We start from the raw sequence: 63,508 nt of genomic DNA, 5'->3' as shown, positions 1-63,508 counted from the left end.
GCTTTAAACTGTTGTCATTGTAGTGCGTATTTAATGTGGCGCTGCACTCTGATGTTGTAGGAAAAAACATTTATTAAAAAGTCTATTTAATTAAGTAGAACGTGTTGTCTATATTTATTTAAAGTTGCGCATTTTGATGTGACGTCACATTTCTCAACCCCCCCCCCCCTCGTCACACATCGTCACAAATGTCTGACCCCCCCCCCGAGGTGCGTGACGTCATTTATGGACATGCTCTGATAATTAATATTTGCATCGTCTTTGAAACTGATTGGTCCACACCAGAGACAGCTTTCTTTTGAGCCTCGTCTCAAAACGGTGCATTCTGACCACAAGTTTTGCAGACACGATTCCTTGTAAAAGGTTTCAGTTTGGTGTTTTAACATCTTAACACCTGTTTCGTTGCCAGAAAAAAGGGGAAAAAACCTATTCTGACTCACTGAATATTTGAACTTTAAAAAATGTAAAAAAAAAAATCACTCCCGGCGACGATTCGGACAATGGCCCTCTTCCATCGCAGCCGGACGAGATGGCCCATTTTGTTCGTAAGGCCCCAACATTTTTATCGAGGAACGCATCGAGTGAATTTATTGTTTGAAGCCGAGGATCAATAATAGCGGAATACAGCCACAGCAGAATCAGTGCCGGATCCATTATCCAGCAGCAAAAGTCGCTACAAATGTAGCTACGGGCCCCGCACGTTCAAGGGCCCCGCGCTAAATGCTTTCAAGCTATCGATTCCGGTCCCGTGATTCTGCACTTGCTCTAGTACTACAGTACTATATCGCCTTCGACTTTTATGAATGGCCGGGCGTTTAAGGTTAGCGGATTTGTCGTATTATCTGGCTGTATGGAAAATGAAAAAATACAATTACTTTACTTTGCAAATTTATTTAGGGCCCCTTTATACCATCATGCTACAGGCCCCGCACTAGCTTCATCCGGCACTGAGTGGAATACAGCAACAAGCAGAAAATATATCCATGTTTACTACACACCGCACCAAGTACTCTTTTGAGGCCGAGTCGACCTAGGGGAGGCACAGTACCGTTTCAGATGGCGGTTGTTTTGTGGGTGGTGTTGGCCATGAGCGGGAATCCAACTCGGGTCGCCTGGTTCGTCGCGCTCACCCACTTAAGCCATCACCACCCACAAAACAACCGCCATTCGCCACTAAGTGGCGGTGACGTCGCCACGGCGCTGGTGCCAGGCTACGTGCACTTTAAGGCCGCGTGAAGTGTCGAACGCCCGCTGGCAGGAGGGTCACGGGACAAGACCCAGGTGCCATGGGTTGACCGATTGAGATGACTGGCAGATGAACCAGCTGTGACCCCTGCTGTGCCAACTTGCACACACACACACACCCTCGCACACTCCCGTGTCTACTAGATCATCACCGGCAGAGCGCTGAAACGTCAAATTTTCGCCGGTGTTGCAGCCACCTTCCCAGACGCCATCAATGTGGACCACAGAGGAGAAGTCGCGCGAGAAAGTCTACGATTTGCCGCTTTATACAATCCAGGTCAAAATTAGGGTGGGGGGATGATGACAACTTTAGCCCCAGTAATTTGAATCATTCGGAAAAATTGACTCGCGATCACCGTTTCAAAAGCGTACAACGGACCGACCCGCTTGCCCGAAACAGCGGCGACCGCGTACGGTACAAGAACAGCCCGGCGCTCTGCCGACCCGTTCCACCATCGAACGGAATGCACAGTACGCGAGCGGAACACACGGTACGCGAACGCCGAGAGCTCGCGACGAACACCGCGACAAAAACACACAGCGGAAGGTTTGTCGTTTACGATCTGCACCCCAAGCAAGATGCACCGAGGAGGAACGGAATATTCGCCAGTACCCGGGACAAACGGAACAAGTGCCAGTGACGGACAGGAACGGAACAACAGTCAGTGCCGGGGAGAAATGGAACAAGCGCCAGTGTCTGGGAAGAAGGAAACAAGTGCTAGTGATGTGCAAGAACGGAACAACAGTCAGTGCCGGCGAGAACTGGAACAAGCGAAAGTGTCTGGGAAAAAGGGAACAAGTGCTAGTGACGGGCAGGAACAGAACAACAGTCAGTTCCGGGGAGAAATGGAACAAGCGCCAGTGGTGGGGAGGAACAGAACAAGTGTTAATGTCTGGGAAGAAGGGAACAAGTGCTAGTGACATGCAGGAACGGAAGAACAGGCAGTGCCGGGGAGGAACGGAACAAGCGCCAGTGTCTGCTAAGAAGGGAACAAGCGCTCGGGCAGCAGGCCCACGTGGGGTGAGACGAGACACAGGACATCTACAAGTTGACAATGACATTTCTAAAGAAACATTTTACCTTTTTACTCAACATTGCCCCCCTCCCTTTCCACCTCCCCCACCAACTGCGAAAAATTATCAGGACCCCTCCTGAAAACAAAAGTCTCGAGACTCGGCGAGGCTCGGCGATTAAACGAACGGTACGAGCGAAGCGGTAACAGACGCGCGCCAGTCGACCCTTACACCGCAGTCGTTTGAAAACAACGCGTTCTGCTCGTAGTTAATTGGCGGTCAATCCCTGGCTTGGAGTAGAAGTGGATATCACAGATCTACCTCTGAGATCAACTTTCTTATTCTTCTTCAATTGATACTCGACACACAAGAGGGAAGAACGTTCCCGCGCTGCCATACGAGAGTAACGAGAGGAACGCGCGTCGCGTTACAACAACTCGCTGTTCTCCCCCAGAGAGACCCGCTTTAAAATCCCGAAACCCACGAGCTTCTAAACAACGAACTGGAATCTTCGGTCGACGTTCTTGATCCTTGGCTTCGTAGTCACCAGACCCCCACCACCCCCGCCCACCCGCCACCCCCAGCCCACCCACCACCCCCCGCTCTCCTCTCTCCTCGCTCGTTCCTTCCTCCATTCGTTTTCAGTTATTTACATCCTGTTGAGAAACGGACCAACGGAGCGAAGGTTTTCACGCGGCGGCTTTTTTGGCTCGCCGTCGAACGGCAACGGCGGCGATTTCAGGCGTGCTTGCGCGGCCGTCTGGAACGCTCTTCCTTCCGACATTAGGAAGCCACTGGGAGCTACGACACTTTTAAATCGAGATTGAAAAGTAATTTCTTTAGAACTGTCTTTCTGACAGACCTGTTCTTCATCTGAGGACGGCTGCTTGCGTTGTGGCCGAAACGTCGTGAGAATTATTTTATTATGTTAAATTTTTATTATTTTATTATTTCCATTCTACGTGACTTTATCGAAAGAACCAAGAAGATTCTTTAGAACTGCTTTAGGTATTCCCACCCCGGCCGCACCTCCGATTAGCACGGTGGGCTACGTACGGTGGTGCGAAATTCGGGAACATTCGGAGATGCGAGGTACGGATCCTGCTGCAACACTCGGGGGAGCGGTGAGTCCTTGCCCGTGGCATTTGTGAAGCTAGGGATGTTTGTGACGCTAGGGGTGGATGTGGCGCTAGGAGTGGATGTGACGCTAGGAGTGGATGCGACGCTAGGGGTGTTTGTGACGCTAGGAGTATTTGTGATGCTAGGAGTGGATGTGACGCTAGGGGTGTTTGTGACGCTAGGGGTGTTTGTGATGCTAGGGGTGTTTGTGACGCTAGGGGTGGATGTGACGCTAGGAGTGTTTGTGACGCTAGGAGTATTTGTGACGCTAGGGGTGTTTGTGATGCTAGGGGTGGATGTGACGCTAGGGGTGGATGTGGCGCTAGGAGTATTTGTGACGCTAGGGGTGTTTGTGACGCTAGGGGTGGATGTGACGCTAGGGGTGGATGTGACGCTAGGAGTATTTGTGACGCTAGGGGTGTTTGTGACGCTAGGGGTGGATGTGACGCTAGGGGTGGATGTGACGCTAGGAGTATTTGTGACGCTAGGGGTGTTTGTGATGTTAGGGGTGGATGTGACGCTAGGGGCGTTTGTGACGCTAGGGGTGGATGCGACACTAAGGGTGGATGTGGCACTAGGAGTGTTTGTGACGCTAGGGGTGTTTGTGACGCTAGGGTGTGCCCACCTCGCGTGTTGTTTAACCTTCGTCGTGGTAATCGTCTCGGTCGTCTCAGCCCAGCCGTTGTTACTCCACCGGCCCTGAAAGCAGAACATCATCATCGTCGCCATCATCATCATCATCGTCGTCGCCATCATCCTCATCATCGTCGTCTTCATCATCGTCTTCATCATTGTCGCCATGATCATTGCCATCATCATCATTTTCGTCGTCATCACTGTCATTATCGTGATCATCATCGTTATCGTCATCGTCGTCTTCATCATCGAGGTCGGGTGGGGGAGGGGGTGGGGGAGCGGGGCGGGGGGGTGGTGGTGGGGTGCAGTGCGGCGACCTCACCGAGTTGGTGTGACCGCTGTCCCCGTTGACCGAGCCGTCGTCCATTAACTCTAGGCGGCCCTTGTGGACCCCGGGAGTCGTCGCCTCCACGTCGGCCTCCGTGAACATCGGCACCACCTGCAGGAGACGGACGGACGGCCGAAGCGAGGGAGGGAGGGGAGGAGGAGAGGGAGGAGGGGGGAGGAGGAGAGGGAGGAGGGGGAAGGAGGGAGGGGAGGGTGGGTAGGGAGGGAGGGAGGGAGGGGAGGGAGGGGACGATGGTAAACCGTCTGTCCGAGTTCCTGCGCTGTTCTCCATCTGCTCTGTTAGGCGGTGAACCTGGGGATCGCCCCGGGAATGACCCGGGGCCTTGACGCAACGCGGCAACGTTGACCCTTCTCACAGAAAGCCGCTGCTGCCTATCGGGTCAAGGGTTGTTCCCCAGAGGCCCCCCGTGACCTCAGAGACTCGACTCCAACGCTCCACAGGCTGTCGTACACCAAACGACAGCGCGCGTGCTCGCCGCACGGCAGAAAATCATCGCCCCCCCCCCGCCCGGAGGCTCCAAACCGACACGCCCGCTCGCAGGTCGGCTGCGACCGAGGCTACCTCGAGATGCACAGGGACAGCTGCCACCGGGGGGCACCCCGATCAAACGCGCTGAGAACGCGACGCGACCTTAACCCCTTTTTCCCCGGTCCGACGACATTATCACGTTGATTTAAATTCTTGGTACCGAGGCTGCCACAAAGCCATGCGCGTGGGAGGGCGGCTTTAATCGGACACAACTCATGGTCGTCAACATCATCGTCGTCATCGTCGTCATCATCATCATCGTCATCATTTTCGTCTCCGTCGTCCTCGTCAACATCATCATCGTCGTCATCATCGTCGCCACCGTCGTCATCGCCATCTCCGTCGTCAACGTCATCATCATCAACGTCATCATCATCATCGTCGTCATCGTCGTAGTGACCTTGTCGTGCTCCTTGCCGCCCTCCTCGTTGTATTTGACCAGGGAGCTGAGGCCGGCGTTCATGCCGCCGAAGTCATCCAGGTGTAGCAGCCGGGGCTTCTGGGAGCGGCAGAAGAGGCAGCACAGCAGCCCTAGTGGAAGGCGTGGGAGTGGGGGGGGGGGGGCGGAGATGGAGGAAGAGCGTGAATGATTTAGCGCGGTAATAATAATACTGTAATTTTATATGGCGTCATTCACGCTCATAGGATCCCACAACGCTGTAACGTTAAATCATATATCAGAGGGCCAAATCCCATACACAGCCACTGCCAAGCATGTGAAAACCACCACGACAATTAAGCAAAATCTAAAATGAATAAAGAAAATGGCACGAGGCAGTTTAGCGATTCGTAATCGTCGTCGTCATCAGCCATCGTCAATCCACTGCTGGATGAAGGCCTGCTCCCCCCCCCCCCCCCCGCAAGCTATCACCGCCTGCCACGGTTCAGTGAAGCAACGGTCCCACCCAGCAACCGCACGCGAGCTGGGTTCATCGATCCATCTCCGCCGGCGGACGTTCCCTTCGGACACATGCCAAACGTTCCAGCATTGTTCCAGCGTTCCCGCTTTCCTTGGCTGCCAAAAGCGTGTCCTTCCCGCCGCCCGTGCCACGGCGCAGCGTGCCGCCCAATCCCACGCGGCTCTCACGCCGCGCAGGCTCCACTTCGACGCGGCTCGACTATTGCGACTCCCTACTACATCACTCTACGGGACGTCTGACAAATAAAATAAAAACCATTAGCAAACTGTGGCGCGTGTCGCACAACCACGGCGGCAGGTCGTCGCGACGGGGTTACCGCAAGATGCGACCGCGTCCGTCCGGTGCTGGCCGAGCTGCATTTTGCTTCCGGTTGCCGAAACGAAGGCGTCGCTGTAGAGGTCGCGCCCATTACACACGGCACACAAAGCAGGGGTGGTGATAGGGGTTGGGGTAGTGATGTGATAGGGTGGTGATAGTGAGAGGGGCGAGTGATAGTGATATGGATAATGGGGTATAGAGAGTGATAGGGGTAGTGATAGTGATAAGGGTAGTGATATTGATAGGGGTAGTGATAGGTGATAGTGATAAGGGTAGTGATAGTGATAGGGGTAGTGATAGGTGATAGTGATAAGGGTAGTGATATTGATAGGGGTAGTGATAGTGATTGGGGTGGTGATAGTGATAAGGGTAGTGATATTGATAGGGGTAGTGATAGTGATAGGGGTAGTGATATTGATAGGGGTAGTGATAGGTGATAGTGATAGGGTTTGGCCTGGTCGTAGCCGAGGCAGGGAGTAGCAGCAGTAGCAGGATGATGATGCAGGGCTAGGAGCGGTGATGGCGGGCGGGGGGGGGGGGGTTTAAAAGTCGGGAGGAGGGGAAGCTGCAGGTCGTCATCGTTGTGACGACGACCGCTCTCCGTGCGCCGCAGCGGGAGTCGGCTTCCGGCGAGCGGGAGGGGAGAAGCGAGAGGGAGAAGTGTCCGTCTCACCGAACAGCAGCATCGCGAACACGGAGAAGAGGATGGCGGCGAGGGCATCCCAGCCCAGGCCGATGCCGCCGACCGAGTCGCCGGAGCAAGCCGAGCCCTGCAGGAGGCCCCCGCAGCGGCACACGCGGATCGGCACGCGCCGCGGCTCGCCCAGGCCTTGCTGGTCGCGCACCAGCACCGACAAGTTGTAGTAGCCAGGCGACAGCATGGCCGTCTTGAGGGCGAGCACCGCTGAGTCGGTTCCTGTCAGTGCCGCGGGGTGGGGGCGGTCACGGTGAGGGGTCACGGTGGGGGTCATGGTGGTGACGATCGTTCGCCCGCCCCGGTGTGTCACGTCGCTTGCCGTTCGAGCCGCGTCCGGGAAGCGCGAAGGTCGACTCGGGCCTACGGTGCGGCCTAGCGGCTTGCCGCGTGGCCCCGGGGCGTTGAGTCGGTGAAGCTGTCTGCGTGTTGTGTGTGCACGTGTTGTGTGTGCACGTGTTGTGTGTGCATGTACACGTGTTGTGTGTGTGCGCAGTACACGTGTTGTGTGTGCGTGTACACGTGTTGTGTGTACACGTGTTGTGTGTGTGTACACGTGTTGTGTGTACACGTGTTGTGTGTACACGTGTTGTGTGTACACGTGTTGTGTGTTTGTACACGTGTTCAGTGTGTGTGCGTGTATACGTGTTGTGTGCGTGCGCAGTACATGTGTTGTGTGCATGTACGCGTGTGTGCGTGTACACGTGTTGTGTGTACACGTGTTGTGTGTGTGTACACGTGTTGTGTGTACAGGTGTTGTGTGTACACGTGTTGTGTGTGCTTGTACACGTTTTCAGTGTGTGTGATTGTACACGTGTTGTGTGCGTGTACACGTGTTCTGCATGTGTACACGTGTTGTGTGTGTGCGTGTACGTGTGTTCTGCATGTGTATACGTATTGTATGTGTGTATGTACGCGTGTTCTGCATGTGTACACGTGTTGTGTGTGTGCGAATTCACGTGTTCCACGTAACGCAGACAAATGACGATTCCCGTCAGTCTATCACTAACAATTTGTATTTGACCAGGTAAGGCCCACCGAGCTACGTAACAGTTTTTCAGAAACGACCTGCCCACAAATGATAGCTCAACGAAGTGGCTCATCATCATCATCAGCACGGGGAAGTGTAAAGCAGCCAAATACTCAAAACGCATGAGGACGTCGATTCTAAATATGGTGGGGGAAACCGGAGGGACCCGGAGAAAAATCCACGCGACCACGTGGAGAGAGACAGAGAGACAGAGACACGTGCACACTCCACTCACAGAACAAGGGCCCTCAGTTGGGAACCGAACTCAGGTACCTTGTTGCTACGAGGAGGCACAGGTGTCGTCACTGTGTCGTCACCGTGCCGTCACTCTGCCGCCCATGCCATGCAAGACGCTCCCATCACCGCGCCATGCCGTGCGGTGCTGCTCGATGCTGTGCTGTCAATTGCTGTTGCTGTTCCGTGTGGGTGCTGTGCATTGCTGTGTGGTGCTGTGCGTTGCTGTGCGTTGCTTCGCACTACTGCACAATGCATTGCTGTGCTGTGCAGTGCGTTGCTTTCCTTTGCTGCTTCGTGCTGCGCATGTCAGTACTGGACTTTGCTGCCCCGTGCCGTGCATTGCGTCGCTTCGTGGTGCTGTGCAATGCAGGAAGGTGCTATGCGTTGCTGTCCAAGTGCTGCTAGGTGCAGTGCATTGCTGTGCGGTGCTGTAGACTGCTGCAGGGCGTTGTGCCGTGCGGTGCCGCGGGGGGGGGGGGGGGTGAGGGCGCCTTGCCGTTCTTCCGCAGGTCCCAGCGGTCCACGGTGCCCGCGGGGTCGTTGAGCAGCTCGAAGGTGAAGGGAGCGCCGTTGGGGACGGCGTCGGCGTCGGTGGCCCTGAGCACCACCGGCGCGGTGGGCGAGGACGCGTCCTCGGGGAGGCACGCATGGGCGCTGCCCGGCACCGACACCACCGGCGCGTTGTCGTTCAGGTCCTTCAGGTAGATGTTCACGGTGGACGTGCCCGTACTGGGCGGGCTGCCTGTGGTGCGCACGGGGAAGGCGGTGGGGGTGGCGGCGGTCGCGGCGTTAGCGCGGCTAACGGCTAACACCGGTGGACGGTTATCTGCACCGGTCCCTGGGTCTCGTCCGAGGTCGACCCACAACCTCGCGATTGCAAGTGCGGCGAGCTATCCATTACATCCCTTTGGCACGACATGTGTGCACATGTTGAGATCCGGATGTGTGTGCGCGTGCGTGCGAGGAATACAGCGGGTAGCGGTGACAAAGTGGTGAGTGCCCTGCACGACACAGCGAGTTGACAGAGTGAGACACACGGTGAGAGACAGAGACACACAGTGAGAGACAGAGACACACGGCGAGAGACAGAGACACACAGCGAGAGACAAAGACAACGCCGGGCTCCGCACCGTCCTGGATGGCGAGCACGGTCACGGTGTAGGTGCCGTTCTTGACGAAGGGCGACTCGCGGTCCATGCTCGCCGTGGCGGTGAGGACGCCCGTCGCTGGCTCCACGCTCACCCAGTGCGCCGGGTCGCTCGCGATCTGGTACCTGCGCGCGGCGATGGCACCTCCGATCAGCGCGGTCGGCTACGTACGGCGCGAAAGAGAGATCTACGCCCGTCCATAGCGGGAGACGCTTGAATACCGCACGGCTTACCGCTCGCGGTTTTGACCTATCGCGGGGCAACCTCCTTGTGTACCGACTTAGCTCGGGCCGGCGAGCAGCGCATGGCGGGGTGGGTGGGTGGCCAGCACCACGCCCGGCCGCCTTTGTCTCCCCCTCGTGTGCTGTGCCGGCCTTCATAGCAGCTGCTGCTTGCTAGCAGCACTTGCTGCAAGAGTCACGTGTGTGCGTGTTTACGTAGCTGTTTAGTTACCTGAGGGGCAGCCCCTGCTGGGCCAAGTCCGGGTCGCGCGCCACAAGCTTGTCCAGCTGCTTTCCCGGCGGGTTCTGCTCCTCGATGTAGATTTCCTGAAAGGCCCGAGGTCATGGTTTGGGTTTCAGATGTTGGGGCACCACAGATGGCGATGTGTCAACTTCCTCGCCTGGTATGCAGGAGGTCGTGGGTTCGATCCCGACCCTGATACCCGCTGTATATTTAGAGTTTGCGTGTCTCTCTCTCATCATCATCAAGGTGGCTAGGAGATGTTAACTACCTGGCCTGGTATGCAGGAGGTCGTGGGTTCGATCCCGACCCTGATGCCTGCTGTGTATTTAGAGTTTGCGTGTCTTTCTCCCCGTGATCATGCGGATTGTTCTCCGGATCCTCCCGTTTTTTTTTCCCCTCCACGTTTAGAACCAATATGGCGCGTTTGTTTGGCTGCCGTACATTTCCACAAGATCACAAGCCACTTCGTTGATCTATCAGTTGTGGTGGCCAGTGTGGCGTCTGAAAAAAAGCTATTCGGCTCAGTTGGGGCCTTACCTGGTAAGATTAAAAATAAATAATTTATAGTTCGCCATGAGAAACGGCTATACCTAATAAATGAACTTGAAATAAATGAACTTGAACCTTGGGGTTGGGGGTGAAGGCCGGAGGCTCGTCCTCGTTGGTCACGCTGATCTCCACGGTGGCCGTGCGCTCCGTCTCCGAGGAGGGCCCCACGAACGGCACCTCGTTGGCCACGGCGATGACCAGCGTGTAGCGTTCCTTTATCTCGAAGTCCAGCGGCTGTGGGGAGGAGGGGGCAGCACGAGTTTAATTCGTTCCGATTTCCCTCATCGTCACTCCCACTTCCTGTATCGTCACTCCCACTTCCTGTATCGTCATCCCCACTTCCTGCATCGTCATCCCCACTTCCTGCAACGTCATTCCCACTTCCTGCAACGTCTATCCCACTTCCTGCAACGTCATTCCCACTTCCTGCATCGTCATCCCCACTTCCTGCAACGTCATCCTCACTTCCTACATCGTCATCCCCACTTCCTGCAACGTCATCCTCACTTCCTGCATAGTGATTGCCACTTCCTGCAACGTCATTCCCACTTCCTGTCACTGTCACTTCCACCGGATGCTGTCCGGAAGATGCTTCGCGTAGTCTCAAACCTGAACTGCCGCCACGCATCTAATCACTGCTCGACGTGGATGCGAGGACAGCTGTGAGTGGCCGGTGCGGTCGTGTGTGAACATCGGCACTGGGGAGACAAAGGCGGCCAGGCATGGGTGCCGACCGCCCACCCACTCGTCGGTTGCGCCGTATGAACCTTCAAAGGTGCTACCAGCTAGCAGCCCCCTGCCCCACAGGTCTGGATGCGTTGGGGATCTTTGTCTTTGAGGAGCTAGGTGGGTGAGTGAGTGCATTATTGAGTGGGTGAATGAGTGGATGAGTGAGATGGAGGGTGAGTGGGCAAATGATTGGGTGAAACGGTGAGTGAGTATAAGACTCAAGTTTATTTTGTTCAACAAAGTGAGAACTTAAGAGACCAGGACAGAGTCCCGTTTGCGAGAGTGAGTGCATGAGCGGGTGAGCAGGTGAGCGGGGGAGTGAATGAGTGCGTGGGCGAGTGACATGGTGAGTGAGATGGTGGGTTCGTGTGTAAACAGTGGAGTGAGCGAGTTTATGTTTCAAGTTGATTTTGTTCAACCTCACAAGAAACTCAAGAGACGCGGCGGTGGCTAGGAGATGTTAACCATCTCGCCTAGTATACAGGATGCTGTGGGTTCAATCCTGACCCTGACACCTGCTGCTGTATATTTGGAGTTTGCGGTGTCTCTCTCATCATCATCATCACGGTGGCTAGGAGATGTTAACTATCTCACCTATTATACAGGATGTCGTGGGTTCAATCCCGACCTTGACGCTTGCTTGTATATTTGTGAGTTTGCGTCTCATGTATTTTTCTCTAGATCCTCCGGCGGTGCTTTATTCCCCTCCACAATTAAGAATCAACGTCATCTGGCGTTCAAGAGTATTTCTCTGCTGCTATACATTCCCACTTCTTTGAGCACCCCATCAGGATTTGAGATCAGAGGCGGAGGAAATCAGTAATCGGCCACTTAGCATGTGACTCACCTGTAAGGAATTGCAATACGTGTCGTGTGTTACTTAATAGACTCAGCGCAGCCTGGAAGCGTATTATTAAGTAATCATCGTCGCTGGGGGGGGGCTACGCACCTTGACCACCGTGACGGCTCCGCCGTTGGTTTCCGGCACAGAGCGCACGGTGAACTGGGCCTGCTCGTCGCCGGCCACGATGCGGTAGACGGCGCGCCAGTTGGGCGAACCCGACTGGTCCCGGTCCTTCACGGAGAGCCCGGCCACCGTCACGTCTCGCTTGTTCTCCATCACCTTCCCTACAACCTGGTGATGGCCAACGGGGGGGAGGGGGGGCGGTTAGAGGTTTGCAGGAAGTGGGGAAGACGATGCGGGAAAGGCAATGCGGGAAATCTCAATGACGATGCGGGAAGTGGGAATAACGTCTCAAGAAGTCGAGAACTAATTAAACTCGTGCGGCCCCCCCCCCCCCGCCAACCGCTGGACTTCGAGATGAAGGAACGCTACACGCTGCTCGTCGCCGTGGCCAACGAAGGTGCCGTTCGTCGTTCGTGGGGCCCTCCTCGGAGACGGAGCGCACGGCTACCGTGGAGATCAGCGTCACCAACGAGGACGAGCCTCCGGCCTTCACGCCCAACCCCAAGGTGGCGGACGAGCGTTGGCAGCCGCGACGCCGTTTCTCACGGCACGATGCCTAAAAACTATCAAGTGTTTATTTTGTCTTCTTGGTTCTTTCGGTAAAGTCACGTAGAAGGGAAATAATAAAATAATAAAAATACAAAATTATAAAATACAATTCTCACGATGTTTCAGCCACAACGCAAGCAGCCGTCCTCAGGTGAAGAACATGTATGTCGGAAAGACAGCGTCTGAATGAACACCACCAAGTTTGGCAGCGTACATTTAAGCTGGGTTAGAGGAGGAAGGGTGCCTTGACAAAGGAATTAGCATATCAACAGAGGAATTTAGCATATTTATGGGAAATGCAGATATGGGATTAGTCACTACTTGTGAAATGCGTAGGAGGTGGGCGGGGTCTCAAAGTCATATTATGCCCGTGCATTATGTAGGATTAGCAGCAACAAAGGGAGGAAGTGGGGTTAGCAGTAATAAAGGGAAGGAATTTTAATATTAAGGAGATGCAGCAGCCAAAGTAAGGCCCCAAATGAGCTATGCAGCTTTTATGTTAAAATAATTAACATAGTGCCTTATCCCACCCCACCCCAGTCCTCCCACCCACCCCACCCCCCCCCACACCCACTCACCATGGTGGCATCGAAGACGGGCCAGTTGTCGTTGATGTCGTTGAGGCGGACGGTGGCCGTGGCCGTGGCGGAGAGGCAAAGCGGCGCTCCCTGCAAGTCCCTGGCCTTCACCACGAAGGTCATCGTTCTCTTGCAGCTGCGGGCGGCAAGTCGCACCACAGCATGGGCCGTCAAACCATGCGGTGTTTGTCTAGGGCAATCGATGGCGGGGCGGGTGGTGGTGGTGGTGGTGTGGGTCTACTCCAGGGGTGGGGAAGCTTTTTTTTTCTGCCAAGGGCCATTTGGATATTTACAACATCATTTGCGGGCCATACAAAATTATCAACTTAAAAATTTGCCTGTTAACTTTGGTCAAACATTTAATTAACTCAACCCCTAATGCGATGGCTGGAACTGCTTCTCTTTGGCGAGGCGTGTGATGATGTTAGCTGGTATTGATGATGTTGCTGCTACTCGCAACTGCTTTTCCAGGTTTGCTCCTAGATTTATTGAATTTCGAGTCCCGCCTGCGGTTGCCTTGGCAGGGCCACACTAAATGATTTTGCGGGCCTTATACAGCCCGCGGACCGGACGTTCCCCACCCCTGGTCTACTCGCTCGGCCTGCACGCATGTGAACGATTCCCAATCAAGAGTTTGTGTTCGTACAGGAGGAATCCGATGAGCGATAAAGCGTTGATAGTTGTGATGACTTCATAGCCGACCGTATTGGTCACCCGTGCCCCTTAAAAATCTCAACGTTCAGCCTACAAAGTCCCCTCACAAGGGAGAAACACAAACAGGCGTTATTTATTTTTGTGCCCGTATTGAAACGGCTGTACGCCGTAGGGACCTGAAAAACTCAATTTCCCTGTACAAGAGTACGGGGTGAAGCGTCTGGGTTGACAGGCGTGATATCTTCACGCGTCTTCCAGAAAGGCAACCTTTCTCTCCTAGCTCATGACGATGGCGACGATGATGATGACGATGGTGGTGATGATGATGACTATGATGATGACGATGACCATGAGATAATGATGATGACCATGACGACGATGATGACGATTGTGAAGATGATCATGACGATGAAGACGACTACGACAACGACGACGACGACGGCGGCAGCGGAGCCTCTCACCTCTCGGTCCAGGTTGGCCAACTGAGTAGTGACCACCCCCGTTTGGGCGTTCACGAGGAATGGGTTTCCCGGCGGTTGGGACTCGATGGAGTACACAACCATCGCGTTCAGCGTGTTGGGGTCGTCCGCGTCCGTCGCGTTCAGACGCATCACGAATGTGCCTGCACCGCCGCCGCCGTCGTCACCATCATCAACGAGAATATAATCATTAGACATCGGCATCGCCATCATCAGCACGCGCCTCCGATTAGCACGGTTGGCTACGTGCGGCGCGAAAGACGTTCAACATCCATAAATCATCATGCATGTCTCATCGTGAAGAGCAACATTGCCACCATCAGCATCGCGATCGTCATGAATATCATCATCATGTCACCATCATCATATCATCGTCACCATCACCATCATGTATATGACAATGACCCCCGAACGAGTCACGTGACCTACGATCCCTACACGTGGATCCCGAACCAGTCACGTGACCTACGATCTCTACACGTGACCCCTGAACCCGTCACGTGACCTACAAAACATCCACGTGATTGCCGAACCAGTTACATAATCACGTAATCCCCCCCCCCCCCCGACATCTGCCCGTGACCCCCCCAAGCCCCCCGCCCCCCCCCCCCCCCGCGTCCGAGGCCTCACCCGCGGGGCTCATTTCGTCGACGGTGCCACTCAGGGACGACAGGACGAAGATAGGGGGGCAGTCGTTCTCGTCCTCAACGTCCACCACCAGGTTAGCCGGTTCCTCCACATCGGTCATGGAGCGATCCATCGCGTGCACCGTCATCTGCGGAGGAAGGGGGGGGGGGTCCCGGAGGGTCGCCGGGATGGACGATGGGAAGGGGGCAGGCGGGGGGGGGTTGGGGATGATAGGGGGTGAGGGGGGGGGTAGCGGTGTTTAATGTCTCCGCTTAGCACGGTCGGCTACGCACGCTGCAAAATAAATTCAACTTACATCTCGCTACAGTGGCGAGATGTTAACTACCTCGCCTGGTATACAGCAGGTCTTGGGTTCGTGTGTTCCATCCCGACCCTGACGCCTGCTGTATATTTGGAGCTCTCTCCCTGTGTTGATCGCGTGGATTTTTCTCCGGGTCCTCCGGTTTTTACTTCCACATTTAGAATCAACGTCGCGCGTTTAGAGTGTTTAGCTGCTGTACATTTCCACGTGATAAGCCACTTCGTCGAGTTATCATTTGTGGCCAGGTCGCTTCTGAAAAAGAGACGTGTCGCACAGTGGGCCTTTCCTCGTAAAATGAAAAAGAGTTTAGAGTTTATTATTACTGCTACTGCTACAGTATTATTCTAGTGATTTTACTCGTTTAGCCAGGAAAGCCTCCCCGAATCTCAAGACTCGTTTACAGGAGGGTCCTGTCCCGTTTTCACAGTAGAGGGGGGCGATGCTGCTGCTGCTGCTGTGGGTGAGATGCCAATCGAATAACTGGCAGCTGTAAATTTCTACACGACGAGCCAATTCGTTAAAACTATTAAACTAAAACTTTGTATTTTCCGAGGCAAAGCCCACTGAGCTATATGGCCTTTTCTTTTTAAATCCTTTATATTAAGTTCACTTGCTTGCTTGCGCGCTTACGACCGTGCAAATCTTTCGGTCGTTTTTTAACCCACTTCCCGTGATCCAATCGAGCTGACATTTTGCACACATACTCGTTGTGCGTGACAATTGCTTTTCCTAAATTTTACACTTTTTAGGAAAAAATAAATTATATTTAATTACCAATTGCTTAATGGTGGCAGGCAATCATCTGACCAATAGGTGGCAGCCATCTCAAGCCAGAGGACGAGAGGACTCTAGCCGCCACGCATATAAAGGATTTATAGTGAAAAACTTAGTTATTACGGGTTAATTTTTCAGAAGCGAACTCGCCACAAATTAAAAGCTCAAGTGACTTATCACGTGGAAATGTACAACAGCCACAAACTCTCAAAGCACACTTCTAAATGGGGAGGGAAAAACAGCAGGACGCGGAAAAAAATCCACGCGACCACGGGGAGAGAGACACGCAAACTCCGAATAGCTTGCAGCTCTTCCCCCAGCACGTCCGATTCGCATGGTTGGCTACGTACGGTGCGAAAGAAGTTCAACATGCAGTACATGCGTACAGGCGTCAGGGACGGGATCGAACCCATGAACCTCCTGCATACCAGGCGAGGGAGTTAACATCTCCTAGCCATCGCGGCGCCCAACACGACGGAGCTGTGGCGGTAATCTGCCCCAGTGGTGACCTCCGTGAGTGGCGCAAAACACACACGGAGCACGCGTGTTGGGGTGGCAGAGGTGTGGGTTGATGATGAATGGGCGGTGGCTCTCCGTAAACGGTTGGAAACCGTGGATTTAATCAGTTGCAGCCTTCACTCAAAGAGGGTGGGAGGCAGTGTCACACCCCACACATATCCACACCCACCCACACATATCCACACCCACCCACATCCACCCACCCCCCCCACACACACACACACCCACCCACCCACACACACCCCCCCCCCACACACACACACCCCACCCACGCCCCCACTCCCCCACCCACACACACACACTCACCCACTCACCCACACCCACCAACCCACCCACAACCCACCCACCACCCACACACACTCACCAACCCACCCACACCCACCCACACACTCACCACCCACCCACACCCACCCACACACACACCACCCCTCACCCACACCCACACACACACACACACCCCACCCACCCACCCAACACACTCACTCACCACCACCCCACCCCACCACACACACTCACCAACCCACCCACACCCCCCCACCACACACACCAAACCCACCCCCCCACACCACACACCCACACCCCCACCCACACCACACCCACCCCCACCCCACCCACACACCCCCCCCCCACCACACCCACACCCACACCCCCACCCACACCCACAACCCCCACCCACACCCACACCCCCACACACACTCACCAACCATCCACACTCCCACACCCACCAACACTCCCACACCCACCAACACTCCCACACCCACCAACCCACTCACCCACACACACCCACCAACCCACCCACACACACACACACCACATACACCCACACACATACACCCACACACACACACCCACATACACACTCACACACACCTACACTCCCACACCCACCAACACCCCACACCCACCAACACCCCCACCCACACCCACCCACGCCCCCACACCCACCCACCCACACCCACCAACCCACCCACACCCACCCACACCCACACACACTCACCCACACACCACCCACCAACCACCCACATCCACCCACATCCACCCACACCCCCCCACACAAAGACAAAGATCCCCCAAATAGCCTTAACAGACTGTAGGGGCAAGTGCTGTTAGCGAGCACCTATGAAGGCCGGAACGGTACACGAGGGGGTGGGTGGCCAGCACCACGCCCGACCGCCTTTGTCTCCCTAGCGGCGATGTTTACACACCGCACCAGGTACTCATTTGAGGCTGAGTCGACCTAGGGGAGGCCCAGGACCGGTTCAGATAATCGTCACTGGTGTTTGCCGTGAGCGGGAATCGAACCCGGGTCGCCAGGTTCGTAGTGCAGCGCGCTGACCGCTACACCACCGCTCCCCATACACACACCAACCCACCCACACCCATCCACACCCCCACACTCACACCCACACAGCCTGGAGTCTCAACTCCAGCGCTAGGGCCGTGCGCGTCACGCTCAGCCCCCCCCCCCCCACCTATCAACTTTAAGCGTCACGACCACTGACACCAAAGGCAAAGATCCCCCGTATAGCCTCAACAGACTGATGGGGCAAGTGCTGCTAGCGAGTAGCGCCTATGAAGGCCGGATGGGCACAACGAGGGATGGGTGGCCAGCACCACGCCCGGCCGCCTTTGTCACCCCAGTGGTGATGTTGTTTACACCGCGCCAGCTACTCATTCGAGGTTGAGTCGACCTAGGGGAGGCCCAGGAACCGGTTCAGATAATCGACACTGGCGTTGGTGTTGGCCGTGAGCGGGGATCGAACTCGGGTCCTCTGCCGGGTTCGTGGCGCAGCGTAGCAACCACCACCACTACCATCTCCACCACCACCTCCACCACCTCCACCACTACCACCTCCACATCCACCACCTCCACCACCTCCACCACACTACCACCTCCACCACCACCATCTCCATCACCTCCACCACTCCACACTACCACCTCCACATCCACCACCTCCACCACTCGACACTACCACCTCCACATCCACCACCTCCACCACCTCCACCACTCCACACTACCACCTCCACATCCACCACCACCTCCACCACTCCACACTACCACCTCCACATCCACCACCTCCACCACCTCCACCACCTCCACCACTCCACACTACCACCTCCACATCCACCACCTCCACCACACTACCACCTCCACATCCACCACCTCCACCACCTCCACCACCTCCACCACTCCACACTACCACCTCCACCACCTCCACATCCACCACCTCCACCACACAACCACTACCACCCCCTCCACCTCCACCACACCACACTACCACTACCACATCCACCACCACCACACTACCACCACCACCACATCCACCACCTCCACCAACACCACACTACCACCACCACCACATCCACCACCACCACACTACCACCCCCTCCACCTCCACCACACCACACTACCACTACCACATCCACCACCACCACACTACCACCACCACCACATCCACCACCTCCACCAACACCACACTACCACTACCACCACATCCACCACCACCACACTACCACCACCACCACATCCACCACCACCACACTACCACCTCCACCACCTCCACCACCACCTCCACCACACTACCACCACCACCACGACCACCACATCCACCACCTCCACTACCTCCACCACTCCGCCACTCCACCACCACCACCAGCAGCTCCACCACCACCAACTCCACCTCCACCACCACCACCTCCACCACCACCACCACTCCACCACCACACTGCCACCTCCTCCACTCCACCACCACCACCACCTCCACCACCTCCACCACCTCCACCACCACTCCACTACCGCCACCTCCGCCACCTCCACCACCACCACCTCCACCACTCCACCACCACCTCCACCATCTCCACCACCACCTCCACGACCTCCACCACTACCACCACCACAACCTCCACTACCACCACCACCGTCTCTGACAGCCGACACCGCAGCAGCCTCGGCGTTTGCAATCCGCCCGGCCGTGGGGGGGGGGCGGGGGCCGATGCGGGGCGGTGACCCTGGGGCCTCGGAGCGGCGGGGTGGGTGGATGGTGGGTGGGTGGGGGGTTGGGGGGTGTGGGGGGGTGGGTGGTGGGTGGGGGTTGGGGTGGTGGGTGGGGGGTGTGGGGGGGTGGGTGGTGGGTGGGGGTGTGAGCCGGGGCGTGGTTCCTCGGGCTCGACCGGTTTTCCCCAAGCCGAAATAAAGAATCAAATATCAATGATTGCGGGCAATGTGTCACAATCATGCTGCTGCTGCTGTTGTCCGTGTGTTCACGTGGTGTTCCAACAGTTGCTTCGATATCTATGCGGCAGGGCCACCCTGCCGAGTCGCAGGACTATTTAATATTTTTATGATTACACGCTTTTATTTTTTAACTCGCTTCGTCTGTCGTATCCTCAAAAAATAAATCTTGTAACTCAATCTTAATTTTGGAGCTTTCGTGACTGCAGGAATTATTCTTTGGTTTAATTCTTGTAACTCAATTTTTACACATTTGGCAATGTGCTATCGGCTGCAAACTTCGTATAGCTATGTCATACTGATGACAATACTATATTATATCATAAAAAATCCAAAACATATATTTTACAACTTTTTACACGCTTTTATTTAACGTATTGCTAGTGTTATATCCAAAAATATTGTAACTCAATTTCAACCGTATTCCCAATGTCGTATCGACTGCAAACTTCGTATACTTATGTGATACTAACGACAATACTATATTCTAGCATAAAAAATAATAAATGTATATTTTTAAACATTTTTTATATGTTATGTTTCGGCTTGGGTCTAATTGTCCACGGTCAACTGACGTTGGCTGTAATTGGCCACGGTCCCTTGCGTTATGGCAAGCTTCGGGGCCACTTCCTGGAGTCGTGGAGTTCTTCCATTACTAGTACATTTCATAAAAGCGTGTTTTAAAAAAAAGTTTTTTTTTAAATATTACTTATTTTGAAGAGGGTCCTGCCCCTGCCATATTTTGGCGTTTGTCCGTAAGATCATTTCAACGTCCAATTAACGACGACGAGTCGCGTTTATTATTCTGTTTGCACTCGGTCACATATTCACTTTAAGATGTTTTTTTGTTCATGTTTTTGTTTTTTGTTTGTTGCGGTTGCGAATGGCTCACAGGGCTATACCTAATAAATGAACTTGAACTTGAACATGCGGAGGACGAAACCGGAGCACCCCGCAGAGAAAACCTCCACGCCTTGCGAGAGGGGGCAACGCTCTATCCCCCTCTCCCAACCCCGTACAAATGGAAGCAACAGATGGCGATGAGTCCACACACTCTGCTGCTGTACCACCACCGCCTGCTACCTGGCAGAGTCAGGGGTAGGGCTCCTCCTTGACACCCACCCAAGAGAAGGGAGTTTCGCAACCCATCTGTGCGTGATCCACCAACCTTTGCTGCTGCCTACGCAGTAGCTCACATCAGCCACGCCTACGTGCAGAGTGTGGCCACCGTCACCACCACCACTACCGTGTAGGGGCTGTAAGGGTTTCAACGGCCATCCGAACGGCAAAATTGTCCGACGTTTCACTCCACGCACCGGGAGTTGCTTCGGTTATTGAAGCGCAGTTGACGAAGTTGCTCCCGGAACGGGGGGCAGCGGGGGGTCCACCCCTACCCCCTAACATCTCGCATCGGTGGCGAGGAGACGTGATCTCTCCCACGCCCGGTGCGCAGGAAGTCCATGGGTTCAATCCCAGACCCTGACGATGCCTTTTGTTAAGTTGCGAGTTGGCGTGCTGTTTCTACCCCTGTTCTGCAAAAGCTGTGTACGGAGCGGTGGCGCTGCGAACCCGGTGGCCCGAGTTCGATTCCCGCTCACGGCCAACACCGGTGGCGATTATCTGAACCGGTCTTGGGCTTCGCCTAGGTCGACTCAGCCTCAAACGAGTAACCTGGCGCGGTGTGCGGTAAACGTCGCCACTGGGGAGACAAACGCGGCCAGGCGTGGTGCCAGCCACCCACCCCCTCGTGTACCGTATTGTGGGGGGGGGGGGGCGCTGGGGGGGGGGCTGGGGGGTTAACTGCCCCCCCCCCATCTCTCCACTTCCTCTCGACGCCTCCGCGGAGGAGCTGCGAGTGGCCCGAGGCCGAACGGTCGCCGGCCAAATGCCAATTGCTCACCGAGAGAAACGTTTTTGTAACCACAGCACCCAATAATAACCAACCCAATTGCCATGGTGACCGCTCTGAGAATTCTTCCACTGCAGGTGGGAGACGCAAGCACGCGGCTCGCCCAACAGGTTCCCTGTCACCGCCTAGCGAGACTCACCGCCTCCCGGCGAGACTCACCACCTCCCAGCGAGACTCACCGCCGCGTAGCGAGACTCACCACCGCGTAGCGAGACTCACCGCGTAGCGAGACTGCTTCTCGCGGTCAAGGACGGAGGTGACCCAGACTTTGCCGTCGTTGTCAATGGTGAAAAGACCTCTGGGGTCCTGGCTGGCCCCTGGGCCCTCCAGCCGGTAGGTGAGCGGATAGAACTGGAGCTTGTCCGAGACGTACTGGGGGAGTACATGAAGATGAACACGCACGGTTGAAGACATGTGATGAAGATGCACGATGAACACGCACGATGTACACGCAAGATGAATGACACGCGCGGTTAGCATCACAGCAGCTGCTGCCCCCCCCCGCCACCCTGCAAGGCTTCTGTTGTGGTGGGGGGCTGTTAGGGGATGAGCCCCCTCCGTCCCCTATTATTTGACAGCTTAGCCCCCCCCCCCGCCGCTTCTCGCCTGAGCCGTGTTAAAGTCTCCAAGTGTGCGAGACGTGGCTCGTGCCGTACGCAGCTGGAAGCTGGCCTGCGTTCAATCGCCTCAGTGTCACGCGTAGCAGCGAGGCTTTCGCGACCGATGTTATCCGTAAAAAGAGGGCTTTTGTTTCTTGCGTTCGATCGCGTTAATTTTAATGGGTCGCTAAACTCGCCACCAGCCTGGCGCGGCCCAATTAGTCAGGTTTGTCACGTAAACTTCAGCACACCGACAGTAAACCCACAACTGCGCCGGTTAGTGCTGAACTGGTAACCAATTTGCGCATTTTGTTTACGTGGCAAACCTTACCGATTGGCCGTGTCGGGTGGGTGGTGGGTTTAACGACGCATTTATATTCACGCGATGCAACCCAGAAAGAAAAACACCTTGATTACGGGCGCCTCTCTCTCTCTCTCTCTGTGGAGTTTTTGTGCTTTCTCTCTCTCTCTCTCACTCCAATGGGGTCTCCACTCTCCTCCAGTAGCTGACAGCGGACATTAAACCCCCACTCAAATGTCACTGGCATTGGGCCAAAGCCATCAACATGTGGGCCTCAACTGGTGAAATAAAAAAAATGTGTCTGACCAAGATTATTCTGATAGTTTGTAAATGTCCCTTGGGTCCAGCTGATTTCTCTCTCCATCGCGGTGTCAATCGCTGTCACGGTGGCCCCCCACACAACAGCTCCGCGCGGCTCTGTTTCGGCACGATTTCTGGCTTTTCTGCTTCATGCACGTACCTTCGTACGTACGATTAACTCCTTTCAAGAGGTCGCAAACGGGTTTTGATTCCTTACCCGTACTCGTACCCGGCCGCACCAGGGTCGCAAACGGGTACCCTTACCCGTACGTACCTGTACCCTACCCGTACCCGGCCGGGCACGGGTAGGGTACGGGTATCGGGTACCCGATTTCGACCTCTGGGATGAAGCCATGTTGCCGGCGTGGGTGGGTTGATTCTAGGACCTTGCATTGTGAGAAGAGACAAGACCTTGGGAAATGAGTGACAAACGGTTACTCACCAGTGACTCACGGCCTACCCGTACCCGTACCCGGCCGCACCAGGGTCGCAAACGGGTACCCGTACCCGGCCGGGTACGGGTAGCCGGGTATCGAGTCGGGTACGGGTATCGGGTACCTGGTTGCGACCTCTGCTCCTTTCGCACAGCACGGCTGGCTGCGCACGGCGCGAAAGAAGCTCAACGCACGCACATCATACAATCCGAGAACGGGGAACGGGGATCCCTGCGCAAAGCCTCGCATCGAAGCCAGGTCCGTCTGGTGTCTGCGTGGCCTCACCGTGGTCACGTAGATGGGGTAGGGTTTCGGGGCGTTCTCTTTGGCCTGTGGAGTCGGCGCCTGCCAAAGCCTCTTCACTCTTTTGAGGGAATCCGCCTTTTGGGAGAGAAAACGACGACAATGACGATATTAGACGTTGCGGCGTTGCTGAAGCGCTTGCCCCAACGGTCTGTCGAAAGCCACGCGGGGTTACCTTTGCCCTATTTGTGTCCAATCCCTGGTCAGCTGGCCCTAAACCTCGACGAGCAAATCACCGATCCGTGTGACAACACTCGCAACGTGACGTTTCACAATTGTCTCCTCGTGCGCAGCGAGACCACGAATCAAACTTGGCGCAGCGTTCTCACCCAAACTTTCACTGGCACGGCTTGCGTGACCTAATGAGGTGTCCATAAGAGGGTTTTTTAGGGGTTAGATCGCGTAAATATATAAATGTGTCGTTTTAAACCCGCCACTACCACCCGACACAGCCAACTAGTAAGGGTTGTCACGCAAACAGAACGTGCCAATTCGTCACTAGTACGTGTTTAATGAGGTGTCGCAGAAACCTTTGCATTTCCATTCCGTGGCAAAGCCTTAAAACTCTCAACTATTACCACTGTTTAGATTTGAAGCTTTCGTGACTGCAGGAATCCATACTCTGGTTCTTTCGGTAAAGTCACGTAGGTAGAAAATAAAATAAATGACGACGTTTCGATTGCAACACAAGCAATCATCATCAGCGTCCACGCAGAGCCCCCCCCCCCCTCTCTCTCTCCCCCCTTGCCCCTCCCCCCCTTTCTTACCTATATAACCTCTTAACACGACATCTCTCTCCCACTTTAGCAAAAACAATTATTGCTGTGGTTTTCCCACCTGATGACGATTGCTTGTGTTGCAAGCGAAACGTCGCGATTCATTTTATTTCATACCAACGTGACTTTACCGAAAGAACCAAAGAGTATCACCACTCTCTTACCACTGCTACCCGAGCTGGAACCCTATGATCCGGCAAATTCGCCACCGCATCGCGCGGCGCTTTCAGACGCGCTTCTTGCGGCCGTCTGGAACGCTCTTCCTTACGAAATTGGGAAGAGCTATGCCACTTTATTATTCCATTGGTACCTCATTTGTCAGTAAAAAATATGATAAAATGAGGTACCAATGGTGTAAATGCTTACCCCGAGCTCTCATACTCTGATGGTGCATTGTCTTTGAGTTGTGCGCCTTTTGGCGTCATCTGGCCCAACACCATGTGAGACTAAGCTCTAAGGAAAGCTGTCTCGGGTGTGGACCAATCAACTTCAAGGACAGTGCATTTATTATCAGAGATGTGTTTTTTGTTTGCATTACTGACTGCAGGTATTGTGGTCTATGCAAACATGACTCCTCGTAAAAAAGGTGTCAGTTTTGTTGCCAGATAGAAGGGTAAAAAACCAATGATCACTTTATTATTATCGAGGCAATCCGCGGGGTCCGTTAAACCGCCGTGCCAGGTCGCGCGAGCGCCGTCAACATGAGCTGAACCGGTTATGGAAAGCGGGGGGGGGGGGGTAGAGAGACAAGGAGTGACAGGCCCCACTGCCCCAAACACCACCGGGGGGGGGGGGGGGTTAGGGTGTCAGCATTTAAGTCGAGGGGGTGGACGAGGGGTAGGAAGGGGTGTACGACGAAACTCACAAAGAGAAACGTAAGTGACGCGTGGGGGGGGCGGATAAAGAGCGAACTCGTATCTCTCCTCCAGCCCTCCGAGTCCGTCCTGCGTTTTATCCCGCGGAGGGTGGGGGGGGGGGTTTGCACCCCTCTCATCATCGGTCCCCGTCTAGCCAACACTCCGTCCGGCTGACTTATTTCAGATGTTGTGTAGGGGGGGGGGGGACCATCTGGCCTGAAATTCTTCCCCTCCGTTCCCCTTTGAGCTAATGGCTCAGGTGTCTTCCTTCATCTTCAGTCTTCGTCTTCATCTTCTTTCGTGCGGCTGCTGACGGAGATGCGAGAGCGACGACTACGGGAGCAGGCGCAGCGCATCGCTCCAACGTCCATATCACTGGTCAACAAAAAAAAAACATTTTTTTCTGGCCTGGACTTTTGCAGCTGTTTTAGACTAATTTCAGGGTGCCGACTCACGTTTCAACGGATCGTTTCAAGCGCAATAGGCCAAACAGGAACTCTCCAATTAGCAGGACCCTCTTGCGTAGGAGGAGGGTCACGAGGCTCTCTCCCGGGTGGTGGAACGACTCCCGTTGCCGGCTGCGGATGTGACCGTTTTGAGTTGCTGCAGCTCCTTCATCCAAAATCGGTGGGGGGGGGGCGCGGGATATACACGCGCGGCGGTCGGATACGCGACGTCACCGCGGCACCGGCTGGCACAGGCTGGCGGGTGGTGCCGGCTGGCACAGGCTGGCGGATGGCCCCGTGCCATGCGCTCGAAGGGAACGCCACGACCGTTGGAACGATCGACTCCGTACGCGACCGCCCGCAGCGCAATTGGCAGGCGGACGCAACAGACGTCGTTTGATGAAACAGCGCTCCCAAATGACATTTTATTCAAAATCACGGCCGACCCTCTACCCCACCCCACCACCCTTTGCAGGCCCGAGCAGGCCGAAACATGCACGGCCACTCACGGCGCGCCACACAACATCGCGATGTCGTGGCGTGAGGTCTCGGCACCTTACGGGGAGCGGTGGCGCGAGTGGCCGCCGCGATGAACTGAGCTACGAACCCCCAGCGGTGGACCCGAGTTCGATTCCGCCCGCGACCCCCGATCACGACCGAATTTGCGTACAGGAGGATCTGGAACTCCCACAGGTCGGCTCGGCCTAAAAAGAAACGCAGCCCGGTGTGGTGGCAGCCCACCCATCGACCCACCCGCCCTCTCGTATGCAGTGCTGCCCATCCTTCGTAAGGTGTTCATTAAAGATTAGCACCTCCGATTAGCACGGTTGGCTACGGAGGTTGTGAAAGACGTTCAACGTACAAAGGCAAAGATCCCCCGTGTAGCCCTAACAGACTGTTGGGGACAAGTGCTGTTAGTGAGAACCTATGAAGGCCGACACGGCACACGAGGGGGTGGCTGGCTAGCGTCACGCCCGGCCGCCTTTATCTCCCCAGTGGCGACGTTTACACACGATATTAGTCACTGGAGCTGCGCATTTTTAAATCTAAATCATCTACATTGAAACTGTATTTATTTAGAACAGCTTTTTGATTGTTGAACCTCATTCGCGCCGTACAAAGCCAACCGTGCTGATCGGAAGTGCGGGGAGAAGGGTAGCAACAAACTCGACGCGAAAAGCAGTTCGAAAGAAATTACGTTCTCAGTCTGGATGATGATTTAAAAAGTGCAACAGCACCAGTGGCTTCCCAATATCGGAAGAGAGAGCGTTCCAGACGGCCACGCGATGCGGTGACCGCCGCCTTTGTTCTACGGCCAGCCAGAAGCCGCCGCTTCGAGGGCGAGAGAAGTTCGCGCGACGATGGTTTATCCTCTGTGACGAGGTCGACGAGGCACTGTTGGTTCTAGATTTGAAGCTTTCGTGACTGCCAGGATTCATATTCTTAGGATTTTTCGGTAAAGTCACGTAGGTGAAAAATTAAAATTAATAAAAGTCAAATAAAAATAAAATAAAATAAAAATCACGACGTTTCGGAAGCAACACAAGCTTCCGTCTTCAGGTGGAACCGTCACAGCACGATAGCTGTATCAAGTAAATGAGAGATTACAAGAGAAATCTAGAATTAATACCCTCTACGGGGAGGAATTCCACCTATCTGTTAAGAGTTTTTAGCAGACAACGAGACAAGAAGTCACAGCTTCTCGAGACACTGGCCTTCCTCAAGAGATGCCGAGATAACAAGGTAATATCTCTTGTAATCTCTCATTTACTTGATACAGCTATCGTGCTGTGACGGTTCTACCTGAAGACGGAAGCTTGTGTTGCTTCCGAAACGTCGTGATTTTTATTTTATTTTAATTTTACTGTTATTAATTAAAAATTTTTACCTACGTGACTTTACCGAAACAACCTAAGAATATGAGGTACTGTTGGTCCACCTGTGACAAGCACGTTGTGTGCAACGAGTGCGATACATAGCTTGTCATGGATCTCTGTGGAGCTGTACGAATCTGCGTATAGCGACTTATAGCTGGCACAATGCATTGTGGGAAGGTGTGTTCTAGAGAGGTCAAATAAGGGGGCCACATGCCTAGGGGCCAATGCAGCCCCCCCAAGCCCCCCCCCATAACCCCGCAAGCCCCCCCCAACCACCCCCCCCAATCGGCAACTCTCTTGTTTTTATTACACGCTTTCTATTAACTCACTCTTGTCTGTTGTTGTTGTCGTATCCTCAAATCTTGTAACTCAGTTTTAACCCACTTCCCAATGTGGTATCGACTGCAAACTTGGTATACTTGTGTCATACTGATGACAATACTATATTCTATCATAAAATAATTAATATATATTTTTAAACATTCTTTTTTACATGTTATGTTTCGGCTTGGCTCTAATTGTCCACGCTCAACTGACGTTGGCTGTAATTGGCCACGGTCCCTTACGTTGTGGCAAGCTTCGGGGCCACTTGCTGGAGTTGTGGAGTTCTGCCATTACTAGTACATTTCTAAAAAGCGTGTTTTTTTTAAAAAGTTGTTTTTATACATTACTAATTTTCTGACTGCAGTGCATTTCTGGGGCACAGGGCGTATGGCAAGTACAGTGTGGAGCAGAACTATGACACCAAAATCAACAAAATGGAACAGTGTCGGGTTCAGGTTTTTCGCCTGGCAAGCACCACTAACGTTACGTTTCACGTGAAGTGGAGGTGTTCAGTTTAGTTCAGTCCCGCCTACTGAACGGCCTTCAGTTTCAATGTCAAGCAGCGGACTTCTCATCCTCCCACCCCCCATAGGTCAAGTGAAAGCCACGCACTGACACGTTGCTGGGGCTCTGTGTGGCTGTGTGACTGTGTGAGTGTGTGGCTGTGTGACTGTGAGACTGTGTGAGTGTGTGACTGTGAGACTGTGTGACTGTGTGACTGTGTGAATGTGTGAGTGTGTGACTGTGTGAATGTGTGAGTGTGTGACTGAGTGACTGTGTGAGTGTGTGACTGTGTGACTGTGAGACTGTGTGAATGTGTGAATGTGTGAGTGTGTGACTGAGTGACTGTGTGAGTGTGTGACTGTGTGACTGTGAGACTGTGTGAGTGTGTGAGTGTGTGACTGAGTGACTGTGTGAGTGTGTGAGTGTGTGACTGAGTGACTGTGTGACTGTGAGACTGTGTGAGTGTGTGAGTGTGTGACTGTGTGTCTGTGTGAGTGTGTGAGTGTGTGACTGTGTGAGTGTGTGACTGAGTGACTGAGTGACTGTGTGACTGAGTGACTGTGTGACTGAGTGGCTGTGTGAGTGTGTGACTGAGTGAGTGACTGTGTGACTGGGTGACTGAGTGACTGTGTGACTGTGAGACTGTGTGACTGGGTGACTGGGTGACTGTGTGACTGTGAGACTGTGTGACTGTGTGAGTGTGTGACTGAGTGACTGTGTGACTGTGTGAGTGTGTGGCTGTGTGACTGTGAGACTGTGTGAGTGTGTGACTGTGAGACTGTGTGACTGAGTGACTGTGTGAATGTGTGAGTGTGTGACTGAGTGAATGTGTGAGTGTGTGACTGAGTGACTGTGTGAGTGTGTGACTGTGTGACTGTGAGACTGTGTGAATGTGTGAGTGTGTGACTGAGTGACTGTGTGAGTGTGTGACTGTGTGACTGTGAGACTGTGTGAGTGTGTGAGTGTGTGACTGAGTGACTGTGTGAGTGTGTGAGTGTGTGACTGAGTGACTGTGTGACTGTGAGACTGTGTGAGTGTGTGAGTGTGTGACTGTGTGTCTGTGTGAGTGTGTGAGTGTGTGACTGTGTGAGTGTGTGACTGAGTGACTGAGTGACTGTGTGACTGAGTGACTGTGTGACTGAGTGGCTGTGTGAGTGTGTGACTGAGTGAGTGACTGTGTGACTGGGTGACTGAGTGACTGTGTGACTGTGAGACTGTGTGACTGGGTGACTGGGTGACTGTGTGACTGTGAGACTGTGTGACTGTGTGAGTGTGTGACTGAGTGACTGTGTGACTGAGTGGCTGAGTGACTGAGTGACTGAGTGACTGAGTGTCTGTATGTCTGTGTGTCTGTGTGACTGAGTGGCTGTGTGGCTGAGTGACTGTGTGACTGAGTGTGTGAGTGTGTGACTGAGTGACTGAGTGTGTGAGTGTGTGACTGAGTGACTGTGTGACTGTGTGAGTGAGTGAGTGGCTGAGTGACTGAGTGACTGTGTGACTGAGTGACTGAGTGGCTGTGTGAGTGTGTGAGTGTGTGACTGTGTGAGTGTGTGACTGAGTGACTGAGTGACTGTGTGACTGAGTGACTGTGTGACTGAGTGGCTGTGTGAGTGTGTGACTGAGTGACTGAGTGACTGAGTGACTGTGTGACTGTGTGACTGAGTGACTGTGTGACTGTGTGACTGAGTGACTGAGTGAATGTGTGTCTGTGTTACTGTGTGACTGTGTGACTGAGTGACTGAGTGACTGTTGACTGAGTGGCTGTGTGGCTGTGTGGCTGAGTGACTGTGTGACTGTGTGTCTGTGTGTCTGTGTGACTGAGTGACTGGGTGACTGGGTGACTGTGTGGCTGTGTGACTGTGTGACTGAGTGACTGTGTGACTGAGTGACTGTGTGAGTGTGTGAGTGTGTGACTGAGTGACTGAGTGACTGTGTGAGTGAGTGACTGTGTGAGTGAGTGACTGAGTGACTCAGTGTCTGTGTGTCTGTGTGGCTGTGTGACTGAGTGGCTGTGTGGCTGAGTGACTGTGTGACTGTGTGACTGAGTGACTGAGTGTGTGAGTGTGTGACTGAGTGACTGTGTGACTGTGTGAGTGAGTGAGTGAGTGACTGAGTGACTGAGTGACTATGTGACTGAGTGTCTGTGTGGCTGTGTGACTGTGTGACTGAGTGGCTGTATGGCTGTGTGACTGTGTGAGTGAGTGACTGAGTGACTGATTGACTGAGTGACTGAGTGACTGTGTGTCTGTGTGACTGTGTGACTGAGTGACTGAGTGACTGTGTGACTGTGTGACTGAGTGACTGAGTGACTGTGTGTCTGCGTGACTGCGTGAGTGTGTGAGTGTCTCTGCGTGACATGTGATTCATGACTGGGGCTGTGGTCGCTGATTTTGAAGTGACAGAAACACCGGTTTGGACATGTCTGTGCGGCAAACCCACCGGAGGCGTTGGGGCAAATCAACCGCCGAGGCGTTTACCGGTTTCAACCAATGCAGTGGAGGCCGCCGCATCTGCACGCGACGCTGATGAGCCCGACAAACGACGAAGCCAACTGAATGAAGAGGCTCACAAAGACGCCGAATAGATGCCGGGGTGGATTTCGATTTAAAGCTTTCGTGACTGCAGGGATTCATATTCGTGGTTCTTTCGGTAAAGTCGCGTAGAAGGGAAATAATAAAATTATAAAAATTTACATTTTCATTCTCACACCTGATGATGATTGCTTGTGTTGCAATCGAAACGTCGTGAGAATTGTATTGTTTTATTTTTTATTATTTTATTATTTCCCTTCTACGTGACTTTACAGAAAGAGCCAATAATATGGGTGCTGGGTGGCTAAAGATTTTGGCTGACCGTCGAACAAACACGGTCACCGCATCGCTCGCGCGGCCGTCTGGAACGCTCTTCCCTCCCGATATTCGGAAGGCACTGGGAGCTACTCCACTCTCAACAATTACCACTGTTTAGATTTGAAGCTTTCGTGACTGCAGGAATCCATACTCTGGTTCTTTCGGTAAAGTCGCGTAGGTAGAAAATAAAATAAATGACGACGTTTTGATTGCAACACAAGCAATCATCATCAGCGTCCACGCAGCGCCCCCCTCCCCCTACCCCCCCTCTCCCCCCCGTTGCCCCTCCCCATTTCTTATCTATGTAATCTCTTACCACGGCATTTCTCTCCCACTTCAGCAAAAAAAATATTGCTGTGGTTTTCCCACCTGATGATGATTGTTTGTGTTGCAATCGAAATATTACGATTCATTTTATCATACCTACGTGACTTTACCGAAAGAACCAATAATATGGGTGCTGGGTGGCTAAAGATTTTGGCTGACCGTCGAACAAAGACAGTCACCGCATCGCTCGCGCGGCCATCTGGAACGCTCTTCCCTCCCGATATTCGCAAGCCACTGGGAGCACCGCCACTTTTGAATCGAGATTGAAAACGAATTTCTTCACAAATCCTTTTGGTGTTTAGATTGTTGTCCTTCTCTCCCAGCGCACCTCCGAATCGCACGTACGGTGCGAAAGAAGTCCAACACGCATTACCGCTTAATTTGCAAAATCAGGTAATTGCTTCGATTGCATAACGAGAAACTGATAACACACACGGACAAAGGCTGACGTAACCACGGCTTGGCTGGCGCAAGATCGCGGGGCATTAGGGACACACGCATGGGACAAGCCGACACACACACATCACGCACGCAAGCGAGGGGCGTTCCATTATTCATGGGCTGCGTCATGGCAAGTGGGGTCGACCAGATAGCAGCGAGCACTGCGCTTGAATATGCACGCGTTATTCAATAGCATTGTGTGTGTACTGTGTGTGTGTGTACTGTGTGTGTGCCTTTGTGTACTGTGTCTGTGTGTACTGTGTGTGTGTGTACTGTGTGTGTGTCTGTCTATGTGTCTGTACTGTGTGTTTATATCGTAGTTTAGTGGTAATTAATTGAGGGTGTAGGGGTTACCAGCCCCTCGTACCCGTCCAGAGCCCCCGTTTAGCCACTGTGGTGGTCACAGACGCCATGAGGGGAGAGGCCAATGGGCATTGGACCTCCCCACATAAAATTGTCCACGACAGTGTTGCCCGTCCGGCACCGCGAGGAGGTAGGGGGTTGTTTTGCCCCATGTCACCTCCACTGCCCCATGTCACCTCCACTGCCCCATGTCACCTCCACTGCCCCATGTCACCTCCACTGCCCCACGTCACCTCCACTGCCCCATGTCACCTCCACTGCCCCACGTGACCACCACTGCCCCATGTCACCTTCACTGCCCCATGTCACCTCCACTGCCCCATGTCACCTCCACTGCCCCACGTCACCTCCACTGCCCCATGTCACCTCCACTGCCCCACGTGACCTCCACTGCCCATGTCACCTCCACTGCCCCATGTCACCTCCACTGCCCATGTCACCTCCACTGCCCCATGTCACCTCCACTGCCCCACGTGACCTCCACTGCCCCACGTGACCTCCACTGCCCATGTCACCTCCACTGCCCATGTCACCTCCACTGCCCATGTCACCTGCACTGCCCATGTCACCTCCACTGCCCATGTCACCTCCACTGCCCCATGTCACCTCCACTGCCCCATGTCACCTCCACTGCCCCATGTCACCTCCACTGCCCCACGTGACCTCCACTGCCCATGTCACCTCCACTGCCCCATGTCACCTCCACTGCCCATGTCACCTCCACTGCCCCATGTCACCTCCACTGCCCCATGTCACCTCCACTGCCCCACGTGACCTCCACTGCCCATGTCACCACCACTGCCCCATGTCACCTCCACTGCCCCATGTCACCTCCACTGCCCCATGTCACCACCACTGCCCCATGTCACCTCCACTGCCCCATGTCACCTCCACTGCCCATGTCACCTCCACTGCCCCATGTCACCTCCACTGCCCCATGTCACCTCCACTGCCCCATGTCACCTCCACTGCCCCATGTCACCTCCACTGCCCCATGTCACCTCCACTGCCCCACGTCACCTCCACTGCCCCATGTCACCTCCACTGCCCCACGTGACCTCCACTGCCCATGTCACCTCCACTGCCCCATGTCACCTCCACTGCCCCATGTCACCTCCACTGCCCCATGTCACCACCACTGCCCATGTCACCTCCACTGCCCCATGTCACCTCCACTGCCCCATGTCACCTCCACTGCCCCACGTGACCACCACTGCCCCATGTCACCTCCACTGCCCCATGTCACCTCCACTGCCCCATGTCACCTCCACTGCCCCACGTCACCTCTACTGCCCCATGTCACCTCCACTGCCCCACGTGACCTCCACTGCCCATGTCACCTCCACTGCCCCATGTCACCTCCACTGCCCATGTCAGTCACCTCCACTGCCCCACGTGACCTCCACTGCCCATGTCACCTCCACTGCCCATGTCACCTCCACTGCCCATGTCACCTGCACTGCCCATGCCACCTCCACTGCCCATGTCACCTCCACTGCCCCATGTCACCTCCACTGCCCCATGTCACCTCCACTGCCCCATGTCACCTCCACTGCCCCACGTGACCTCCACTGCCCATGTCACCTCCACTGCCCCATGTCACCTCCACTGCCCATGTCACCTCCACTGCCCCATGTCACCTCCACTGCCCCATGTCACCTCCACTGCCCCACGTGACCTCAACTGCCCATGTCACCACCACTGCCCCATGTCACCTCCACTGCCCCATGTCACCTCCACTGCCCCATGTCACCACCACTGCCCCATGTCACCTCCACTGCCCCATGTCACCTCCACTGCCCATGTCACCTCCACTGCCCCATGTCACCTCCACTGCCCCACGTGACCACCACTGCCCCATGTCACCACCACTGCCCCTTGTCACCACCACTGCCCCTTGTAACCACCACTGCCCCTTGTCACCATTGCTCTGTGCCGTGTACAAAGCGGATTTCATTTCGAGATGTATTGAGAGCCGATAAACGAAAACAACAACAAGAAAATATTTTTTTTTTGGTTACAATGATCATCATATCGGATGACGAAGCTTTAAAAGTGTCTCCCGTTCGTTATCATCGATAACGCATTCAACGTTGCGACAGAATGACTGAATGTCGGGTGATGCATTCATTCGTAGGCCCGAGGCACGGTGCCTATGCTCCTGTGACCTATTTGGTGATAGGGCCCTGGCCACAATCACCACCACGCTTAGAGCAGTCAACATCGCCCGGGTCATCATCATCATCTACAGTAGGCCTCGTCATCGCCACAACATCATCACATCCACCATCATCATCACCACCAACTACACCATCATCATCATCAACATACACTATCATAACCACCACATTATTATCATTACCACCATCAACATCACTACCACCATCATCATCACTACCACCGCCATCATCACTAACACCATCATCACCACCAACTACACCATCATCATCATCTACTATAGTTCAACATACATACACTATCATAACCACCACATCATTATCATTACCATCATCATCATCACTACCACCACCATCATCATCACTACCACCATCATCAACACGACCAACACATCACCACGATCATCATCTACTATAGTTCAACATACATGCAATATAATAACCACCACATTATTAGAATTATCATCATGATCATCACTACCACCACCATCATCATCACTACCACCACCACATCACCACGATCATCATCATCATCATCTACTATAGTTCAACATGCGTACACTGTCATAACCACCACATTATTATCATTACAATCATCATCACTACCACACCATCACCACCACCATCACACTATGCTCATCACAACCACAACCACCACCACCACTAACCACCGCCCACCACCACCACCCACCTGCACCGCATCTGCCGCGCAGGACGCGAACACCAACGCCACCCAGACAGAGGCGCACATGATGACGGTGCCGTAGCTCCATCCTCGAGAACTACCACGAACACCACCACCACCAGCAGCAGCAGCCATGGTGGAGTCTCACGGACGAGGTGGCGTTGCGTAGGAAGCCTCGCGTTCGTCTCTGTGTGTGTGTGCGTCTACGTGTCTCTGTGTGTGAGACCGTGTCTCTGTGTGTGAGACCGTGTCTCTGTGTGTGTGTCCGTCTACGTGTCTCTGTGTGTGTGTCCGTCTGTGTGTGTGTTAGATCGTGTCTCTGTATGTGAGACCGTGTGTGTGTGTGTGTGCGTCTACGTGTCTCTGTGTGTGTCCCCGTCTGTGTGTGTCCGTCTGCGTGTGTGTCTCTGACCGTGTCTCCGTGTGACTGTGTCTCAACGTGTGTCCGCGTGTCCCCTTGCGCGAGACAAAGGCGAGAAAACGCGACCGATAATCCCACTTGAGTCTGCCCGCAGTGGTGTTTGTGTGTTCCTCCTCCTCTCTCTCTGCGGTCAGACTCAGGTGTGGCCTCTTCAGGTGTGGCTCAGGTATCTTGCACCCCCACCCCTCCCCCCACACACCCCATCTGTGGATGACGAGGCCACGCCATCACGAGAGAGTGAGTGAGCAGTCATTGGAAGGATGTTATTAACCAGGTAAAGCCATAACTGTGTTATGTTGTTGCTTCTCTTAACGCATCTTGTTCTTCAAGCTTCCCAGACCCCCCCCCCCAACCTCCGCTCCTGCAGTTGCCGTTTTCCCTCCCGCCTATTGGTCTCTGTGTGAGTCTAAGTCTCTCTGTATTAATCTATGTGTTTTTGCGTGAGTCTATGTCTCTCTGTGTGTCTGTCACTCTGTGTGAGTCTATGTTTCTCTGTATTAATCTATGTGTTTTTGCGTGAGTCTATGTCTCTCTGTGTGTCTGTCACTCTGTGTGAGTCTATCTCTCTCTGTATTAATCTATGTGTTTTTGCGTGAGTCTATGTCTCTCTGTGTGTCTGTCACTCTGTGTGAGTCTATGGGTCTCCTCGTTATGGGTCTCTGTGTGAGTGTACGGGTGTCTGCATAAATCTATGCATATCTGTATGAGTTTATGGGGTCTCTGTGATAGTCTGTGAGTCTCAATGTGAATCTATGTGACTGTGTGAGTCTCTGTGTGAGTCTGTGGGTCTCGATGTGAGTCTATGTGACTGTGTGACTCTGTGAGTCTCCGTGTGAGTCTATGGGTCCCTGTGTGAGTCTATGTCTCTCTGTATTAATCTATGTGTTTTTTCGTGAGTCTATGTCTCTCTGTGTGTCTGTCACTCTGTGTGAGTCTATGTGTCTCTGTGTGAGTATATGGATCTCCTCGTTATGGGTCTCTGTGTGAGTGTATGGGTGTCTGCATAAATCTATGCATCTCTACATGAGTTTATGGGGTCTTTGTTAGTCTGTGAGTCTCAGTGTGAGTCTATGTGACTGTGTGAGTCTCTGTGTTAGTCTGTGGGTCTCGATGTGAGTCTATGTGACTGTATGACTCTGTGAGTCTCTGTGTGAGTCTGTGAGTCTCTGTGTGAGTACATGGGTTCTCTCCGTGTGAGTCTATGGGTCCTTGTGTGAGTCTATGTCTCTCTTTATTAATCTATGTGTTTTTGCGTGAGTCTATCTCTCTCTGTGTGTCTGTCACTCTGTGTGAGTCTATGGGTCTCTGTGTGAGTATATGGGCCTCCTCGTTATGGGTCTCTGTGTGAGTGTACTGGTGTCTGCATATGTCTATGCATATCTATGTGAGTGAATGGGGTCTATGTGTTAGTTTGTGAGTCTATGTGAGTCTATGTGACTGTGTGAGTGTGTGAGTCTCTGTGCGAGTCTCTGTGTATCGGGGTAAAGTGTTGTTATTTGTTGGGGTTGTAGGGGTTTCATGGGGTTGAGCTTCATTGATAATTACGGACACATCAATAGGTAACCCCACCGGTTTCGAATAGGGTTGATTGACATGGGCGAAGAAAAAAAAACCATAACCGCTTTAGGAATCTGGTTACCGGTTCAGGACGTCGGCAAGCACAGGTAAAGTCGATTTTTAAAATTTTCATTTTCAGGAACGACCTTCCAAGATTGAGAATTGCTGCCGCCCCGGGAAATCGAACCGCGGCGAAACTTTCGTTTGCTATCGCCCAGCGCCTTTGCGTACGAGGCATCATCAGCATAATCAACAACAACAACAGCATCATCATCAACAACAGCAGCAGCAGCAGCAAGAGCGAAGAGACGTCATGGGAATGCGAAGGCGACGAACGCGCTCGTGATTCATTGAGGTCAGATCATCGGATGAATCTGCCTCGACGAGGAACCCAAATTTTCCTTGAGTCGTCATCCACGCGGCACACCCAGGCCGACTCGCCCCGAGACAGACACCGCCCTGCCACAAACACCACCCACCCACCTCACCCCTCCCGCTCACCCACAGGGCGCGTCTAACTCACGGCTGGGGTGGGAGTGCGCGTGGACTTTATTTATAGCAAAGAAAAGAAAGAAAGGCGAAAAGGATCTCAAGGGGGAGCGGTGGGCGCAACGATTCGCCCTGCGGTGGACGGACGGCCACAAGGAACGGAAGCGGCGTTGTTAGTGACACCGCCGATGTGAACTTGGCTAGCCGTCGTGTCGGGTGGTGGTGGTGGGTACTCAGTGGTTTCACACACACCACCACCACCACCCCCCCGAACAAAAACAATCCTCCGCCATTTATTACACTGGTCAACACACTTTTTCCGGCATAAGGTATTCCAACGGTGTTAAGGTAATTTTTGGGTGTTGATTCCAAATCCGGCATCAGATTTTGTCCATCACGTCAGGTTTTTGAGATATTAAATATTAAATTTTCAATAAAAACTGCAGAAGAGAAATATTAAATAAATGTGGATGTCTATATAAACTGATATTATGAACACACTATCCTAAAAATACAGCACCATATTTTAACACTAAAGCAGTCACTGGCTCGCAACAACTTGCAATAATAAGTGACAGAGTTAATTTCGGGTAAAATCAATGAAAAAAGGGTATGCCGATAGCATAAAATGGAATGTGATAGAGCAAATCTGAGATCAGATTTGGAATCAGCACCCTGAAATTAGTCTAAAACAGCTGCAAAAGTCCAGGCCAGAAAAAAATGTTATTTTTTGTTGACCAGTGTTATGAAGATGTAAGAGAAAATGCCCTAAGTCAGTAATTGAAATAGCACCGATATTCACATCGCTGCCAAAGGCTGATCGGTGCCCGACCTTATCACAGACCAAGTCAGACCTCAGTGGTCACCCCGTGCCCCTTATACATCTCAACGTTCATCCTGCAAAGTCCCATCACAAGAGAGAAACGCAAACAAATAGACACAATTATTCAGTTTAACCCGTGACAGGCTTTCGCGACCAATATTCATAATCATCGTTTTTGGGTTTAGATCGCGTTAGTTATAAATGTGTCGTAACCCTCCACCACCCGACACGGCCAATCAGCAAAAAAGTGTCCCGTTGACAAAAGACAAATAGTTCACTGCTTTAGCCCACCGGTGTGTTGAAGCGTGAAGCCACGACATTTACAATTTCTGAGTAGTACGACGTTTCGCTGGTAATTGCATCCAGCATCATCGGGCAATTCGCCCGATGAGGCTGTAGAGAGGCTGGTGAGTGGGATGAGCAATACGGATTTGGGAGGCGCGCGCATGTTGAAAATCTGGAGAGGTGCCTGCAGATCAAGGAGGGGGGGGATGAGGGGGTGGGTGGGGGGGTGAGGGGGTGGGTGGGGGGATGAGGGGGTGGGTGGGGGGGATGAGGGGGTGGGTGGGTGGGGGGGATGAGTGGGTGGGTGGTATGAATCACCAGCGCCCACAACCCCATCCATTACACAGCTTCATACGCGCCGTCAATCTTCACGCACTCCAAAGACAAAGATCCCCCCCCCCGTGTAGCCTCAACGGACTGTTGGGGCAAGTGCTGTAAGCGAGCAGCTATGAAGGCCGGCTCAGAGACACAGACTCGCACACAGAGACACAGACTCACACACAGAGACACAGACACACACACAGAGACACAGACTCACACACAGAGACACAGACACACACAGAGTCACAGACTCGCACACAGAGACACAGACTCGCACACAGAGACACACACAGACTCACACACAGAGACACAGACACACACACAGAGACACAGACTCACACACAGAGACACAGACTCGCACACAGAGACACAGACTCGCACACAGAGACACAGACTCGCACACAGAGACACACACAGACACACACACAGAGACACAGACTCACACACAGAGACACACACACAGAGACACACACAGAGACACAGACTCACACACGGAGACACAGACTCACGCACGGAGACACAGACTCACACACACAGACACACACACGACACACACACACATGACACACACACAAGACACACACACCCGCGAGAAAAACAAAGACCCCCCGTGTAACCTGTAACAGACTGTAGGGGCAAGTGCTGTTAGCGAGTAGCAGCACTAATGAAGGCCGGAACGACACACGAGGAGGTGAGTGGCCAACACCACGCCCGGCCGCCTTTGTCCCCCCAGTGGCAACGTTTACTACAAACCGCACCAGATGCTCATTTGAGGCCGAGCCGACCTAGGGGAGGCCCAGGACCGGCTCAAATAATCGTCTCTGGTGGTGTTGGTGGCCGTGAGCGGGAATCGAACCCGGGTCGCCGGGTTCTTAGGGCAACGCGCTAAGAGGCCGTCCATAAATGACGTCACGCACCTAGGGGGGGGGGGGGGTCAGACATTTGTGACGATGTGTGATGAGGGGGGAAGGGGGTTTGAGAAATGTGACGTCACATCAAAATGCGCAACTTTAAATAGATATAGACAACACGTTCTACTTAATTAAATATAGTTTTTAATAAATGTTTTCTACCACAACATCAGAGTGCAGCGCCGCATTAAATAAAACATGCTTCAAAGCGATTTGAAGCATTTTTTAAATTTATTTTGGGGGGGGGCAGAGCTTTGTGACGTCATATTTGAGGGGGGGGGTCTGACTTTTTGTGATGCCGTGTGACGAAGGGGGGGGGGTCAAAGATCGTCCAAAATTGCGTGACGTCATTTATGGACGGCCCCTAACCGCTGCGCCACCGCTCCCCACGTGTGTGTACACGCGTGCGCGTATGTGCGTGTGTCTCTCTCTGCAAGCCACCCAGCCCCATCGTGTGCCAAAGTGCCGACCTTCATAGGGTTGCTGCTACTCGCTGACAGCACTTGGCCCTATAGTCTGTTGAGGCTATACGGGGGATCTTTGTCTTCGTACACACGACTCGCAGTGTTGGACGCGCCCTGCGACTCACACACATACTCTCACACACATTCAACAACAACAACAACAACCGCCATTCGCCACTAAGTGGCGGTGACGTCACCACGATGCTTGTGCCAGGCCAAGTGCACCTTGAGGCCACGTGAAGTGTCGAAAGCCCGCTGGCAGGAGGTCACGGGGCAGACCCAGGTGCCACTGGTCGACTGACCGAGATGACCGAGATGACTGGCTGATGCACCACCTGTGCCCCCTACTGTGCCAACTTGCTGTGCTTTAGCCACCCGGCGCTCCGCTCGTTGTTGTGAGCGTCGCTCCTCCGCCCTCCGTTGTTGTTGGAGGGCGACTGCCTCCAACTGCCCAGTAGCGTCCTTCACGAGCCTCCTCCACTGAGGCCGATCTTGACACCGCTGGTACCAGTCATCGGCAAGTCCACTCAGCTCCACGTCCTCCTGTACCACATCACTCCATCTCTTCTCCAGCCCGTGCCGCGCCCGTCTAGCCCCCTCGATCCGGCCGAACAAAAGCTGTTTAGGCATGCGGTGGCTGGGCATGCGGGCTACATGACCCAGCCAACGCAGCCTTGCCTGCCGGAGGAGCTCACTGATGGGACTTTGCCCAGATCTTTCAAGGATTTGTGAGCTCCTCACACAATCCAGCCTGGTTAAACCCAGGATGGATCGTAGGCAGGCCAGCCTAAATGTTTCCAACCGGCGAAGATGCTCCACCAGGGGGGTCCACGTCTCGCAAGCGTAGAGAAGGGAGGGAATGACCGTGGCCGAGAAGACCTGAAGCTTCGTGCGGAGCGACAGACCAGGTAGCTTCCACACAGCGTTACGCAACCGATGAAAAGATATTGCCGCTCGACTGATTCGGAGTGAGACCTCTGCTGATAGACTGGAGCCGGTCATAAGCACACTGCCCAGGTATGGGAAACTCTCCACTCTCTCCACAACTGCCCCATCACCAATTGGGAGTTGTGGGGGTGGAGTGTCCGATGGTACAAAATACCCAGGCAGGTGCTTGGTTTTGGTGGGGCTGATGGTAAGGCCCCACCTCTTAGTGGCACGCTCCAGTCTCAGCAGCAGCGCCTCCAACTCCTCTTCTGAATGAGCAGCTATTACCAAATCATCGGCATACATAACGTGGTTGACCAATAGGGAGCCATCCCTTGATCGCACCCGGGCGTCGATCAGCCTCCCATTATATCTGTACCAAACGGAAATTCCCCCGGTACAGCTATTGAAGGCTTCACGAACTACGCGGTCAAAATAGATGTTAAACATTCACACACTCACTCACACACATTCACACTCACACATACACTCACACTCACACACTCACTCACACACATTCACTCACGCACTCACACACACACTCACTCACACACTCACTCACTCACACACATTCACTCACTTACACACTCACCACACACACTCACATTCACTCACACACACTCACCACACACTCACCAACACACTCACCACACATTCACTCACACAGATTCACAAAGACAAAGATCCCCCGTATAGCCTTAACAGACTGTAGGGGCAAGTGCTGTTAGCGAGCAGCACCTATGAAGGCCGCAACGGCACACGAGGGAGTGGGTGGCCAGCACCACGCCCGGCCGCCTTTGTCTCCTTTGTGGCGATGTTCATACAAAGATCCCCCGTGTAGCCTGTAAGAGACTGTTGGGGCAAGTGCTGTTAGCGAGTAGCAGCACCTACGAAGATCAGCACTGTGGCACACGAGGGGGTGGGTGGCCAGCAACCACGCCCGGCCGCCTTTGTCTCCCTCGGGGCGATCTTTACTGCACACTCGCACGCACACACACTCTCTCTCTTCATCTGATTTAGACGGCAGTGACATCGCGGCCACAGATTTCACAACGATTCGCAAATTGCCAGGGAGTTGTTGGGTTCCCATTTCCAAAAACCACGTCAGTACCTCCAGACCACCACCAACACCAACACCCGCCACTAAGTGGTGGTGACGTCGCTACGCCGTCTGTGCCAGGCTAGGTGCACTTTGAGGCTACGTGAAGAGTCGAAGGCTCGCTGAGAGGAGGAGGTCTCGGGACAGACCCAGCAGGTGCCATGGGTTGGCTGACTGAGATGACCGGTAGATGCACCACCAGCTGTACCCCTATACTGTGCCAGGCTAGGTGCAGGAGGAGGTCTCGGGACAGACCTGGTAGGTGCCATGGGTTGGCTGAGATGGCCGGTAGATGCACCACCAGCTGTTGTACCCCCTACTGTGCCAGGCTAGGTGCAGGAGGAGGTCTCGGGACAGACCCTGCAGGAGCCATGGGTTTGTGCCGACTGAGATGACCGGTAGATGCACCACCAGCTGTACCCCCTACTGTGCCAGGCTAGGTGCAGGAGGAGGTCTCGGGACAGACCCAGCAGGTGCCATGGGTTGACCGACTGAGATGACCGGTAGATGCACCACCAGCTGTTGTACCCCCTACTGTGCCAGGCTAGGTGCAGGAGGAGGTCTCGGGACAGACCCAGCAGGTGCCATGGGTTGGCCGACTGAGATGACCAGTAGATGCATCACCAGCTGTTGTCCCTACTATACCAACCTGCTGCGTTTTATCCGCCCGGCGCTCCGCTCGTTGTTGTGAGCGTCGTTCCTCTGTCCCTCCGTTGCTGCTGGAGGGCGACTGCCTTCACCACCACCATCATCATCATCACGTCGGCTTTCGCGACCAATATTATTCATAATAAAGGTTTTTGGGTTAGATCGCGTTATTTATAAATGTTGTGGATTTACCCTCCAACACACCGGTGGGCTGATGTCGTAACTAATTGGCGCGTTGTTGACGTGTTGGGTGGTGGAGGGTTACGACACATTTATACTTAATGCGGATCTAACCCAAAAAACCTTCATGATGAATCATCATCATTATCATCAACCGAGACCTCAGCGATTTCTCCTCCCTCCTCCTCCTCCACTGACGCTGACCCAAGTCGCGACTGCCACCATCCTCCTAGGCCGCTGATTCTTGACCTTTAATTGACCTTTCAATTCGGGACGATCCCTTCTGGGATCACGATGTCGCTACTGCCACCATCCTCCTCGGCCGCTGATTCTCAATCTTTCCTGCGGCCTTGCACCGCTTTGTTTCTCAATCGTAAAACAAAAACAATGTAACAATGTTAATGACCACGCAGGGTTTGATGAAACAAAGTAAGTCGTTACTTAACGCGCCCCCGCGATTAATTCGTGTCGTCGATGATTTTACCTTCGATTTAAAGCTTTCGTGACTGCAGGGATTCATCTTCTTGGTTCTTTCGGTAAAGGCACGTAGAAGGGAAGTAATAAAATAATAAAAATAATTCTCACGACGTTTCGGCCACAACGCAAGCAGCCGTCCTCAGGTGAAGACCAGGTCTGTCGAGAAGACAGCGTTGTGGCCGAAACGTCGTGATAATTATTTTATTATGTTTTATTTTTATGATTTTATTACTTCCCTTCTACGTGACTTTACCGAAAGAACCAAGAAGATTTTACCTTCTTCAAAACAAAAATCTGTCCGTGACTCGCCACACCCGCCCCCAGAGAGGGCATCTGGCACCCACAGGCGCTTGTGTGATGCACCCCCAGGTGAAGTCGAAGTCAAAGTCAAAGAAGAAGAATCACCGGTTGAGCCTCACGACCCAGATCCGGGAGAACGCCGCTGCTGTTGTGCCAACAGAGCGAATCAACGCGGACGGGCAACATGGTGATGATCATAATGAACCTCCTTCATCCTAGAGCCAAACATCATTATCATCATCATCTTCTTGGTTCTTTCGATAAAGTCACGTAGAAGGGAAATAATAAATAAATAAAAATAAAACATAATATAATAAATACAAATTTTTCTTATTTTATTATTTCCCTTCTACGTGACTTTACTGAAAAAACCAAAAAGATGAATCCCTGCAGTCACGAAAGCTTTAAATCAAAATCATCATCATCATGGCTTTGACGTAACTTCTTCTCTTCGAAGACACCGGCGGTTGAACCATCAGCCGCATCATCAGAACATCGTCACCGGGGCAATGCGAAACGACGCCTGCTTCTTTCGACAAACCTTCTGACCACGTGCCCCTACCGGACATCTGTGAAATAAAGAGCTTCACAGCTCCTCGGATTTACACCATTGGAACCTCATTTGCCATTAAAAAAATATGATAATTGCTTTTTGACCCTTCCATCTGGCAACAAAACTGACACCTTTTTTTTTATCAGAGTTATGTTTTTTGTTTGCATTATGTCTGCAGGTATTGTGGTCTATGCAAACATGACTCCTTGTAAAAAAAGGTGTCAGTTTTGTTGCCAGATGAAAGGGTAAAAAAACAATTATCAGCTCCTCGGATTTCTCCGGTATAATTCAATGGGACGTGAAAGGCGCGTGGCCACGGCAGTGCGTCTGTGGGCCATGCAACCCAAAGAGATGGTTCACAAATACCATTCTAGATTTGAAGCTTTCGTGACTGCAATATCACTGGTCAACACACTTTTTCTGGCATGAGGTATTCCAACGGCTGTAAGGTAATTTGGGGGTGCTGATTCCAAATCTGGCATCAGTTTTTGTCTATCACATCAGGTTTTTGAGATAGCAAATATTGCATTTTCAATAACAACTGCAGAAGAAAAAGATTAAATAAATGTGGATATGTACATAAAATGCACTATCCTAAAAATACAGCACCATATTTTAACACTAAAGCAGTCACTGACTCGCAACAACTTGCAATCATAAGTGACAGAGTTAATTTCGGGTAAAATCAATGAAAATGGGGTATGCCGATAGCATAAAATGAGATGTGATAGAGTAAATCTGAGATCAGATTTGGAATCAGCACCCTAAAATTAGTCTAAAACAGCTGCAAAAGTCCAGGCCAGAAAAAAATGTTATTTTTTGTTGACCAGTGTAATTCATACTCTTAGGTTTTTCCGGTAAAGTCACGTAGGTAAAAATAAATAATGAAAATAATAAATATATAATTATAGAAATAAAATAATAAATCACGACGTTTCGGAGGCAACACAAGTCTCCGTCATCAGGTGGGACCGTCACAGCTAAATTTACTGTATCACCAATACCAATCAATACCAATCAACACCAACACCCCGCGTCAGTCGCCACGAAGTGACGGTGACGTCACCACGGTGCCTGTGCCAGGCCAGGTGCACTTTGAGTGCCACGTGGACGTGTCGAAGGCTTGATGGTTCACAAAGATCCCCCGTGTAGCCTGTAACAGACTGTTGGGGCAAGTGCTGTTAGCGAGCAGCGCCTATGAAGGCCGGCACGGCACACGAGGGGGTGGGGGGGGCAACGCCACGCCCGGCCGCCTTTGTCTCCCCAGTGGCGATGTTTACACATCGCACCAGGTACTCATTTGAGGCTGAGTCGACCTAGGGGAGGCTCAGGACCGGTTCACAAAATCGTCACTGTTGTTGGCCGTGAGCGGGAATCGAACTCCGGTCGCCAGGTTCTTAGCGCTAACCGCTACACTACCACTCCCCACAGGCACACAGACACACACAGACATAGAGACACATACACACACAGACACATACACACACAGAGACACACACACAGACACATACACACAGACACACACAGACACATACACACAGACAAACACACACACACATAGAGACAGACACATACACACACAGACACATACACACACAGACACACACACACAGACACCCACACACAGAGACACACAGAGACACACACAGACAAACACACACACAGACACACACACACATAAAGAGACACACACACAGCATCAGGAAGGTGTTCATTTGAGGCCGAGCGGAACTAGGGGAAGGTGAGAGGCCCACACGTGGTCAGACGCTGAGACTCCACTCGCCACTGATGACAGCCGCGAGGCCGTGTCAATCAAACATTGAGGTCACCGGGTTTGTGGCGCATGGCGCACAAATAAAGTGTGGGTGTGAAGGAAGTGAAAAATAATTTTGCAGCTGACTTAATGTCGCTATTTTGAGCCACGGATCGCGATAGACGAAATTCATAACAACATACTTCGAGGGATTCTGGGTATTGTCATGACAATCTGGGACACACACACACACAGACACACCAATTCATTCACAACATTCTGCTCCTTTGCCCAGGGAAGCCTGCGGCTGCTGTGTTTAATCTCGGTCGCGTAATTTAAAGGTTATTGTCAACATTGAGCACGGGGGGTTTGCCAGCTGTGTGATGAACCCGGGAGAAGTCGGTGCAGAAACAGGGGGAGCGAGAGAGAAAAACACAAACTACACGCACACACACAGTCACACACACAGTCACTCTCTCACTCACACACACAGTCAGTCATACACACACACACACAGTCACACACACAGTCACTCTCTCACTCACACACACAGTCAGTCATACACACACACACACAGTCACACACACAGTCACTCTCTCACTCACACACACAGTCAGTCATACACACACACAGTCACACACACAGTCAGTCATACACACACATACACACAGTCACACACACACACAGTCACACACACAGTCAGTCACACACACACACACAGTCAGTCACACACACTGCCAGTCACACACACTGCCAGTCACACAATCATTCACTCACGCACCCTACACAACAGGGAGAGAGAGAGAGAACACACACACATACATACACTCTACACACAGCAAGTCGCCCGAATCGGGACTCGATCCCAGGTCCCTTCTTGCTGTGGCCAACGAGTAATCATCCGCCACTGCACCGCTGCCGCCCAACAATATTCACCAAAGCTGGGCGCGACACAACGATGCGGACACGAGACGCGGGTTCGTTAAAAAAATAACGCGAGCGTTCTTTTAATTGCAACATCACTCTGGAGCCTTTACATTCACAAGAGCGCGGCACGGCGCGCCACGCGCAGCAGTGGGGCCCACGACAGAGCCACCGACGTCGAAGGTCAACCACCCAGGCCGCTGTCGTCGTCATCACCACCACCACGTGCTAAAACAGCCGCGTCACAGCCGCGTCACAGCCGCGTCACAGACGCCGGCGGGCGCGTCACGGTTCGATCAAGGTACGCGGCGGCGGCGGCCATCTTGTGCGCGATTTGGTTCGTCTAGAGCGGTGTTCTTCACTCGTTTTCGGGGGGCCGGTGGCCGCTCTCGCCGATAAAGACATCGTCAGCGTTGCGAGTGAGAGGGGCGGCCACACGTTACTTGAAACCATTGGGAAGGGGGGGGGGGTGACAGCAGCAGGATGATGACGATGATTTGGGGGGGGGGGGCTGGGGGGGGCTGTTTTCACTCTTTGTGCATTGCTGGGGGGCCGCTCTAAAGGCCACCGCAGGGAGGCCGCCATTGGCCCGCGGGCCTCGCAAATGAAGAACCCAGAGCTAGCCCGCACTGCCGTCCGGACCAGGGCTTCATTTCGGTTGGAGCTGCCCGGGGCTGAGCTCTGGATAACCCCCCCCTCCCCGTCCCACGCAGCCCCTCCACCGCCCAAGTTGAGCGGTGGTTGATGAGCGTCTGAATATTTCCCATTAAAAGAAACGAAGCCAAGGCCTTCACCGCTGCTTTTCATTGTCCCGTCCCGATCGCCTCGCCGCAACCCTTCCTTGTCCCGCCTGGCCTCGTCATCTGTGCTTCCCGCACCAGCTCACCCGTGCCCTCTCCCACATTTTGTACTGGTGCGTCGGGTCTCACTTGCATCGTCTCGTGGAGTCCGCACCAGGGTCGCAAACGGGTACCCGTACCCGATACCCGGCTACCGGTACCCGGCCGGGTATTGGGTAGGGTACGAGTACCCGATTGCGACCTCTGGGATGAAGCCATGTTGCAGGTGCGGGTGGGTTGATTCTAGGAACTTGAATTGTGAGAAGAGACAAGACGTTGGGAAATGAGTGACAAATGGTTACTCACCAGTGACTCACGGCCTACCCGTACCCAGCCGCACCAGGGTCGCAAACGGGTACCCGTACCCGGCCGGGTACAGGTAGCCGGGTATCGGGTAGGGTACGGGTATCGGGTACCCGATTGCGACCTCTGGTCCACGCAGAGAAAGTTCGCCCCAAGTCGGGAATCGAACCCAGGCTCCACAGCCATCTTGCCGCGAGGCCACAGGTGTCGTCACACCCACCACTGTCCCCACCATCAACCACCTTGCCACAACCCCAAAGCACACCGAGCACGCAACGGAACATTGCGACGTCACGACCTGTCCACGTGACATACCACATCATGTGGTCTGCAATCACACACACACACTCATCATCATTATCATCATCGTTTAATCCAACTCACCAGAAAGATTAGTTGAGTGAACCTGGTTTCCTTGTGCGTTTTGTATTACGCGCGTTTTATTCGTTTAAAATAATGTCACCTGCAGGAACACCTCGGCATTGCGAGAGTGCCCCCAAGGGCCCGTTGGAGTGGCGCTTTGTGGTGGCGGCTGCCGTCCAGTTAGAAGGCGCGTGACGCCTTCACCGTGGCCACGGAGGCGCCAGCGATCGCCCGCAACGTGGCCGGCGAGTTCCCTGTGGTCGCACACCGATCTGGTGGTTGCCGAGTGCGTGCCAGGTCAGCCGGCTCGACGTTCCGAAGCTTTGGTCGGGCGCAGCCGTCGAAACCGCCCGCACCCATTCGACGGCGCGAGCGACATCGTCGTCACGTGGGGTCGCGACGTCACAACGAAGCCGCGCATCGTCACGGCGACGTGCGCGTTGTTGGCTGTTAGCGGCTGTGGTGGTGGTGGCGGCGGGGGTGGTGGCAGCTGTGGTGGTGGTGGCGGTGGTGCCGCCGGCAATAATAATGCGACTGGCGTTGTGCGGCCGTCCTCCGGCTGCGTGTTCGGGTCGTGCCGCCTGCGTGTCGATTCGCTCGCAGCTCTTCGGCAGGCAAAAAAAAAAAGCGAATTGGGTTCTCGAAGAACCGAGTTTGGTTGCATCGAAGAAAGCTCTACCCCCAACTGGCACGTGGCGAGAAAACGTTGAGACAATCGTCGAACGCACGCACGCACGGTAACAGCACAAAAAACACGCGGTAACAGAGAGAGCCACGCGCGTCAACCCTGACTCTATCAAGTCTCTTCCAGTATGAAACCAAGCTTCTAGCTTAGGTGCCACAGCGGTGGAAACACACGGACAGTGGAAACACACGGACGGTGGCACGCGCGTCTGCAAGGTCACGAACTTCTAATCCCTTCAACGGCTTCTGCTTTCCCGCTTCGACTGGACGTATGAGAATAAGAGCTTTATAGCTCATCGGATTACTCCAGCGATGAATACGTATTTCTCATTCGGACTCCGGACGGATGGACGGACGGACGGAGGGAGGAAGCAGAGGCGAGAGAAACAGGCCGCTTTCGATGCGGCCAATAGCGTTCCTCGCGAAGGCAGCAGCAAAAGCGAGCACGTGCGGGAGCGCGACGGAAAGGGCCAACCACAGGGCTCCTCTCTCGCTCTCCCGGGACAAGACCACGTGACACAGGTGGGCGGAGTTAGGGGGGCGGCCAATAAAACGCCTCCCCCCCTCTCCAACCACCCGCCGCCTCAACCAACCACGATTATTATGATAACGATTAACGCAACAACCGTTCGTCGATTTGCGCGCGTGCATAATTCCATCGACGTTTCGAACCCTGTGTGTGTGAGAATCACTTGGAGTAAACATGGGACGAGTTTGTAACGACTGCTGCCGTGACATCGGTGCTGAATTGTTGCGGACCTACCAAGTGCTTTCTGCTGGGAGACACAGTGGGGAGGGGGGCGGTGGGCGGGACAATCACACCCTACTCCCCCAAAGCACGGGGCCCCGGGCAGTCACCCCGATTCGCCGCGTACCCTAGGGACGGCTGTGGGGGGGGGAGAGGCAAGGCTCAACCCAAAACGCCGCGGTGCCTCCGACCGGCCGAAGAGACTGCACCGAGCGCGCAAAAAAAAAGAAAATCACCCGCGATGGCCCGGTCTCTCATACTCGAGTCCCTGAAGAAATAGATATTTTTGAAATGTAAATAATTACAAACGATCCGGCGTTAGACCCCCAAAGAAATCGGCGACGACCGCCCCCCCCCCCCCCCCCCCCCCACCGTGTCCCCACCATTGCTGGTCAGTCATCGGAAAACCGAAAACGATTTCAATATCGCGAGGGCCCCCCCCCCCCACCACCACCCCCCCCCCCCCCTGCGTCTGGCGGCCAACAACCTGGGATGCACCGTGCACTCTCGATCGCCCGCGCACTCTCGATCGCCCGCGCGCGTGGATTTATCCGCCGGTTGCAGGGTTGACCGCAGAGCGATCATCAAGTGAACGGCTCGCCGCGTTGGCGCCGGGGGTTAGCGATCGGCCGGTCCCGCCCCGCTACTGGCTCGTCGAGGGTCGATAAACGGACAAACGAATTGACCCCCCCCCCACCCACCCACCACAACCGCGCTGGCCAGTTAAAACCCGATCATCGCCGGATGTACACGGCTGTCATCATCTGTGTTTTTGCGTCTTATCTTGGTCCCCTCTCCCCCCCACAAACCCTTCCCCTGCCCCCCCCCCCCCCCCCCCCCGCTTCATAACCCTGGATCTTAATCACGAGTCGGCTGCGGCCACGTGACCCTGGGACTCGAAGCGCACCACGCTGGGAACGCCGCCGCCGTTTCACCACCGGCAGACGGAATTCAAATGCCCCTTGCAGCGACTACATTCACCAAAACGACACAACACTAAAAAAACGTCTGAGATCTTGAGTTGAATCGTGACCCTGAATGGCCGACAATGCATCGAATTGCTATGGTGGTGATGACGGTAGCGCTGGTAGTGATGATGGTGGAGGTAGTAATGGGGATGATGTTGGTAGCGGTGGTAACGATGGTAGTGGTGGTAGCAGTAGTGATGATGGTGGAGGTAGTAGCGGTGATGATGTTGGTAGTGGTGGTGATGATGGTAGTGGTGGTAGTAGTAGTGATGATGGTGGAGGTAGTAATGGCGATGATGTTGGTAGCAGTGGTGACGATGGTAGTGGTGGGAGTAGTAGTGATGATGGTGGAGGTAGTAGCGGTGATGTCCATAGTAGTGGAAGCAGGCGTGATGATGGTAGTGGTGGTGATGATGTTATTGATGGTAGTAGTGATGGTGGTTGTCGTGATGTTGAGGGTGGTGGTAGCGGTGGTGATGATTGCAGTGCTGGTAATTGTAATGATGCTGGCGGTGGTAGTATTGGTGGTGGTGTTGTTAGTAGTGAAATTCTTACAACCCTAAATATTCTATTCGGAGCACAAGCTGCATCATGAGCCGCAGCTCAAACGGCATCGGCCGTCTCCTGGCAAGCGTTGGCTAGGAGATGTTAACTACCTCGCATGGTATACAGGATGTCGTGGGTTTGATCCCGACCCTGACGCCTGCTGTAGATTTGGAGTCTGCGTCTCTCTCATCATCATCATCACGGTGGCTAGGCGATGTCAACTACCTCGCCTGGTATACAGGAGGTTGTGGGTTTGATCCCGACCCTGACGCCTGCTGTATATTTGACATCTGCGTCTCTCTCATCATCACGGTGGCTAGGAGATGTCAACTACCTCGCCTGGTCTACAGGAGGTCGTGGGTTTGATCCCGACCCTGACGCCTGCTGTAGAATTGGAGTGGTTGCGTGGATTTTTTCCTGCGGGTCCTCCAGTTTCCGCTTCTTTCCCCATATTTAGAATCAACATCGCGCGTGTAGAGTAAATTATTATCCAGCAGCACCTGGGTAAACACACTCTGAACCAGGCTTTCGGAGCTTTTGAGTCTCAACAGCAGAAATTGAGAGTTTTAAGAGAGCTCCCTCATGGTGTCAGCCATGTCCCTCCCGTAGCCCTTCCCCTCCCGGTTGGTCGTCGCGAGAGGTCGGGTCAACATCCGTTGGCCCGGGGGTCAACGTCCGTTGGCCTGGGGGTCTCGTTCAGCTGGGGGGGGGGGCGGGGCGGGGGGGGGCGGCGGTGTGGGGGGGGGCGGCGAACGCGACATTTCGCTGCGAGCGTCGCAAAAAGTTCACCGACGAAAACGCAAACGAGGCGGACGAGCGAGTGTGCGCGTCGGCGCTTAAATACACGAGGGGACCGCCACACACCCCCTCCCTCCCCCGCCACGCACAGTCGTCGTCGTCATCATTGTCGCCCTGATTCGCAAACTTAAAAAATATATATTATCCACGCGCCCGCCGCCATATTATAAAACAACAATCCGCCCTGGACTCTCTCTATCTCTCTTCTCTCACGCGCGCCGTCAGCATGACACACGCGCGTCGTGAACATAGCAGCTGTGTGACCACAAACTCGCGAAGATAAAACGGTTCCTGGCTCTTTTAAGGCTTCCTTTTTTCTTTTCCCTGGGCCAGAATCCCGATTCAAGTTTCCCCCCCCCACCGCCCCCGTCCGCCGAACGGCGCGCGCTCCCCCGTCTTCTTCCGCAAGCGGCTCTCTTTGCGACGGACGCCGTCGCGGACGTCGGCTCAGGCGACGCCGTCCACGTGCGCGGACGGCCCGCCGAGAGAGGACGGCGATGGCGGCGGCGACGACGATGGCGGTGACGACGGCGGTGACGACGGCGGTGACGACGGCGGTGGGTCACCTCCGTCCCGCCCGGGCTCGGCGGGTCTCTCCGTCGGAGCGGCGGACGCGGGGCAGCCGTCGGCCGACGGGACGTCCTGGGGGTCGGCGGGGGCGGGCGACCGCCGTGGGTGCTTGGAGCTACGCGGGGGTGGCAGGGGGGGGGGCATCAAAACGATCGCACGAACTTCGTCAAGGTCGGGGTCATCGAACTCGGGTAGCGCAGGGAGTTTAATCAACTGCGTCGTCCCTCCCCCAACGGCAACTGCCATTTGCCGCTAAGCGGAGGTGACCTCGCCACGGCGCCTGTGCCAGGCTGGGTGCACTTTAAGGCCAGGTTAAGCGTCGAACGCCCGCTGGCAGGAGGTCACGGGACAGACCCAGCAGGTGCCACGGGTCGACTGACCGAGATGACTGGCTGATGCACCAACTGTGCCCACTACTATGCCAGCTTGCTGCGTTTTAGGCGCTCGGCTCGTTGTTGTGAGTGTCGCACCCCCACAAACACACATGCACACACACACACATAAAACGTACATAAAACCAAACAAACACAAAGATCCCCTCCCATATAGCCTGTAACGGCTGTTGACCAGGCAAGGCCCACTAAGCTCTACGTCTCTTTTTTCAGAAGTCACCTGGCGATAAATGAAAGCTCAACGAAAGTGGCTACTCATCACGTGGAAGTTCATCGCAGGCAAATACTCGAAATGTGGATGGGGGAAAACCGGAGGACCTGGAAAATAATCCGCTCGACCACGGGGAGAGAGAAAACGCGCAGGGCCGGGATCAAACCTCCTGCATACCAGATCAGGGAAATAACATCTCGCCACCGAGGTACGACGCGGCTGTTTGCCGCGTAGCGGGGAATCTAACTCGGGTCGCCGGGATCCTGGCGTCGTGCGCCAACCACTGTGCCACCGCTCCCTCCCACACAGCGACACGCGCGCACACACACACACGCGTTGGCACGCACGCACAGACACACGCGTTGGCACGCACACACACACGCGCGCGAATTGGCACGCACACACATACACGCGTTGGCACGCACACACGCGCGTTGGCATGCGCGCGCACACACACACGCGTTGGCACGCGCACACACACACGCGTTGGCACGCACACACACACGCGTTGGCACACACACACACACACACACGCACGCGTGGGGACGCGCCGGCCGAGCGCCACTTACTTGTCAAAGGAGGCGCTGGCGAGCGAGAGGCGAGTCCTCTCCGCGTCGTAGTCGTCCTCATCCACCGCCTCGAACAGGCTCCTCACTGCCGCACACAACCACGAGACGGTGTCAGTGTACACGTGCGCGCGTGTGCGTACGCGTGCGTACGCGTGCGTACGTGTGCACGAGTGCGTACGTGTGCGTACGTGCGTACGTGTGCGTACGTGTGCGCGCGTGCGTACGTGTGCAGAGTGCTGGTGGGGGAACGGTGGTGTAATGGTTAGTGCGCTGCGCTACGAACCTGGTGACCCGAGATCGAATCTCCCGCTCACGGACAAAATCAGTGGCGATTATCTGAACCGGTCCTGGGCCTTCCCTCGGTCGACTCAGCCTCAAATGAGTATCTGGTGCGGTGTGTAAACATAGGCCGGATGTGGTGCCGACTACCCACCCCCTTGTGTGCCTTCATAGGTGCTGCTCGCTAACAGCACTTGGCCCTACGGGCTGTTACAGGCTATACGGGGGATCTTTGTCTTTGTTTGGGTCCATGTGTAACCAGACTGGATTATGTGCAGACCCTTGAAAGATGTGTGCAGTCCCCATCACCAGTGAGCTCCCCCCCAGGGAAAGAGGCTGTGTTGGCTGGGTCGTGTTGCCCCCACACCCAGCCACCGCATCATACCCAAGAAGCTTGCTTGGCCGGATAGATGGTGATAATGGTGACGATGGTGACGATGGTGACGATGGTGATAATGGTGATAATGGTGATAATGGTGATGATGATCGTGATGATAATGGTTATGGTAATAATGGTAACGATGGTGATAATGGTAATGATGGTAATGATGATGGTAATGATGATGGTAATGATGTTGATGACGGTGGTAATGATGACGGTGATGATCATAATGATGATAATGGTACTGATGGTGATGATAATGGTAATGATGATGGTGATGATGGTAATGATGGTGATAATGGTAATGATGATGGCGATGATGGTAATGATGGCGATAATGGTAATGATGGTGATGATAATGATGATGGTAATGATGATGGTGATAATGGTAATGATGGTCATGATGATGGTGATAATGGTAATGATGTTGATAACAGTGGCAATAACGATGGTGATGATCATGATGGTGATAATGGTAATGATGGCGATGATAAATGATGGTAATGATGGTGATGATAATGATGGTCATGATGATGGTGCTAATGATGATGACGATGGCGCTGTCCCCTCCGAACGACGCTGCCGGCGCGGAGCCACCCCCCCACCGCCCGCCACGGCGTACCGCTGCGGTGGCGCCGGGCGCCAACAGCGGCGCCGTGCCCAACCCCCGGCGGGGCGCGGGGCCCCCCACCCTCACGGCCGTCCACCTCGGACCCCCTCTCCTCCGCCTCCGCTCTCTCCAGTAGCTCCAGCACCTCCTGCTCCTGCGTTTGGGAAGAGGGGAGTGGGGAGTGGTGGTGGGGGGTGGTGGGTGGTGGGGGGGGGGGTGTTGGGGGGTGGTGGTGAAAAATGTGCAGAGGAACTCGAGCTTAGACCCACTCACAACCCCCCCCTCTCCGTGGTCCTTCACCAACCCCCCCCCCCGTGGTCCTTCACCAACCCCCCCCCCCCGTGGCCCTTCACCAACCCCCCCCCCCCCCGTGGCCCTTCACCAACCCCCCCCCCCTCACCCCTCACCACTGCGAGCTGCGCCGGTATCCGCTGCTGGCGGTTCTTGACGGCGGCGCTGGCGCCGGCGTAGAGCAGCGCCCGCACGGCATCGGCGCTGCCCGCGCGCGCCGCCTCGTGCAGCGCCGAATCCCCACGCCGGTTCACCAGGCACGCGCTGGCACCGTGCTGCGGCAGGCAACGCACACGCGGCGACACACATGGCAACGAACACGTGGCAACGCACATGGCAACGCACACGCGGCAACGCACATGGCAACGAACACGAGGCGACGCACATGGCAACGAACACGCAGCAACGCACATGGCAGCGAATACGCGGCAACGCACATGGCAACGAACACGCGGCAACGCACATGGCAACGAACACGCGACAACGCACATGGCAACGAACACGCGGCAACGCACATGGCAACGAACACGCGGCAACGCACATGGCAACGAACACGCGGCAATGCACATGGCAACGAACACACGGCAACGCACATGGCAAAGCACACGCGGCGACGCACATGGCAAAGCACACGCGGCGACGCACATGGCAAAGCACACGCGGCGACGCACATGGCAAAGCACACGCGGCGACGCACATGGCAAAGCACACGCGGCGACGCACACGTGGTGACGACGGCGGCCGTGCATACTGTGCCGCTCTAGGTGTGTGTCTATACAGGTGTAGGTGTGTGCGTGTATGTGTGCGTGTATAGGTGTGTATAGGTGTGTATAGGTTTGTATGGGCAAGTCGATGGGTGTGTATGGGCAAGTCGATGGGTGTGTATGGGTGTGTATGGGTGTGTATGGGTGTGTATGGGTGTGTATGGGTGTGTATGGGTGTGTATGGGCAAGTTGATGGGTTGTGTATGGGTGTGTATGGGTGTGTATGGGTGTGTATGGGCAAGTCGATGGGAATGCGAGTGGGCGCGTGTACGGGCGAGTAGGGGCGCCTACGGGCGACTATCGCGTCCATCTGCCCTGCCGCTCACATTCGCTGCGAGAGGCCACGTCCTTTCCCCCACTCGGCGTCTCCGGGAGCCACCGAGCGGGAGGCCAACCTGGACGTCCCGCTGCCGGCTACTCCCGTCGAATAGAGGAGGAGGAGGGAGGAGAGAGGAGGGAGGAGATCGTCACCTGTACGAGGAGCAGCACAGTGAGAGCTGAAGGGGCGACGCACGCCAGGTGGAGCGGGGTGTTCCCGTCGCGGTCGCGCTTGTTGACCTTTGCCCCGTGCTCCAGGAGGATGTCGGCCACCTGGTCACCGACACACGGATACACAGCGACCCACCCACTCACACCCCCACCCAGTCATCCACTCACAACCCCACTCACACCCCCACCCACTCATCCACACACACCCCCACACACACCCCCACCCATTCATCCACACACACCCCCACCCACCCACACACACCCCCACCAACTCATCCACCCATCCACCCACTCACACCCCCACCAACTCATCCATCCACCCACCCACCCACACCCCACCCACTCACACCCCCACCCACTCATCCACACACACCCCCACACACACCCCCACCCATTCATCCACACACACCCCCACCCACCCACACACACCCCCACCCACTCATCCACTCACAACCCCACTCACACCCCCACCCACTCACACCCCCACCCACTCATCCACACACACCCCCACACACACCCCCACCCATTCATCCACACACACCCCCACCAACCCACACACACCCCCACCAACTCATCCACCCATCCACCCACTCACACCCCCACCAACTCATCCATCCACCCACCCACCCACTCACACCCCCACCCACTCACACCCCCACCCACACACACCCCCACCCACCCACTCACACCCCCACCCACTCACACCCCCACCCACCCACTCACACCCCCACCCACACACACCCCCACCCACCCACTCACACCCCCACCAACCCACACACACCCCCACCAACACACACACACCCCCACCAACCCACACACACCCCCACCAACTCATCCACCCACCCACCCACTCACACCCCCACCCACTCACACCCCCACCCACTGACCGCCCCGGGGCCCACTCGCCCACCCCCACCTGCGCCAGGCCTAGCCGGGCCGCGGTGTGCAGCGGGGTGTGGCCGTTGCGGTGCGTGCCGACGTCAGGGTCGGCGCCATGCCGCAGCAGCGCGCTCGTGAGCTGGGCAGCGGCGCCGACGTTGGCGCAGGCCGCGTGGAGCGGCGTGAGGCCGTCCCGGTCGCTCGCGTTCACCGAGAGCCCCGAGGACGACAACAGCGAGGCACGCTGTGCCGTGCACACGCGCACACACGCACACATACGCACACACACACGTGCACACACACACACGCGTGCACACACACAGGTGCACACACACACACACACGCGCATACGCGCACACGCACAAAGACACACGTGCACACGCACGTGCACACGCGCACACACACACACGTGCACACACGCGCACACCCACACGTGCACACGTGCACAAACACACATTCACACACACACACACACACGTGCACACGCACGTACACACAAACACACACGTGCACACGACAACAACAACCGTCATTCATCATTAAGTGACCGTGCCAGGCTGTGTGCACTTTACGGCCACGTGAAGTGTCGAACTAGCAAGGAGGTCACGGGACAGAGTCAGGTGCCACGGGTTGACCGACTGAGATGACTGAGATGACTGGCTAATGCACAACACGCACATGTACACGTGCACACAACAGACAAAGATCCCCTGTATCGGTTTAACAGACTGTAGGGGCAAGTGCTGTTAGCGAGCAGTACCTATGAAGGCCGGCACGGCACACGAGGGGGTGGGTGGCTAGCACCACGCCTGGCCGCCTTTGTCTCCCCAGTGGCCATGTTTACACACCGCACCGAGTCGACCTAGTGGAGGCCCAGGACCGGTTATAATAAATCGTCACCAGTGTTGGTGGCCTTTGAGCAGGAATCGAACTCTGGTCGCCGGGTTCGTAGCGCAGCGTAGCGCTACCCGCTGCGCTACCGCTGTCCTAAAAATACAGCACCATATTTTAACACTAAAGCAGTCACTGACTCGCAACAACTTGCAATCATAAGTGACAGAGTTAATTTCGGGTAAAATCAATGAAAATGGGGTATGCCGATAGCATAAAAATGAGATGTGATAGAGCAAATCTGAGATCAGATTTGGAATCGGCACCCTGAAATTAGTCTAGAACAGCTGCAAAAGTCCAGGCCAGAATTTTTTGACCAGTGTTATCATCGTGTGAAAACGTACCGCAGCCAAACACTGTAAGTAAATGTTTCCGGTGCAGCCACCAATCGCTTTGCCACAGTGGTTAGCGCACTGCCCGCCACAAACCCGGCGGACCCGAGTTCGATTCCCAGGCACAGCTAACATCGGTGGCGAAAATCCGAACCGGTCCCTGGACCCCACGTCGGTCGACTCAGGCTTAAGCGAGTACCTGGTGCGGTGTTTATAACATCGGGGGGGGGGGGGAACAAAGGTGGCCGGGCATGGTGCTGGCCACCAAAAAATTTGCTACCGCTACTCGCCAACAGCACTTGCCCCAAAAGTCTGCTAAGGCTCTGGGGGGGAGATCTTCGCCTGTATCTTTGCGAGTGCACTTACCCTCTGTTGAGGCTGGCATGTCGCGCACTGACACAGCGGGTGGCACAGCTGAAACATCGGGGGGAACGCCTCTGTGTCGCTCTCGTCGCTGTCGTCTGTCCAGCCCAGCAGGAAGCGCGTCTGTGCCCAGCGGGAACCGCACGGGGAGGGGAGGCGGACACACCACGCACAGTCCTGTTAAACCACGTGGTCATCGCTAAAGACTTATATTGCCTCTTCCCTGTCATCTCACTCTACTCCCCTCCACGCACTCTCCTACCTCTCCCCTCTCATCTCACTCTACTCCCCTCCATGCACTCTCCTGCCTCTCCCCTCTCATCTCACTCTACTCCCCTTCACGCACTCTCCTGCCTCTCCCCTCTCATCTCACTCTACTCCCCTCCACACACTCTCCTACCTCTCCCCTCTCATCTCACTCTACTCCCCTCCATGCACTCTCCTGCCTCTCCCCTCTCATCTCACTCTACTCCCCTCCATGCACTCTCCTACCTATCCCCTCTCATCTCACTCTACTCCCCTCCATGCACTCTCCTGCCTCTCCCCTCTCATCTCACTCTACTCTCCTCCACGCACTCTCCTCCCTCTCCCCTCTCATCTCACTCTACTCCCCTTCACGCACTCTCCTGCCTCTCCCCTCTCTCTCATCTCACTCCACTCCCCTCCACGCACTCCCCTACCTCTCCCCTCTCATCTCACTCTACTCCCCTCCACGCACTCTCCTGCCTCTCCCCTCTCTCTCATCTCACTCCACTCCCTTCCACGCACTCCCCTACCTCTCCCCTCTCATCTCACTCTACTCCCCTCCACGCACTCTCCTGCCTCTCCCCTCTCTCTCATCTCACTCCACTCCCCTCCACGCACTCCCCTACCTCTCCCCTCTCATCTCACTCTACTTCCCCTCCACGCACTCTCATGCCTCTCCCCTCTCTCATCTCACTCCACTCCCCTCCACGCACTCTCCTACCTCTCCCCTCTCTCTCATCCCACTCTACTCCCCTCCACGCACTCTCCTGCCTCTCCCCTCTCATCTCACTCTACTCCCCTCCACGCACTCTCCTACCTCTCCCCTCTCATCTCACTTTACTCCCCTCCATGCACTCTCCTACCTCTCTCATCTCACTCCACTCCCCTCCACGGACTCTCCTACCTCTCCCCTCTCATCTCACTCTACTCCCCTCCATGCACTCTCCTACCTCTCCCCACTCATCTCACTCTACTCACCTCCACGCACTCCCCTACCCCTCTCATCTCACTCTACTTCCCTCCACGCACTCTCCTACCTCTCCCCTCTCATCTCACTCTACTCCCCTCAACGCACTCTCCTACCTCTCCCCACTCATCTCACTATACTCCCCTCCACGCACTCTCCTGCCTCTCCCCTCTCATCTCACTCTACTCCCCTCCATGCACTCTCCTACCTCTCCCCACTCATCTCACTCTACTCCCCTCCACGCACTCTCCTACCTCTCCCCTCTCATCTCACTCCACTCTCCTCCACGCACTCTCCTACCTCTCTCCTCTCATCTCACTCTACTCCCCTCCACGCACTCTCCTACCTCTTCCCTCTCATCTCACTATACTCCCCTCCACGCACTCTCCTGCCTCTCTACTCCCCTCCACGCACTCTCCTACCTCTCCCCTCTCATCTAACTCTACTCCACTCCACAGACTGACAGAGACCCACACTCAGTGGCCCACATTCAGTGACCCACAGACTCCGAGACCCAAAGATTCCCAGAGTGACCTAGACTCAGCCACCCACAGTCACATCGTGACCTACAGACTCCGAGACCCACAGATTCACATGACCTAGACTCTGAAACCCACAGATTCACATGACCTAGACTCCGAGACCCACAGTCTCACAGAGTGACCCACAGACTCCGAGACCCGCAGACCCAAAGAGAGACCCGTAGACTCGCGTAGATACCAACAGACTTGCCCAGGCATCCACAGACCCTCACAGGGAGGGAGTCGCGATAACCGCGTGTGCGCCGCGGCCTAGTCTCAGATCACCGCCCGCGCGCGAGAACCTCCCTCGCCACGGCCGGGCTCACGCGGCCGGGCAGAACGCTCACCATGACGAGGTCCCCGTCGGCCACGGCCTTGAGCAGGCGCTCCACCTGCACACACGGCACACACGCGCGTAGCACAGCCGCAGAAAGCCGCGCGGTCGGTTACCCGGCCGAATGACGGCGGCGGTTTGCGATGACGACGGCAACGATGGCGACGATAACGATAATGGCGACGATAGTGATGACGACCACAGTGATGACGACGATGATGGCCATCATGTTGTGATTGTAGCGCCGCTGGAATAACAACGGCTGGGCTGAACAACCAGCAGCAGCACCACCACTAGCACCACCAGCACCACCACAACCATCACCACCACAACCATCACCAACACCACCACCACAATCAACCACCACCCGCACCACCACAACCAACCACCGCCAGCACCACCACAACCAACAATCACCAGCACCACCAGCACCACCACCAGCACCACTAACAACCGCCAGCAGCAGCAACACCACTAGCACCACAGAGACAAATCCCCGGTAAAGCCTGAACAAGCTGTTGGGGCAAGTGCTGTTAGCGAGCACCTATGAAGGCCGGCACGGCACACGAGGGGGTAGGTGGCCAGCACCACGCCCGGCCGCCTTTGTCTCCCTAGTCGCGATGTTTCCTACACACTGCATGAGGTACTCATTTGAGGCCGAGTAGACCTAGGGGAGGCTAAGGACCGGTTCAGATATTCATCACAGGTGTTGGCCGTGAGCGGGAATTGAACGCGAGTCGCCGGGTTCGTAGCGCAGTGTGCTAACCGCTACATTACCATTAGCACCACAACAACCACCACCAGCACCACCACAACCAACCACCACCAGCACCACCAGCACCACCAGCACCACCACAACCACCACAACCAGCACCACCACAATCAACCACCACCAGCGCCACCACAACCAACCATCACCAGCACCACCACAACCAACCACCACCAGGACCACCACAACCAACCACCACCAGCAGCACCAGCATCAATCACACCACCACCAGCACCTCTAGCAACCACCAGCAGCAGCAACACCACTAGCACCAGTACCACCACCAACCACCAGCCACCCCTAACCACACCAACCACCAGCCACCACCAACCACACCAACCACCACCACCATCATCACCAGAAGCCACCACCACCCCGTACCTCACGCACCCTGCTCTTCTCATCGTCGCTTTGCGTCTCCAGCATCGTCGCCGACGACGACAGCGACGACGACGCGTCCGACAGCGTCGATGAGCGCCGGCTGCTGCTGCTGCAATCTGGGCTCCGATTGGCTGAGGGCGACGGCCTATCGGATGCCTTGCTGCTGTCAGGTGGCTGAAAGCGACCGAGGTTGGGGCACAGAGCGGGGTCACGTAACAAAACTACAAACTAAACAATTTTTTTTTATTTTACCAGATAAGGGTTCACCGAGCTATATCACATTTTTGCTCAGCGATCTGGCCACAAACGATAACTCAACCAAGTTGCTTATCGAGCGGAAATACACGTAAGGGCTGGATGGCTGAAATGGCAAGAGATGTTTGGTGTGGTGGGCGATAAGAAGCTCCCCCCCAGTTTTGTTGCAGGGAAAAGTGTGTAGTGTATAGTGTAGCGTAGTCGTGTATAGTGTAGTGTATAGTAGTGCAGGATATAGTGTAGTGTATAGTTTAGTGTATAGTGTAGTGTGTAGTAGTGCAGTATATAGTGTAGTGTATAGTGTAGTGTAGTAGTGTATAGTGTAGTGTATAGTAGTGCAGTATATAGTGTAGTGTGTAGTGTAGTGTATAGTGTAGTGTATAGCACAAGACGGTGGTGAGGCCGGTGCTGTTGTACGGGGCCGAGTGCTGGGGCACAATAAAAAGGGAGGACCAACACTACGGCAGTCACAGAGATG

At 54.6% G+C, this 63,508-nt stretch overlaps 3 protein-coding genes across 5 annotated transcripts in view; all 3 read right to left on the bottom strand.

Annotated features, from left to right (window-relative positions):
• Positions 1-2,835: 2,835 nt before the first annotated feature.
• Positions 2,836-13,247, bottom strand: LOC133357931 (cadherin-2-like). Its single transcript, XM_061576120.1, has 11 exons — positions 13,076-13,247; positions 11,931-12,116; positions 10,328-10,486; positions 9,692-9,786; positions 9,221-9,363; positions 8,587-8,832; positions 6,803-7,045; positions 5,292-5,422; positions 4,337-4,453; positions 4,004-4,077; positions 2,836-2,915 (listed from the first exon to the last, which is right to left on the bottom strand). Exons 1-11 carry the CDS (start codon positions 13,196-13,198, stop codon positions 2,909-2,911), a joined length of 1,524 nt encoding a protein of 507 aa, XP_061432104.1. The 5' UTR covers positions 13,199-13,247; the 3' UTR covers positions 2,836-2,908.
• Positions 13,248-13,914: 667 nt separating this feature from the next.
• On the bottom strand, positions 13,915-35,725 carry LOC133357837 (cadherin-4-like). The gene is made up of 6 exons (XM_061575979.1): positions 35,161-35,725; positions 23,511-23,606; positions 21,811-21,963; positions 14,839-14,983; positions 14,191-14,351; positions 13,915-13,923 (listed from the first exon to the last, which is right to left on the bottom strand). The coding sequence occupies exons 1-6, from the start codon at positions 35,287-35,289 to the stop codon at positions 13,915-13,917; spliced, it is 693 nt and encodes a 230-aa protein (XP_061431963.1). The 5' UTR covers positions 35,290-35,725.
• A 15,323-nt stretch (positions 35,726-51,048) lies between these two features.
• Positions 51,049-63,508, bottom strand: part of ANKRD27 (ankyrin repeat domain 27) — a 34,018-nt gene continuing 21,558 nt past the window's right edge. For 2 of the 3 annotated variants that reach the window (XM_061576038.1, XM_061576040.1), the window contains 9 exons: positions 62,776-62,949; positions 61,639-61,683; positions 59,561-59,680; positions 58,009-58,215; positions 57,075-57,194; positions 55,956-56,114; positions 55,561-55,702; positions 54,278-54,362; positions 51,049-53,220 (listed from right to left, as the gene is read on the bottom strand). In XM_061576038.1, coding sequence (XP_061432022.1) covers positions 52,983-53,220; positions 54,278-54,362; positions 55,561-55,702; positions 55,956-56,114; positions 57,075-57,194; positions 58,009-58,215; positions 59,561-59,680; positions 61,639-61,683; positions 62,776-62,949 — 1,290 coding nt within the window. In that variant the 3' untranslated portion in view covers positions 51,049-52,982. The remainder of the gene's footprint in view (positions 53,221-54,277; positions 54,363-55,560; positions 55,703-55,955; positions 56,115-57,074; positions 57,195-58,008; positions 58,216-59,560; positions 59,681-61,638; positions 61,684-62,775; positions 62,950-63,508) is intronic. The other variant, XM_061576039.1, reaches the window with a different exon arrangement.

This window comes from Lethenteron reissneri, chromosome 60 (genome assembly GCF_015708825.2).
Source record: "Lethenteron reissneri isolate LAM-NWPU_2019-01 chromosome 60, ASM1570882v1, whole genome shotgun sequence".
In the NCBI taxonomy this organism is placed as follows: Eukaryota; Metazoa; Chordata; class Hyperoartia; order Petromyzontiformes; family Petromyzontidae; genus Lethenteron; species Lethenteron reissneri.
The sequence above is the reverse complement of the archived record's forward strand: the minus strand, read 5'-3'. Positions and strand labels throughout refer to the sequence as shown.

What these genes read in the sequence shown, in the direction of transcription:
- LOC133357931 (XM_061576120.1), bottom strand. Translation starts at nt 13,198, where the DNA reads ATGACCTTCGTGGTGAAGGCCAGGGACTTGCAGGGAGCGCCGCTTTGC. An exon ending in CCGTCTTCGATGCCACCATG is followed by an intron (nt 12,117 to 13,075) that starts GTGAGTGGGTGT and finishes GGCCATCACCAG; the next exon opens with GTTGTAGGGAAGGTGATGGA. An exon ending in CGTGCTCGCCATCCAGGACG is followed by an intron (nt 8,833 to 9,220) that starts GTGCGGAGCCCG and finishes TGCGCACCACAG; the next exon opens with GCAGCCCGCCCAGTACGGGC.
- LOC133357837 (XM_061575979.1), bottom strand. Translation starts at nt 35,289, where the DNA reads ATGGCTGCTGCTGCTGGTGGTGGTGGTGTTCGTGGTAGTTCTCGAGGA. An exon ending in GCGCGGCAGATGCGGTGCAG is followed by an intron (nt 23,607 to 35,160) that starts GTGGGTGGTGGT and finishes CTCTCCCAAAAG; the next exon opens with GCGGATTCCCTCAAAAGAGT. An exon ending in AGAAGCAGTCTCGCTACGCG is followed by an intron (nt 14,984 to 21,810) that starts GTGAGTCTCGCT and finishes CTTCCTCCGCAG; the next exon opens with ATGACGGTGCACGCGATGGA.